Below are 72,089 nucleotides of genomic sequence, written 5' to 3' on the forward strand. Positions count from 1 at the left end.
GAAATAGCTGTTATCTTATTTCACTCTCTAGCCTATGATATACTGTTTTATTTGATTAATGCGTTAATTGACTGATCCTTATTTCAAATGAAATTGTGTTTTTTTGGATGGATTGTATTAATATGTTGATTATTTGCTGCATTTGCACTGTTGTATCGAAAAAAATATATATAAAGAAAAAAAGGGGGGGAAGGCAAAACGTTTGGGGCGACCCTTCAGAGAGGACCATTTTCGACCAGCGCTATTTCAATTAAACTTGAAAAATCCATATCTCTGGCTCTGCTAATTGGATTTTTGTCATGTTGGTGTTGTTTTGTTATTCAATGTTACTCTAAGTGTTCTAATTTAGTTTGGGATTTGTATTGTGTGCATTTTACTTTATTTCTGTTTTAGCACTATATAGTCACATTTTTGAAGCACTGGTGGCACAGTGTGCCTGTCCATATTTACAAGGCCATGTAAAGCCACGCTGTGCAGCTTTTAATGGCCTTGTAATAATGCCCCCCTTTCACACATTACTCTGTGTGAAAAGGGCATTCCATGCATGTTGCTGTGTGTGTTTCCACGCAACATTCATGAAACCTGACACATTCCCAGATTTGCAAGGTTTTGCAAACCTGGGAATGCGTCGGACACCTACACCTCTCCAGGGGAGGTGTAAGGAAGATGCAACAAGGACAAAATCCTTTATTTATTCTTGGTTTTCCTTTTTCTTTCACATTGAAAGAGTAAAACACCTTTGGTGATGGTTTTTGGGCAGTAAGGTGTCCCTTCCTATACAAAAACAATCACCCCTACAACACAGATACCCTTGCTCCATGATGCAAGGGTGCCGGGGTGGCGCATGGGAGCCCATTGTGCGACAGAGCATAGGACAAGGACAGGAATACACCATATCTTGGAGATACAGCATATTCCTGCCCTTTACTTTTGATGCACGGTGGCACAGCAGTAAGGCCTGCTGTGCTGCCACGTGTAAGAATATTTTATTTGAGGCCTTTAAAATATTGCATTAAGTTAAGACTGTCTGCTATGTATCATAGGTTCCAGCCGCCATCTCAGTTTAATTTAGTGAATTTTGGGGTTCTAAATGACTAGTGTTGTAATTACATCTTGAGTTGAGCAATCAACCAATCTAATAATAATCCAGATTCTTGCAGCAGTATGCCCTGCTTCATTATTGTTAAATGCATTTGTTGTTGGGAATTGGTATTACATTGTACTAAAGGCTAGGCTGGTATTCTTTTTACATGAAATGGCACAGATTACTGTAGTAGGCAAGGATGTTGATGTTGATAACCCACTCGAAAAAACCATGGACATAAAATAATTTCAATATGATAAGTCTTGGTGGGCCCTTTTGTGGCAGGTTAATATTGTTTTTACAAATATAATTTTGTACATATTAGTAATTTTATTGCATTATACTTGATGTTTGCTTAATTCAGTTGGTCTGAGTCAATTACAATGACAGACCAATGACAAACCAATGACAAAAGCTATAGGCATGATTGGTTCTCCGGCAAAAGTTATTTCAATTTCACAGGTTTGATCTGTTTAACATTAAAAGGCAATAGTTCTGAATTGATATTATAAAATACATATTACAGTCAAAAGGCCTTTAAGTTGGATTGTTATTGCACCCCATTAAAGCAGGCAGGCCGGGGCATGGTCTCGCTACACATGGAGTGAGACGCAAGCCTTGGGAGCTCCGGGCAGCCGCCCCTGTCATCAGCAATTTAAGGCATCCTAACTCGGGTCAATTTTTTCACCGAGAAGGAAGCAATCCACAAGGCAGCGCGGTACAAACCCGAGATTTGGTTATATGGTGTGCCCATCCAGCTATACCAAGGCCTTGCCCCCACGACGCTTCGATGCCGCAGAGACTTTAGGCCCATCACTGATAAGCTTCGGGAGCTCAACATCCGCAACCAATGGGGGTGCCCATTCGCCCTCATATTCCAGTGGGAGTCCAAGCGGCGAGTGCTGAGGTAATACAGAGAGGCGGCCCAACTGCTCCAGATCCTGGACTCTCCCCCGGCAAGATCCTCCCAACTGCCTACTAAGACCCGAACCCCACTAAAGCCACATTTGAACTTGGTGCGCCACTCTCAAAACCTTTCCTCCAAGGGTCGCAGCAGCTCTTCTCGAGAGAAAGAGGACTTAATTCAACACATCAAATCTCTAGAAGGAGGCCGTTCACCCTCGAGGTCACAAACGGCTGCCATTAAGTAGCTGGACTTCCTGATTGCTGCTCGTCTCAAATGTCCTACTCGCCTGGTAAGGATGTTACCCCATTGTCGACTTTACACCCATTTGGCTGCCCCACTGACAAACCCTGAGCGCATACCCTCATAAGGACGGGCCCAGTTAGGGCTGAACTAGATCACAACACCTCCTTCACGGATGTTCATTCGCAGCAGGTCACAACAAAACCACGCAACGAAGGCAGAATACGTCGCAGTGGGCATGGCCTCCAGGGGGGAGTCCGGTTTCCTGTGCGACCACAGGCTAATTTCCACGCTCGAGTCTGTGATGATGGCTCGAATGCCTATTACTTGTTTCGGGGAAGTTTCTACCTCACGAAGTTCGAGTCACAAGGTTTTTTCCTTTTCTGATTGGGAGGTGCCGCAAACTCGTAGACAGACAGCTCGGATATTACACTTCCCTGATGCACCCTTGATGGACCCTGCAGGGAGTCTTCCGGAGTCTATTGAAGCACGCTGCGACTACCATGGAATGCGACATGCCACGCTGGACATCTATCCATAAATGACTGGGGCAGATTGCTTCACCGATAACAGGAGGTATTACAAGGAGCAGGATGCCTTGATGGAGGGCTATCGCCTCCAGATTTACACATGGCTGATGTCACTCGACCTGCCCTCACTCTAATGGACATGCTTGATGTTCGTCCTGTGCCCCGGGATGGGCTCTGAACCATTGATGTATAGGCGAAGCACCCTGCTTCTCTGTACTCTGGCAGGCGAACTGATGGTCTTCCAGCTTTCAATACAGCAGCGGCGGCCCGGGGCCGCGTTCCAGAGTCTTGGACACACTTCTCAGCGCGAAGACTGCCCCCCACTCCTATTCCTGGGAGAGTGATATCTCTGGGACAGCATGTGCTGTAGTGCCTGGCTACTCCCTTGACTGGACTAGGAATATGTTGGCCAGGTTGGCCTTTACAGTATCTAAGTTATTTCTACGGCCTCTACCCTCCCCCTCTCTTTCCCTTCCCCACCCACCTCCCTGGTGGGGGTGCCTGGACACCCGGTAGAGTTCTCAGCTGATGCCTAGCATGATACACCACTTGTCTGAGACAGCGACAATACCTGACGACAGGTGACGGTGACTTCTGTACCCTGTTTGAAAGTCCTGTCCCTTAATGTGAAGGGCCTCAATTCCCCCGATAAAAGGAATCAGATATGGAGATACCTCTTACTACAGCATCCAGACATGATCTTCTTGCAAGGGACACACCTCCTCAGGAATGACGTAAAGAGTATGTCTCTTCCGCGTTTCCCTCATCAGTTCTGGTCTTCAGCAGCCACCAAGACAGCGGGCGTAGCTATCCTCTGCCGGGCGGGCATTTCACAGGGCAAAACTAAAGTAGTCCGGGACTCCGAGGGCAGATTTCTTAAGGTGGGGGTCAGGAGAGGGCAATGTGTATGCGCCAAACCAGGGCCAAGACGCTTTCCTGAGACTGACTCTATGGGAGCATGTGGAACTGGTGGGTACGGACCTCATAGTGGGGGGAGATTTGAACTTGGTATGGGACGCAAAGTTGGACTGCAGTGGGGGCGCGTTTCATGGGGTGGGAGCTATGTCAGCAGCAACAAAAAAATCTTTTACTGCTTTAAATCTTATTGATGCCTTGCACTATCACTCCCCGGAGAGTCACGGCTATACATACTACTCCCACGCGCACCGCTCTTATTCTCGCTTTGACTTCCTCTTTGTGTCCCATTCTATGGTTAAAGATACCCTCTCCGAGGATATCTTTGACATATCAGTGTCTGACCCCGTTCATGTGGAACTTCTTATCTATGAGTGCTTCGCTCACCCTAAGCAGCCTACGAGATGGCGATTCCCGCCCCACGTTCTTAGGGACACAGTAGATAGAGAAGAGCTCCAATTTGCCATTTCCTCCTATTTTGAAACTAATGATCTCCAGGAAATGCCTCTCCCTGTTTTGTGGGATGGTTTAAAGCTACAATCGGCGGTACCCTTATGTCAATTGCTATCGCTAGGGCGCGGGAAGGTCACCTCTATGAGACCAAACTTATGGGCGAAATCAAAACGGGCTCCCAGTTTTACTCTATCGAACTTTCCTGCCACAACTTCAAATGCATTTATTGTGCCTTTTTAACTCATTCACCGATGAAGTAGGGCCATCCCCAGATTTGGCAATGGCTGAATTCACCATAATTCCTAAGCCTGGGAAAGACCACACACTCTGCTCTTCCTTCCGCTCGATCGCCTTGTTAAATACAGATCTTAAATTATACACCAAAATTTTGGCAAAATTATGTGCGTGCATCTACCCAATCTCATTGAGCCGGATCAGGTGGGCTTTATTCAACAACGCCAAGGGGCGGATAACGTGCGGAGAGTCGCGCACCTTGTAGGGAAGGCACGGCACTGGAAGATCCCCGCCTGCCTGCTCTCACTGGATGCCTGAAAGGTGTTGGATCGGGTGGATTGGGGGTTTCTCCGCGCTGTTCTCCAGAAACTAGGTCTAGGCCCACGAATGATAACGCGCATCATGGCTCCCTACATTTCACCCCTCACTAGGGTCCGTGTTAATGGGCAACTCACACAGCCCATCTCCATCCTTAGGGGTACCAGGCAGGGTTGTCTCCTGTCACCCCTATTGTTCGCCCTTGTGGTGGTACCACTCGCTATCATGATACGCCGGTTGCCTGATATTCACGGCCTTGCGCTTGGGGGCATAGAACATAAGATTGCCCTCTTTGCGGACGATCTACTTCTTACCCTGTCAGATCCGTTGTGCTCACTTCCAGCACTATATACCCTACTCCAGTTCTATGATTAAGCTTCACGGCTTAAAATTAACCATACAAATTCTTGGGCCCTTAACCTCACGATCCCAGCAGATGAGATTGCGACCTTGAATGCCTTCATCCTGTATCAATGGACAACCAACTCTATACGGTATCTCGGCCTCAATCTAACGCCAGACTTAGCCACCTGATCTCAAACTAATTGGCAAGAATACAAAATCCAGTCATCTCCGACGTACGGGCATGGAAAGCTCTACTGCTTTCCTGGTTGGGACGCCTTAATACAGTAAAAATGTCCATCCTGCCGAAAATTCTTTATCTATTTCAAAACCTGCCGACAACTATCCTGGAACACCAGATCCAGGGACTGCAACGCGAACTAATAGCATTTATATGGGGGGGGGGAGAAACTGCAATTCTCTAGTAAAATTTGAATAATAGAGGGGGGCTCGCTTGACCTAACCTGATAGAGTACTACTGGGCGTCTCACCTCCGCTTTGTACCAGAATGGACGGCGTGGGAAAGTGAGAAGGTGTGGTTCCACATGGACAGAGTGGTCACTTGTCGCCCTCTCTGGGACCATGCATGGTTGCCTCGGGAGGCGCGCCACCGCAGCGCTTATATGGCGGTTCCTACTAGAACGGTGCTTGAGATTTGGGATAGAGTGGCGGTGCGTCGGGCCTCACTACCTTCCCATCCCGACACACCCCAATTGCTCGCAATCCGCAGTTCCCTCCTGTGTGCCATCCACCCTATTTTGCAACTTGGACGGATAATGACTGCAGAACGATTTGCAAATTATTCTCGGGAAAAGACATCAAAACATTTGCCCAATGTATGCAAGAATTTAAGCTGGCCGAGAAAGACAAGTACCAGTATCTTCAACTCCGGCACTGGCTGCAGGGATCCTTGCTAGCACAGGTAGCCACGCGACCTTTCACACCATTTGAAAATCTAGTGCATACCCTTAGCTCTTCCAAGGGGTTAATCTCTCGCATATACCAAATACTTCCGCACTCATCCTCGCCCGTATCGATTGCAGTGGCAGTCCCTGTCGGGTGCCGACATTGCTCCCTCCCAGTGGGTGCGCCTTTGGCGCGACTTCCAAAAACCTTTCATTGCATCCATCAGCAGGATTCCGTCTACAAGGTGATGACCCAGTGGTACTACACTCCGTCTCGGCTTCAAAACATGTTCCCCAACGCGTCTTCCCAGTGCTGTTGCTGCACACAAGCGATTGGCGATTTTCTACACATTTGGTGGTTGTGCCTTCTTCTTCCTAACTACTGGAAGGAGGTCTGAGGCGACTAGAAAACGCTAGACTGCAACCACCAAGACTCCGAGCTCTGCAGATTTTTGATGACGTAATATGCCCTACTGACCCAGAAAGTTTTTGGAACTCCACTGACTAGTCTCCCAACACAACCCCCACAAGTATTCATTAGGACTCCGACATCTACTTTTCAGATACACTGACTACTCCTGACATCCTTGACTCTCCCCTGCGTGTCACCTGGGATCATATGTTCTATGGCTAGAGCAATGCCTTCCAGCGGCTTGCAACGACTTGAAATTATAACAAGGCACCACACACTCTCCCCCGCCCCATTCTCCTTCCTTTCCCTCTATTCCTCTCCCACTTTCCATCCCTCCATATTGGTTATGTATATGTTCCTTTTTTCGTTTTTCTTTTCCATTTCATTGTTCATGTTCAGCAGCCCACTGTTGCCACAATGGTATTTTAACACAACATAAGTATGTCATATAGCGAAGGAGTGCTAGCCTGTTGGAATGAGCTTTTCTCTCCATAGCAGAGGTTTGCTCCCGTTATTGGGTACTTGTGAAGTATGCAGACGTCAAAATCTTTTGCCATTGAAATGCCTGATAGAACAGTATAAAGTGATACCATCTGAATCCCTAGGCCCACTATGCCCCCACAGTATGGGAAGTTGGGCAGCACATTGCCTCTCGCTTTGCCTTTTTTGTATTGTCATGAAACCTCTGCATATTGTGGTGCTGCCTATTATGCTTTGTTTCTATCTGTTTACAGACAAATGCCTAAAAAAACGTTTTAACACAACAACAGGCAGGCCTATTTTGTTTCATGACATCTTAGAGGTTACAGGTTTTAGAGAAGGGTGGCGTTCATTACCCCCTTCGACAAATCTAAAGGGTAGAAGATTTTCACCTTAATAATTCTTTCACTAGTCTATTTAGAATGCCTGGCAGGCTTAGTTGTCTGCCAGGATCTTGTTATCAAAAATAAATCACAAAACATTCATCAATACATAAATATGCATACATATACATACAGAGAGGGACAGCAGTGTTCTGTCACTAGTCTTTATCAGTGTCATTTTGACTCTTCTTCCACCTATGACAGTATATAGGATGGGGCAGTGGTCAGCCCTCTTCAGTCGTTTGCTCTCTTTCCCCCGTGTGAGAGCATTTATCTGATCACATGTGCAAATCTGCTTGAAAATGAGCCAACTTTACTTTCATGGCAAGTGTGCCACTTCATTAATACTCTTCTCGTTATGGGTCCCTTTTCATTTATTTCCTTCTCCTCTTTCTATTTTCATTTTTTAAAGCACACAACAGCCTCAGAACAATGCTAACGGGCTTCTTGCTTGCCAAACATTTCAGCTGCAGTTTAGTGCATCTTTTACTGCCACTGCATCAAAACCAGGAGAGATATTGTTCATAGGACATCATTATTTTTCCTATTTAAGATGGTCATATACATTGGTTCTAGACGTGGCAGCCAGCTAAAACTATAAAAAATAACACACTATGTACAGTACCTTTGAAAATGTCCAACTACTGCTTTGTGTAATTGTATTTGTACATTATTTATAGAGCAGCATCTTTTCTTGTTTCTACTTTTCTTGTTTTAATTTCTCTTGCATATGTTGTTGGGATTGCATGTGTTTTATTGTGGTTTTGTGAATGAGTGTAATCAAGAATGAGTCAGTGGGTAGGTGAATCAATGCATGAGTGCCATGATAAGCAATAGTGCATTCGTGATAACTTATTTAGGGCCTAACACCGTCCATGACTAAGCAAGCACTTTCATTTGTCAGCCAGACCTATTGCCATTGCCAATGCTTGTTATATACTTTTAAGTGGTAGTTGTTCGATGTGCCTAACTGTACATCTAAGTACAATTTATAAAGGTTGTACAGAGTTTTATAATAAGTCAGAAATAGATTTTAATGTTTTAAATGGAATCGTGTCTAGAGATAATCGTTTTTTTTACTTTTTAGGATAAAAATTAATTGGCGGTATCAATTATATGTGTACCCAGTTTCAAATGTCATATGTCCTGGGGAAGACCATTTACACTTGTCTTTGTAAAGGAATGAGATTCTAGCTACAATTTTTTTATGAATTGTTGTTGATGGGAAATATTTTACCTCAACAAAGTGATATGTATTGGTTTCAAGATTATGATCTAAATAAACTTACCTTTTGAACTGAACTGAACATCTCATCACTCGATTAAGTTCACAAGCAAGTACAATGTGCACTCTCTTGATGCACACGAGAAATAATAGCTGTGGGAACATTCTCCAAGTTAGTTCCTAATTTTCAGATAATTCAGCTTGGAAACAGGGAGCAATTTTAGCCTTTTCTGTTTCTGAGCATTCTGTCAGGAAATAAAACACTTAGGGGCTTATTTCCAAGCCCATTGTGATACCCGCGTGTCACTGTGTTTGACGCACCAGTGGCGCAGAGTGCAGACCCATATCTATGTGGCCAGTCAAAGCCACTTTTTATGTATTTTCATGGCTTTTTAGATATGGACTAAGGCAAAGCAAAGCAAGTAGTGTCAAAGAGGCATTGCACAGGCATTGTAGTGGTCTTTCCCATGGATTTGGATGCATTCCCAGATTTACAAGGACTTGTAAACCTGAGAATGCCTAAAAAGCCTATGCCTTCCTAGGGGAGGTGTAATGAGGAGAATAAACTTTATTTCTCTTCGTTTTTTCCTCTTTCTATCTGTACTGCATTCTGCAGCACTTCCAGAAGGAGGAAAACACCTCCATTGATTGTTTTTGTGCAGGAAGGTGTCCCTTTCTGCACATAAGCAATCATTCCTACAATGCAGACATCTTTACACCATGCTGCAAGGGTGCCTGCTTTGGCGCTAAGCAGCCAAAACAGCGCCAGCACAGTGGGAAAGATAAGGAATGGGCCCTATATCGGAAATTCAACACATTCCTGCGCTTTCCTTTTGATGCAGAGAAGTGCAGCAAAGTAAATATCTATGCTGCCCTGCGTCAACAATCCTAACTCTCAGAAATAGCAGGTTAAAATGAATTCACTTAACCCACTGCTGGGTTCATTTACAAGCCCTGAGCATCGTCGGAACATCACTTTGTGTGATAATCCGGTGATGCACAGGGATTAGACATATCTACAAGGTCACATTAAGCCACCATGCCTGGCTTTTAATGGCCTCCTAGATATGGAGTGAAGATACGCAGTGCAAGTGGCTGCGTTGCCTCGCATTATGAAGTGGAGGCATGTCATGGGTGTTACGGTGGATGTACCCATGTAACATCCATGGCATTTCACACATTCCCAGATTTACAACTAGCTGTAAACCTGGGAATGCGTCAAAAGCCTACGGGTCCACAGGGGTGGTGTTGGGGAGGCCCAAAGATGAGAAATAACATTATTTCTTCTTGTTTTTCCTATTTCTATATGTGCTGTATTCTATAACACACATAGACATATGAAATCAACTTCATTGATTGCTTTTGTGCCGGAAGGTGTACCTTTCTGCACAAAAACACAAATCCCTACAACACAGACACCCTTGCATCATGGTGCAAGGGTACCTGCATTGGCACATGGCAGCCAATTGAGAGTAAGCACAGGGAAGGAAGACAGGAATGTGTTGTATCTGGATTGGCAGTTCAGGCTGTACTGTTTCTGTGATAAGCATTGTCAAGATTGATTTGCATATGCCTGGGGCCAAACTGGGGTGACGTGGTGAGCAAAATAAGGATGGATTAAACCCAGATCAGTGACTGGAGGAGTGTTTGAAAGAGTCAACACTCTATCCATCACTTTATTTTGGAATGTTGATATGTGTGCCCCAAGTTGCTAAAGGTATGCCCAGACATGGGTCACATGTTTGCTGCACCAATTGATTCAAGCTATCCTGGAGGATGTGGGGTGGTACCCTGAAACTTGTCCCAGGATGCTTGTTTCCTGTCCTGAGAGGAAATGCTTGGCAGTTTGGGCTGGACTGATCCCATGAGGAGCAGGGTCAAGACTGATGTGCATATGGCTAGGTCCAAACTATATTTAACGCAGGAACGCCTGCACTGCATACATTATAGGTCCAAACTATAGTGACGTGGCAAGCCAAATGACGATTGGTTAATTCCAGATCTGTGACTGGGGTGAGTATTTGAAAAGTTACATCTCTCCATCCATCATTTTATTTTGTGATGTTACTATCAGAAGAGGAGGGGGGGTTGCCGTGATCTACAGGGATCACTGGTCTCTCACCTGCGAGCATCTGGACAAAATCAAAGAAGCCGAACTTCTCCATTTCTGCCTGGACATTAGTCCGCATTTTACCTTAGGCGGCACACTACTGTATCGACCGCCAGGCTACGTCGGAAATTTTATTGGATCTTTGGAGGAGGTTATCGTGCCACGAGTCTTACGCTTCTCTCGCTTCTTACTGCTGGGCGATTTTAATATACATGTGGATTCTGCTAACACCACTGAAGCTACTCGTCTTAGTGAGACTTTCAGCATGGCTCACCTCTCCCAATGGGTCGACGCTCCCACACATGTGGGAGGTCATGTTCTTGACTTAATCTGCACTAATTTTGATATTAGTCTGTCCCCCCCAATGCCTATGGTGTGGTCCGACCATTATATGATCAAGTTTGCCTGGCAGCTAGATGAGGGTTTGAGGAAAACTCCTTCTATGGTACACCATCCCCGGATTAATGTGATGTCCTTATCTGAGTCCCTTTCCGACACCCGTCCGGCCCCAATGATGGAGCTAGAAGCGACTGTTGATGCATTCAATTCGTGGATAGCGAACGGTGTCGCCACCTCCACTAATGTGGGGGGTGTCCGGCGAATGCGGTCACGACCCTCCCGACCATGGTTCACGCATGCCCTGCGAGAACAGAAGCTGGTCTGCAAAAAACTAGAGCGAGCATGGAGACAAGCCTACCTGCCTGCCGCAAAGAAATCTTTACGAGCAGCCCAAATGGACTATTATGCTGCGATCAAGACAGCTAAAAGTAGGTATTATTCGGACAGAATTGAGAAGGCGGAAAACAACAGCAAAGAGATCTTCTCAATTGTCCAAAACTTTCTATCTCCCTGTGCTGCCCAACCCCAGCTCCCTTCTTCCGCCCAATGGTGTGAAGAACTGTCCTGCTATTTTACGGACAAAATTGCAAAAATACAATCGGACTTAGAAATGGCTCAAAAGTCCCTTACGACTCCTCCTGTCCTACTTGGATCGGATAGACTATGTCTACAGGACCAACTCGTTGCCTTCCTCCCGGCCTCGGAACTGGACATACGGCAAATCCTGACCGCTTTAAAGTCTGGATCTCCCTCAGACCCCTGCCCAGCCAGGGTTTTGGGCGGGATAACGGACACCATTACTCAAGAGGTGACGCACATCATTAACCTCTCCCTTTCCACGGCCATGATCCCGAGAAGTTGGAAGGAGGCAAAGCTGCTCCCTTTATTAAAAAAGGCCGGTTCAGCCCCAGCACTACCATCGAGCTATCGGCCCATTTCACTGTTGCCAGCTCTGGCGAAGGTGTGTGAAAAGGTGGCCTTTAAACAACTGGACAGCTTCATTGAGTCCTCTCACGCCCTACATCCTGCTCAGTCAGGATTCAGAGCTGCCTACAGTACCGAGACAGCTCTAGTTGAGGTTTCGGAGGCTGTTCGTGAGTGCCTGGACGGAGGTGGCAGAGCGGTCCTGATTTTATTGGACCTCTCTGCCGCCTTCGATACGGTCCCACGGATATATGATGTTACAACGCGGACTTTTACTCCGCATACTGTTACAACGCGGTTTTTACAACGCGGGTCATGTAACAACGCATGTATTTACAACGCATTTTTTTACAACGCAGGTACCTTTACAACGCAGACCATTACAACGTAAGTATTGGTAAGTATATATAAATAAGAATAATATAATAGTAACTTAATTTTAAAAGTATAATTTAATGTAATTTTAAATAATTTAATTTCCGTAAATTAATTTAAATTTAAATTAATGTTACTTTATTTTTACCCTGTACCCCTGTACCCCAAAAACTCAAAACTGACCCTAAACCCCAAAAATAATGCAAATTAATTTAATTTAATTTATTTGCTATTAAATAATTTAAATTAAAATTAAATATAATTTATTTTTACCCTGTACCCCAAAAACTAAAAACTGACCCTGAACCCTAAAAATACCCCTTTACCCTAAAACCCAAAACTGACCCTGAACCCTAAAAATACCCCTTTACCCTAAAACCCAAAACTGACCCTGAACCCTAAAAATACCCCTTTACCCTAAAACCCAAAACTGACCCTGAACCCTAAAAATACCCCTTTACCCTAAAACCCAAAACTGACCCTGAACCCTAAAAATACCCCTTTACCCTAAAACCCAAAACTGACCCTGAACCCTAAAAATACCCCTTTACCCAAAAACCCAAAACTGACCCTGAACCCTAAAAATACCCCTTTACCCAAAAACCCAAAACTGACCCTGAACCCTAAAAATACCCCTTTACCCAAAAACCCAAAACTGACCCTGAACCCTAAAAATACCCCTTTACCCTAAAACCCAAAACTGACCCTGAACCCTAAAAATACCCCTTTACCCTAAAACCCAAAACTGTCCCTGAACCCTAAAAATACCCCTTTACCCTAAAACCCAAAACTGACCCTGAACCCTAAAAATACCCCTTTACCCTAAAACCCAAAACTGACCCTGAACCCTAAAAATACCCCTTTACCCTAAAACCCAAAACTGACCCTGAACCCTAAAAATACCCCTTTACCCTAAAACCCAAAACTGACCCTGAACCCTAAAAATACCCCTTTACCCTAAAACCCAAAACTGACCCTAACCCCTAAAAATACCCCTTTACCCTAAAACACAAAACTGACCTTAACCCCTAAAAATACCCCTTTACCCTAAAACCCAAAACTGACCCTAACCCCTAAAAATACCCCTTAACCCCAAACATATAACATTTAAAATATAACTATATACTTACCAATACTTACGTTGTAATGGTATGCGTTGTAAAGGTACCTGCGTTGTAAAAAAATGCGTTGTAAAAACATGAGTTGTAACAGTATCCGCGTTGTAATGGATGCGTTGTAACAGTAGTGCGTTGTAAAAAATGCGTTGTAACAAGTAAACACCGGTCCCACATGCCTTACTGATTGACAGACTGCGTGCTGTTGGCATCTCTGGGTTGGCCCTTGACTGGCTGTCATCATTCCTGAGTGATAGAACTCAACAGGTCTGGATGCCCCCCTATTCGTCGGCCCCGAAGAGACTGTCAACTGGAGTCCCGCAGGGTTCTACGTTAAGCCCTTTACTGTTTAACGTTTATATGACCCATCTACTTTATCTGGCGGAACATCTGGGAGCCAAGATAATAGCATATGCTGATGACACTCAGCTGCTATTCACATGGCCTAAGGGTGTGTCCGATCCATCAGCAGTCCAGCATTGTCTGTCGGAAGTTTTCAGGTGGCTTGCACAAGTCCAACTTAAGTGCAACGAAGATAAGTCCGAGGTCTTATTCTTCGGCTCCTTCCCTGACAATTTCAAGGACCAGATTTGGCCCCCGGACCTGCCCTGTCCCAGTGCGACGGGAGGCCCAGCTAAGAACCTGGGGGTCTGGTTCGGTCAGGATCTAAAGTTTGCGGATCACATAAAAAAATTGACCGGCATTTGCTTTGGCACCTTGCGTGCCCTGAGGAAATTCTTTCCTCTTCTGCCTAGGGCAGCCAAGGAGTCTGTCCTTCGAGCTTTGATCCTATCCCGGCTCGACTACGCCAATGCCTTATTCAGTGGTCTACAAAATGCTGCAGTACGTCTGCTTTTCTCTCTCCCAAGGAGGTCAAGCGTGCGTAGCCACTTACGCAGTCTGCACTGGCTACCAGTACCACATCGAATTCTGTTTAAAATTCTTGTGTTGGCATTCAGAGCAGTCCATGGCCAGGGACCAACATATCTGCAGAAAAGGTTTTCATTCTACACTCCCAACCGTGCCCTTCGATCGGCCAATCTATGTTTACTAATCACCCCTAAATTCAAATATGCACGTATGGGAGGTCAATCCATTTCAGTTAAAGCAGCCTCTGCCTGGAATGCTCTCCCCCTTTCCCTCAGAGCCTCGCCAACCATTTCTGTGTTTAAGAAAGATCTCAAGACCCACTTGTTCAATGCCCCTCTCTTGTAGTTCATCCAGGCTTTGCTCCAGCACTTATGTTCTCAATTCACTCACCGCGCCAGGATACCCCGTGGTAACAGAGCGCGCTATAAAAGTTTTAATAAACATAAACAAACTATGTACACCCTAGGTGGCTACGGTTATGCCAAGAAGTGAGTTACTTGTTTGCTGTACCACTGGATTCAATCAAGCCTGGCTGATGAAGGGTTATACCATGAAACCAGTCCCGGGATGCTTGTTTCCGGTTCAGGCAGGACCTATCTTGGCAGTTTGGGTTGGAATGATGCCCTGAGGACCAGGGTCAAGACTGATTTACATTTGCCTGGTTCCAAACTGAAGTGAAGTGGCAAGCAAAATAACAATGGATTAAACCCAGATCTGTGACTTGGGGTGAGTGTTTGAAAAATGTCAACACTCTGCCCATCATTCTATTTTGTGATGTAGCTATTCACACCCAAAGTGGCTCAGGGTATGCCCAGGCAAGGTTCCCTTGTTTGCTGCACTGCTAAATTCAAGATAGTCTGGCTGATGAGGGGTGGTACTTCAAAACCTGTCCCAGGATGCTTGTTTCCGGTCCAGGGTGGACCTTGGCAGTTCGGGCTGGACTGTTCCCATGAGGAGCAGAGACAAAACTGATTTACCTATTGCTGGGTCCAAAGTGAGGTGACATGGCAAGCAAAATAATGATGGATTAAATGCTGATCTGTGTCTGGGGTGAGTGCTTGAAAAGTTTCAAGAATCCATCCATCATTTTACTTTGTGAAATTGCTATGTGCAACCTAAGTGGCTACTGGTATGCCCAGATGTGAGTTTCCTGCCCCACTGGATTCAAGCTAGCCTGGCTGATGGTAGCTGTTACGCTGAAGCTGGTCCCAGGATGCTTGTTTCGGGTCCATGGAGGACCTAGCTTGGCAGTTCGGGATGGACTGTACCCATGAGGAGCTGGCTCAAGACTACTTTGCATATGGCTGGGTCCAAAGTGAAGTGACGTGGAAAGAAAAAAAACAATGTATTAAATGCAGGTCTATGACTGGAGGTAAGTTTTTGAAAAGTTTCAACACTCTGTCCATAATCTTATTTTTGATGTAGCACTTCGGCGCAAGGATTCTGTTATGGGTTAGAAATTCAAATGCATCTTTTTGCGCTAAAGTGACTCATTGCTGGAGTTGGTAGTAAGACTGACGCAAATCCAGCAATGTGTCAGAACACAAACATAGATGCCAGTCCCCGTTAAAAGTCCTGCGTCAATCTTTACACCTGGTCTGAGAAGGCTTAGGGAATTATATGCATTCAACCCATAGAGTGACACAGTGAAAAGTTGTAAAATTCACTGTGTCAGTTCTATGTAGCTTTTAACGCAGGAAAGCCTGCACTGCATACATTATATCTTGCTCAGGTATAATGTGATGTAGGCCTCTTCAATCGAATGCATTGAGCTCAATGATAAGTTTGTAAATATGGAGTGGTGAGCACTGATTGTGCCATCGCTGCGTCAAAAAAATGATTCTACAGCGGTGCTTGCTCCTTGTAAAAATGCCTCCAGAGTTCAGGTCTTCGCGGAGTCACAGCACCCCATCATGATACGACCCCTGATGCTTTTAAAACTGAGCAGCATAAATAGGCCACCCCAGAAAGAAATTTGCACTATATGTTCCCTTGAAAAACATTTTGGGCTCTCCGGGGTTGTGGGTAGACAGTTAACATGCTTTCACCAATTGGAACAGTGGCCAGGCTGCTGTTACATGAGTTTCTTTTGTCTCATCTTCAGTGGTGGTTCGTCCATTGTGGGCGTTGCCCCACTAGCCAGACGACCGTCACTGCGCATTTGTGCGCGCACCAAAGTACAATTATGAATATTCTCAATCATGATGACACAATACCAGGAATACCGACAGTCATAATGATTTGGGTCGGACTCGGAGTTACAACAATAGTGTGAGATCATACTGATATGCACATACAGAGCGGAGCGGACTGTGCGCACAACATTGTTTTTCTGTATTAACCCCCACCCCAGGTCCTCGCCTGCCGCCCCCTGCTGCAGTGCAAGGGACAGGCTGTTAATTACAGATACTCGCTGTGCCATTACACTCACCGTGGCAGCACACAGTGACGTCGGCCAGCTTCTCACTCACCATTAAGGACTCATTCACATCCGCCAGATCAGTGGTGTCCACAGAGAAAGGGCTCAGTCACAGCTTCTGCTTCATGAGTAACGTTTCCAAAAGTGAAAGCACATAAAAACACAAGGAATGAGGACAGAATGTGGCAACACCCCTCCTAGACATCACTACAAAAGGATAGTTCCAGCACTGGCCATAATCTTCAAATATTAGTATGCATCCTATTATTAATCTGAACTAGGCGACAGATATATACCAAGCATATTTTATTTTGTAACTTGTTTTATTTTCAATTTAACCATCATTTTATATTATTCAATTTAACCATCATTTTATATTACTCCTTATTTTTTTAGATTATAAAAAACATTTCATCACAAATTCAATTTTTATAGACATTTTTTCAAAATTCATAACAAATACAAAAGAATATCATAAGATAATAAATATATACAAAGGAATAACACAAATAAAAATATCGTCCGTCGTGCAGATCAACACTCTCCTCTGCCTGATATCCTGGTTTTTGTAACGAGGATATCAGGCAGAGGAGAGTGTTGATCTGCACGACGTACGATATTTTGATTTCTGACAGGCAGAGCAAGTTATTCTTATCAACCTAACACATCATCTTGAAACTGAAATACGTATGATATTTTGATCCCTTACAGGCAGAGCAAGTCATCTTAATCCCTATCACCCTAATACATTTTGGAACATTATCTCGAATCGGAAATAGAGTGTGGAATTCACTGTTTGGCTAAAAGCTGGATTGCCTCGTTAAAGATCAGACATATGCTATCATAAAGAATCGATTTGACGTTAAGACCCGGCCCCTCGCTGCTCTCAGATCTGGTGTCTCGAATATAATCTTTACGATTGATCACTCAGGTTGGTTGTCTCAGATGAGAATATGATTCATGAAATAAGAACAATAATTTGTTTTTAACCGTCCCCTGATATCTCGGATTAGACTGTACGAAAGAGGTCCTGAGGAAGGTGGCCTAGAGCCGCCGAAACGCATGTCGACCTGGTGCAGGGGTCTCATACTGGTTTTTGAGACCCATAAATTGGCGTTAAGATCTTGCCAACTTAGACTCAGTTCTTCCTTGTTCTTGTGATGGTGTGGTTTGAATGAAGTATGGGTGTGAGTGTGGTAGTATTTTGAGTTTGTGTGTATGATATCAGGGGCCTCATTTATGAAAAGTGACGCATCACTGCGTGAACACAGCGATGCGTCACTTTTCACTGCGCACTCCTTGCGACACCAATGATGCGTCATATTTAATGTATGACGCATCATGTCGCAAGGACTTACAGATACGTCAGTATTTCTGACGCATCTGTAAGAGCAAAAGTGACGCATTGCTGGAGTGTGTCACAAAAGTGACGCAACTCCAGCAATGCGTCCTTTCACATGGGGAAAGCCCCATGTGAAAGGGCTTGCATCAGTCTTACGCCTGCTGTGAGGCAGGCGCAAGATTTTGACGCAACAGCATCCTAAAAGAGATGTGCGTCACTATTACGAGGCTTTTTGCGGGGGAACGCCCCCTCTGCATACATTATACCTGAGGCAGGTATAATGTGGCGCAGGGGTTTAAAAAGTGACGCATCTACCTAGATGCGTCACTTTTTAAATATGGCGCAACAAGGCGCATTTTGTACGCCGCTGGTGCGTCACAAAAAGTGACGCACCGGCGGCGCAAAACTGACGCAAGGCCTCATAAATAAGGGCCCAGGTGGTGTTTCCTTAAGTATATTGTGTTATTCCTTTGTATATATTTATTATCTTATGATATTCTTTTGTATTTGTTATGAATTTTGAAAAAATGTCTATAAAAATTGAATTTGTGATGAAATGTTTTTTATAATCTAAAAAAATAATGAATAATATAAAATGATTGATAAATTGAAAATAAAACAAGTTACAAAATAAAATATGCTTGGTATATATCTGTCGCCTAGTTCAGATTAATAATAGGATGCATACTAGTATTTGAAGATTATGGCCAGTGCTGGAACTATCCTTTCGTAGTGATGTATTTCTCTTCCCCTCTGTTCCTTGGCCACATTTAATCTTTTGAGGGGGTCCGATCATACCTGCTATTAGCACCCCTCCTAGAGCCCGCCCCCTGCTGAGCACAGCCACCCACCCCCATGCGGCGGCACCACCATCCTAGAGCGCGGTAACTCAGCCAATCCTTGGCGCAGCATTAACATCGCCACTGCGCCAGGATTGGCTAAAGAGCAGGGCTAATACTGCCCATAATGAGACCCGGCTTCCCCGGGTCTCTGCCTGTGTGACGGCTAGGGGAGGAGGAGGAGGGTAGGGGCTACTGCGTGTGTGCGCATGTGTGGGCAAGTCATAAAAATGACTTGTCCTAAATGCGCACACTGCTGCTGCCCTCCCTGCCACGCTGCTGCTGCCAGCCTGCCACAGGCCAGCCCCCCACAACTTCCGCGATCGCGATGACGTCACACTATTGTTGTGACTCCGAGTCCGACCCAAATCATTATGACTGTCGGTATTCCCGGTATTGTGTCATCATGATTGAGAAGATTCATAATTGTACTTTGGTGCTCACACAAATGCGCAGAGACGGTCGTCTGGCTGATGGGGCAACACCCCACCGCCCACAATGGACGAACCGCCACTGTTACCATCTGCCTCGCACTGCAGCTGGATTAGGGAATGGAGGGGAGACTTCATACAGAAACAGCCGACCCACCCAACCCCCACTGTGTGTGCGCCTGTTTGAGATCCCATCTGTGAGCGCACGTGTCTGTAATTACAACCACCCCTGCACTGTAGCTATGGTATGGAGTGCAGAGGGGGCCTTCATACAGTAGTACAGCCCCCGCAAGTCCCCTCTGCACGTCTGTATCAGACCGTGTGTCCTGCAGCGGTTTTGACGTGTGTACGGGTCAAACAACTGCATGTTCTCGCGCGCCTCCATTCTCTGTAGATGTACATATCTATGTTTGTCTCCGTACACAGTAGATAATGGGTCCTATCACAATGCATATTTCGTTTGTATGCGCTGTGTAGCTCTATCAAAATGTATCTGCAAAACATATAGCGGTGTGTTCATATGCAACCCATGTCATCTTGTTCGATGCAACACAGGCCCAAAAGAATACAGGTTGGCACCTATGTTCACTTTAACTGCTATTACATGAGCCCCTGGCTAGATTGGAGAGTTCAGCTATTTTCAGGCATCAGGTTAAGTGATAGAGTCGGCGCCAAGACTCGAGCAGCACGTTGTGCCTTTTTTTCTCTCTCTAACCTCTGTTGCACCGCGTGCACAGCCTGTGTTTTTTTACTTTTGGCAGTGCATATCCTATGCCCGTGTCTCGTGGTGTTTACCCCATGTCTGTCTCTGTCTCTTCAGAGCACATTGCGAACCTTCCTGCACCGTGGCAGCCGGTAGCTGTCTCTTGTTACTTGTATTATCAGAAGGAGCTGCAAAGTGACGATATAATAAAAACATGGGGAGGAATCACACGTGGGCCTCTGTGGAAACCAGGCGCGCACAAACACTGAACATGGCACACATTCACCCCATGGCAGCGCAATCAGCAGATCAGCAGAACATCTCCAACCTCTCGCCTTTGAAAAAATCCTGCGTCAGTCAATAGTAGTACCTAAAAACACACAGATGGGAATATGAAAATACATTTCACCTTGGTGACACTGTCGACCAAAACTATTTGTTCAATTAAAAAAAAGCATTCAGTATCAGTCATGACATAACTACTCTAGTTATATTCTTATGTTATATCTTGTCTGTGCAAGTGTCTCAATACCATAAACAAATATTTTATTAGGAAAGTTATAGCTCCTCTTTTCGTGTCAAAAGAAGGAAGTAATTATATTGGACGGCCATTATGCAGCTCAGTCTTACAGTGATAATTAATTGATGATAAATATTGAAAAACGGTCACGAATTTTGTGTCAACCTTGCGCAGGGGCCATGCTAATCACTATGGTTCCAATAAAGTAATTTTCAAACAATTCCTTACTAAGAGTGTCTACATCAAAGTAAAAACTGTGGGTATTACGCTTGTGGTACTTTCTTATCAAAATAAACTAAGATTCTTTAAAGAAAAAGAAAATGTGGACGTAGGAAAAAACCTGCTTTACATCAATTCCATCGCAGGTGCACTATGGGTATGCAAGCTTTTAAAATGACATCCCTGCCCAGGCTGGTCGTACTGCTCAGCTTTGAGAACAGCTGGTTTAATACACTAGAGGCAATATGTAGCAGATTCATCTGGGCACATGGGAAGACGCGTAGGGCATATAGATATATCATGCTCCCAAGGGAAAGGGGGGGTGGGGAGCACCGGACTTCAGGTTATACTACATGGCAGCTGCTCTACAATACATGCAAGGGCTAATAGGAGGAACAGATTTGGATCAAAGAGTTAATAACCTGTCTACAAAAGTATATGCTACTGTGTTAGGGACAGATGTGGGAAACTGCTTTTTAAATTGTATTGATTTTGGCTACTTTAAAAGAACCAGGTTCAAGACAGTTTCCGCTACTGTTAAGATTTGGATTGCCGTCTTGAAAAGAAATAAACTGGGGAAATACAACAGATATATTAGATTCTATAAAAATAGGTCATTTCCTCAAGCAATCTTCGCAGATGAAGTAATGTCAGAATGGGTAAACAGCGGTATTGTCCAGATTGGGGACTTATTTGACGCAGAGGGGATGGTACAGTTTGCAGATCTAAGAACTAAGCATGGTATTGATAATAGAGGCTTCTTCAAGTACCTCCAGGTCAGGAGTTTTTTGAATAATAAACCAGGGGGTCAGCTGGATTGAGTAGTAATGAGATACTGGAAAAAATTTGACTTTTGGGGGATCGCACCATTAGGTCCTTTTATGCCTGTTTGGTTAAAGGGAAAACTGACGACCTAGGAAAAGTGGGTAATAAATGGGTGGAAAAACTTAGCGTGGACGCAGGGTGGTTTAAGGAATCACTGGACCTCGGCCGTACTATATTGTGTTTGTCCTCCATGCAGTCACAACATTATAAAACTTTGTATTCACTCTATCATACCCCCGCCAAGATAGCTAAATGGGGCGGGACCATGGGTACCAACTGCCCCCGCTGCAATGCTAGTGAATCTGATAGTATTCACATATTTCCTACCTGTCCTCAACTGCATACGCTAGTGAGGGACATCGAGGGTTTTCTGGACAGATCATTGGGGATCCAAATTAAACTTAACCCAGCTCGGATAATTTTAGGTCTGGGATTGGAAGGAGCTGACACACAGCAGCGATTTCTGTTTGTGTCAATGTCAGTATACAGATTGACCTTAGCAAGGGCATGGCTTGATAAAAATCCGCCGGCACTGCAAACCTGGCTGGCCAATCTGTTGAACGCATATAATATGCAGAAGAATATTTATGCATGAAAAAGGAAAAGGGGAAGGGCATTAGGCTTAAGAATATGGCAACCCATGAGTAGGTGGAAGGAGGGACTTGGGCCGCAGGTAGACCCAAGAAGGGCTTAATGTTTAATGGTGGTAAAGTATGAAATATAAATAATGATGGTGGAAATGCGTAATGAAATGTTTGTATATCTTGAAATAGAGCTCATTTAGTTATGAAGCATGAAGTAATAATGCTGAACAATGTATAATGTGTAAAGTGTGTGCAACATGGAAAATAATAAATATAATAAAAAAATAAAAAATAAAAACATCAATTCCATCGCAGGTGCACTATGGGTATGCAAGTTTTTAAAATGACATCCCTGCCTAGGCTGGTCGTGCTGCTCAGATGGCAAAACATGTGTGACTGCAAGACCTATAGGAACTACTAAGGAGGAGATGAACTTCCGTTTAATTGTCATGGTGATGTTTAATGCATTCGTAGGAAAGCAGTTAAAAGTGTCTCGCGCGCCTCCATTCTCTGTACATGTACGTATGTATGTTTGTCTCCGTACACAGTAGATTATGGGTCCTATCACAATGCATATTTCGTTTGTGTGCGCTGGGTAGCTCTATCAAAATGTGCCTGCAAAATATATAGCGGTGTGTTCATATGTAACCCATGTCATCTTGTTCGATGCAACACAGGCCCAAAAGAATACAGGTTGGCACCTATGTTCACTTTAACTGCTATTACATGAGCCCCTGGCTAGATTGGAGAGTTCAGCTATTTTCAGGCATCAGGTTAACCTCTTCGCCGCTAATGACAAGGGTAACTCGTCATGGACTTTCCATTGATTTCAATGGAAATTCAATGAAAAGATAGAAAATAGCCTTAGCAGTAAAGGGGTTAAGTGATAGAGTCGGCGCCAAGACTCGAGCAGCACGTTGTGCCTTTTTTTCTCTCTCTAACCTCTGTTGCACCGCGTGCACAGCCTGTGTTTTTTACTTTCAGAAGTGCACATCCTATGCCCGTGTCTCGTGGTGTTTACCCCATGTCTGTCTCTGTCTCTTCAGAGCACATTGCGCACCTTCCTGCAGCGTGGCAGCCGGTAGCTGTCTCTATTTACTTGTATTATCAGAAGGAGCTGCAAAGTGACGATATAATAAAACCATGGGGAGGAATCACACGTGGGCCTCTGTTATGTTATGTTATGTTATTTATGGGTTTTCTATAGCGCAACGGCTACTCCGAAGGAGTGTCCCGGCGCTTTGTGCTCCTGACCCAGAAAGAAGACTGAAAAACATAACAACAATAAAAGGAAAACAGAACCCAAGGATAGAGAGACTCTAACCAGAAAATAACCAAGTCTTTAAACCCTTCCTAAAGGCAAGAAGATTAGATGTGGACCGTAAGGACAGCGGTAAAGAATTCCACAACTGAGGGGCCAGGAATCTAAAGGACCGACCACCCACACGAGCCTTCTTGACTCCGATCTTAAGGATCGTGTCGGCCGGTAAAAATCCAGCCTCTTCTGTAGATATTTTGCACCTGTGGTGTGTAGGGCTTTGTGGGCTAGTGTCAAGGCCTTGAACATAACCCTCTTCCATATGGGGAGCCAATGGAGAGATTGCAGCACGTTCGAGGCACTAGCTCGACGATGCAGGCCAAAAATAGCTTGTGCCGAAGCATTCTGGGTCACCTGCAAACGCTGTAAGAGATATTCCGGAAGACCCAGATACAGAATGTTAGCGTAATCCAGTCTGGATCCAATGAGGGCCTGTACAGTTATTCTCCGATGTTCCTCAGAAAGCAATGGAAAAAACTTTTGAAGCATCCTGAGGATGCCGAAACATGTTCCTGTGAGAGTTGACACCTGGGATTTGAGCGTAAGCCCGTTGTCAATTTTAATTCCCAGGTTCTTAGCCCATTCAGAAGACTGAGCTGGAGGGAACATGTCTGCAGGCCACCAACCATGCCAATCCGGATCCGATGGGCAGCCAAAGAAAAGTATCTCGGATTTATCCGAGTTGCACTTGAGGCTGTTCAGTTGGAACCAGTTAAAAACAGCCCCAAGGCACTCACGGATACTTTCCCCATCGAATTCTTCGCTCTTACGGCAGGTGAAGAGAAGCTGGGTGTCATCAGCATATGAGACAATCTGGGCCCCGTAAGACTCCAGCTCTGTGGAAACCAGGCGCGCACAAACACTGAACATGGCACACATTCACCCCAGGGCAGCGCAATCAGCAGATCAGCAGAACATCTCCAACCTCCCGCCTTTGAAAAAATCCAGCGTCAGTCAAAAGTAGTACCTAAAAAAACACAGATGGGAATATGAAAATACATTTCACCTTGGTGACACTGGCGACCAAAACTATTTGTTCAATTAAAAAAAAGCATTCAGTATCAGTCATGAAATAACTACTCTAGTTATATTCTTATGTTATATCTCGTCTGTGCAAGTGTCTCAATACCATAAACAAATATTTTAATAGGAAAGTTATAGCTCCTCTTTTCGTGTCAAAAGAAGGAAGTAATTATATTGGACGGCCATTATGCAGCTCAGTCATACAGTGATAATTAATTGGTGATAAATATTGAAAAACGGTCACGAATTTTGTGTCAACCTTGCGCAGGGGCCATGCTAATCTCTATGGTTCCAATAAAGTAATTTTCAAACAATTCCTTACTAAGAGTGTCTATATCAAAGTAAAAACTGTGGGTATTACGCTTGTGGTACTTTCTTATCAAAATAAACTAAGATTCTTTAAAGAAAAAGAAAATGTGGACGTAGGAAAAAACCTGCTTTACATCAATTCCATTGCAGGTGCACTATGGGTATGCAAGCTTTTAAAATGACATCCCTGCCCAGGCTGGTCGTACTGCTCAGCTTTGAGAACAGCTGGTTTAATACACTAGAGGCAATATGTAGCAGATTCATCTGGGCACATGGGAAGACGCGTAGGGCATATAGATATATCATGCTCCCAAGGGAAAGGGGGGGTGGGGAGCACCGGACTTCAGGTTATACTACATGGCAGCTGCTCTACAATACATGCAAGGGCTAATAGGAGGAACAGATTTGGATCAAAGAGTTAATAACCTGTCTACGAAAGTATATACTACTGTGTTAGGGACAGATGTGGGAAACTGCTTTTTAAATTGTATTGATTTTGGCTACTTTAAAAGAACCAGGTTCAAGACAGTTTCCGCTACTGTTAAGATTTGGATTGCCGTCTTGAAAAGAAATAAACTGGGGAAATACAACAGATATATTAGATTCTATAAAAATAGGTCATTTCCTCAAGCAATCTTCGCAGATGAAGTAATGTCAGAATGGGTAAACAGCGGTATTGTCCAGATTGGGGACTTATTTGATGTAGAGGGGATGGTACAGTTTGCAGATCTAAGAACCAAGCCTGGTATTGATAATAGAGGCTTCTTCAAGTACCTCCAGGTCAGGATGTTTTTTGAATAATAAACCAGGGGGTCAGCTGGATTGAGTAGTAATGGGATACTGGAAAAAATTAGACTTTTGGGGGATCGCACCATTAGGTCCTTTTATGCCTGTTTGGTTAAAGGGAAAACTGACGACCTAGGAAAAGTGGGTAATAAATGGGCGGAAAAACTTAGCGTGGACGCAGGGTGGTTTAAGGAATCACTGGACCTAGGCCGTTCTATATTGTGTTCGTCCTCCATGCAGTCACAACATTATAAAACTTTGTATTCACTCTATCATACCCCCGCCAAGATCGCTAAATGGGGCGGGACCATGGGTACCAACTGTCCCCGCTGCAATGCTAGTGAAGCTGATAGTATTCACATATTTGCTACCTGTCCTCAACTGCATACGCTAGTCAGGGATATCGAGGGTTTTCTGGACAGATCATTGGGGATCCAAATTAAACTTAACCCAGCTCGGATAATTTTAGGTCTGGGATTGGAAGGAGCTGACACACAGCAGGAATTTCTGTTTGTGCCAATGTCAGTATACAGATTGACCTTAGCAAGGGCATGGCTTGATAAAAATCCGCCGGCACTGCAAACCTGGCTGGCTAATCTGTTGAACGCATATAATATGCAGAAGAATATTTATGCATGAAAAGGGAAAAGGTGAAGGACATTAGGCTTAAGAATATGGCAACCCATAAGTAGGTGGAAGGAGGGACTTGGGCCGCAGGTAGACCCAAGAAGGGCTTAATGTTTAATAGTGGAAAAGTATGAAATATAAATAATGATGGTGGAAATGCGTAATGAAATGTTTGTATATCTTGAAATAGAGCTCATTTAGTTATGAAGCATGAAGTAATAATGCTGAACAATGTATAATGTGTAAAGCGTGTGCAACATGGAAAATAATAAATATAATTAAAAAAAAATAAAAAAAACATCAATTCCATCGCAGGTGCACTATGGGTATGCAAGTTGTTAAAATGACATCCCTGCCCAGGCTGCTCGTGCTGCTCAGCTGGCAAAACATGTGTGACTGCAAGACCTATAGGAACTACTATGGAGGAGATGAACTTCCGTTTAATTGTCATGGTGATGTTTAATACATTCGTAGGAAAGCAGTTAAAAGTGTCTCACTGAACTGGTTAATGTCTCATAGATGGCATACAAAGTGCACTCTCCCCCCGCCCCAATGCATGCAACATCCCGAGGCCCCTTCCAACAATTAAACTTGGGAGTCTTGCTTGATTTTCTGCAGTGTGTATGTTTATTAAATAATTTCACAGGTCAATTACTTCATTGACCCCATTTCTTTATTTATAGTCCAAGTTACTTTTCACATCACAGCATTAAAGCTCACACTTATATACATATATACTCTTTTACCGCCCATTCAGCAGTTAAAAGTGTCTCACTGAACTGGTTAATGTCTCATTCTGCTGGTTAATTGTACCTCCTGAATATAGTTCATAGTGTCTCAGGGAACTGGTTAATAAATACTACTTCTTAATAGTGATTCTCTAGAAACTGTTTAATAGTGCCTCAAGAAATTGATTAATGGTGACTCAATTAACTGGTTAATAGATTCTAATTGAACTGGTTACAAGTACAACTAAGTGTCTCAAGAAACTGGGTGACTGTGTCTGAGAAATCTTGCTAATAGTATCTCACAGAATATACAAAGTCCTGCAGAACTGGTTATTAGAATATCAAGCAATAAGTTAACAGGGAATAGTTTAATAGTGTCATGGTTTCGCTCGCTACTTAACACTCATTATCAACTTTTACGCCCTACCAATTTTACATGTCACCAGCCGCCACTGCTCATCTCTGCATCTTGTACCACATAAACCATCGACAGCCATAGCAAGGAGGATAGTCTCACGAAGAAAGTTTAAAAAGAAAATGTCATCTCTCCTCAGCATCGCTGTCTAATACACGCAATCAGGCATGTGCATCTGCGCGTGCACACACCTTTCTGCCTGTACCTTCTCAGTGCCCTTCAAAAAATGCGTTTCCTGGCAACAAAGCTGAGGGACAGAATGAAAACATCACACCTCATATCATGCGAGGCAGTGCCACATGCACAACACACCTGAGACTTCCTCGTATGCTTGCCCTCTTGAGAAAGATGCTTTTGAGTCTGTGCCAGACCTAGAGAGATGGAGAATCAGAATGTGCAGGTTTGTCAGAAATTGAAAACCACAGGACTGAATAATTACATTAAGAGCCGCTGGCTGGAAACTGTCCCGAGATCATGGTGTGCAGCTGGGCTTCTGAAACCTGCAGCAGTTTGTAACATGACAAGAAAGCGCCAGTCGTCGGCAAAAGACATGTTACTGGCATTAAGTTATTTTCCAGACTACTGAGATAGTAAGCAGTTCTTACATTTTCCGGCTCCGCGCAAATAGGAGTAATTTCAGGGCCTGTATGTTTACTTTCCACTTGACTAGCATTAGGTTGCTTCTCTGATCAACTTCAAAACGTTATTGTTCCGTGATGCGTTTTTTTCTGCTAAGTCTTTTGTTCACCAAGATTTCGTCTTCTTAAAACGAAAACTTGCTTCTTGATGTAGATATAACAGTAAAGACGGAAAGCATATTTTTAGAAGTGAGATCCATTTTTGTATTTACTCGAAACAACCCCATTAAGAAAGCTACAAAAAGGTGGCAAGAGTGTTCCTATGGCAACAAATCCTCTTACTGTGGTCAGACAAATTTATCATAAGTAACCACCTCTTACAGTAAGCTCGACCCGGACCACCTTTGAAAAATATGCGAGCGGGTTGGGTGGGTTGTAAGGTAGCAAGATCCGCCTCTCCAATAGGTAAACAGGAATGAGTAATGCTGCACCGACCAATAATTTGAGAGCATACTGAGAGATTAAACTGTTCGTTTTAAAGACCAAAATAAACAGAAAGGTCCAGGGTTGGATTGAGGCCACAATTAGGTCCAGGCAGTCAAAAAAAGTGGCCCACAACCTTTCGCAATACATTGCTTGGTTAGGATCATGGACCTACATATTGTCAAATATTTGCAGTAATGAGAGTATTTAAGGGATTGTAGGTTCAGTACTTAAATATGAGATTAATATTCCGTATGAAAAAACATACCTTGAGAGCTATGAAAAATACTAGAAACTCATGTTAAATTGATTTTTTTAACCCTACGTTTGCTGTGGATGGTTTGATGAATGTCCGCTGGTAAACATTACATGGCGCATACCTAGACTGCCTTTTACAATCACCTTGGGCTTTTTAGATATTCACTCGACTTTTTGCAGCACTTAAGAGAGGCTCTTCAATGCTCAGAGACTGGTAAAAGGTGCGTCTGTTTTTTGGTTTTACCTGCTGCAAGGAAGGATCACTTGTAAGTTCGGATAAACGAAGTGAGGCTAATATGTAAATGCAAAAATAAAACAAAACTGTGAAACTTTTCTCACATACATGCAGTTTTATACAGCACAAAATAGTCCCAGAGGCATTAGAGTGCTTTACATAAGCACCAGATAACATTACAGACGGTGAGATAACTGTTTTTTGGCCCGTCTAGGTTAAGTGATGTGCCCAGGCTCACAGGATGTTACACTGACCCTGGGACCAGTGGCAGTCGGCAAGGCTCGCTGGTGGTGAGACAGGCACAAGGGGTTAGGGATGGGGGTGTCAAGCAGGGGTCGGTCTGGGGGGTAGGGATCAGAATTAGAAATAAAAAATAAAACTTTCTTTAAGGCTGGGTCCCGCAACTTCTCTGCTCCTACTCTCCTGCCTCCGTCTCTGACAGGAACAGGAAGCGGGCAGCCAGGCTCCCCCCCCCTAAGCCAATCGCAACACTACAATGCAGCGTTGTGATTGGTCTGAGGGCAGTGACATGGCACTCTGCCAGGGGCTGTAGGGGTGGGCATGTCCTCCATACAGTCTTTAATCCAGCCTGCATGGAGAAGGGGAAAGTGCACATGACTGGTTTGGGCAACGCAAGAGGGCCGACCAAAATGTCATTTTGCACTTAGGGGTGAGCAAACCACTCCTCCTTGCTCCAAGAGAAGAGCAGTCCCGCCCACTCCCGCACCCACACAGCAGCAGGAAGCAGCCTAAAATGATAATAACGCAAATTTATCATAATTTTACATTTCTGCTTCCAACTGCTTAAAAGCAGTGGGGTGATGCTCCGTCGCCATATCGGAAAAGTCGCCCCTGCCTGGGACACAGATATGGAGCCTTATTTACAAGCCCTGTGCACTGCCAGTGCATCACTTTTAATATGGAAGAACGTGATGTAAACAAGGGGCTTGTAAATAAGCCCCCGAGTTTCCCAGTTTTATCAATCAATCAATCAATCAATCATAGCATTTATATAGCGCGCCACTCACCCGGGCGGGTCTCAAGGCGCTGGGGAGGGGGGTCCGTTTACTGCTCGAAAAGCCAGGTCTTGAGCTGCTTCCTGAAGGCGAGGTGGTCCTGGGTTTGCCGAAGGTTGGTGGGGAGGGAGTTCCATGACTTGGGTGCCAGGTAGGAGAAGGATCTTCCTCCAGCGGTGGCTCTGCAGTTGATAGGGAATGGTGGCGGGGGCAAGGTTGGTTGATCGCAGCTGGCGGTTGTGTGTGTAGAAGGTCAGTCAGTTGTGGAGGTACTTGGGCCCCAGGTTGTGGAGGTCTTTGTATGCGTGGGTGAGGAGTCTGAACATGATCCTATTGCTGATGGGGAGCCAGTGTAGGTCTTTCAGTTGGCCGGAGATGCGGCTTTGTCTGGGGATGTCCAGGACGAGTCGTGTGGAGGCGTTCTGGATGCGTTGGAGCCTTTTCTGGAGTTTGGCTGTGGTTCCGGCGTAGAGGGTGTTTCCGTAGTCTAGGCGGCTAGTGACGAGTGCCTGGGTGACCCTCTTCCTGGTTTTGGTGGGGATCCATCGGAAGGTCTTGCGGAGCATGCGCATGGTGTTGAAGCATGATGAGGACACGGCGTTGACTTGTCTGGTCATCGAGAGGGAGGAGTCCAGGATGAAGCCCAGGTTGTGTGCGTGATTCGTTGGCTTGGGAGTGGTGCCCAGGGCAGGGGGCCACTAGGAGTCATCTCAGGCAGAGGGCGATGATCCCAGGATGAGGACTTCCGTCTTGTCTGAATTCAGTTTCAGGCGGCTGTTCTTCATCCATTCGGCGACATCTTTCAATCCTTCGTGTAGGTTGGTTCTGGCGGTGGCGGGGTCATTGGGAGGGAGAGGATCAGCTGGGTGTCGTCGGCCTAGGAGATGATGTTGAGGTTGTGTTGGCGTGCGATGGCTGCAAGGGTGCTCATGTAGATATTGAAGAGGGTGGGGCTGAGTGATGATCCTTGTGGTACGCAGCAGATGACTTCAGTCGCCTCTGATCTAAACGGGGAGAGGTGGACTCTCTGGGTTCTTCCGACGATTAATGAGATGATCCATTCCAGTGCCTTCTTTTGGATTCCGATGTTGCGTAGGCGCTGCACTAGGGCACGGTGGCAGACAGTGTTGAATGCTGCGGAGAGGTCAAGGAGGATGAGGGCCGCTGTTTCCACGTTGTCGAGCAGGGATCTGATGTCGCCTGTGGCTGCGATGAGGGCGGTCTCGGTGCTGTGGTTGGCTCAGACCTGGACTGTGAGTGGTCGAGGGATTCATTTGTCTCGAGGAAGGCGGCAAGCTGTCTGTTGACGGTCTTCTCGATGACCTTGGCCGGGAACGGGAGGAGCGAGATGGGGCGGAAGTTCATGAGGTCGGTGGGGTCAGCTGTTGGTTTTTTCAGGAGGGCGCTGATTTCGGCGTGCTTCCAGCTCTCCGGGAAGGTGGCGGTGTCGAGGGAGGTGTTGATGATGTCCTTGAGTTTGGGTGCGATGGTGGAGCCGGCCTTGTTGAAAACGTGGTGGGGGCTGGGGTCGGTCGGGGATCCGGAGTGGATGGTGTTCATCGAGCTGATGGTGTCTTCGGTGCTGACCGGGGTCCAGGCGTGGAGGGTGATGGTGGGGGGCGTTGGTTCGGTGGTGGGGTGCGTGGTTGGTGCGCTGAAGCTGTTGTGTATTTCGGCGATCTTGCGGTGGAAGAATGAGGCGAGTGAGTCGCAGAGGTCTTGCGAGGGAGCGATGTCGTTTTTTCTGGCGCTGGGGTTGGAGAACTCTTTGACGATGCTGAAGAGTTCTTTGCTGTTGTGGGCGTTGTTGTCCAGTCGTTCTTTGAATGCTGCCTTCTTGGTGGTCCGTATCAGCTGGTGGTGATTGCGGGTGGTGTTCTTGAGGGCAGTCATGTTGTCTGTTGTCTGGTTGGTGCGCCAGGCCTTCTTGAGGGTGCGGCAGGTCTTCTTGGAGTTCTTAAATTCTTCTGTGGACCATGAAGTTTTCTTGCTGCCGGGTCTTCTGGGGGGGGTCTTCTGTGGTGCGAGTTCGTCTGCCCAGTTGGTGATCCACTGTGTGAGGTTGTTGGAAGCTTTGTTGGGGTCCGTGGAGCTGGCGGGGTGTTTCGGTTGAGGGTGGTGGTGAGCTTGTCAGCAGTGACCTTGCTCCAGTTTCTGTGAGGGGCCTGTTGGGAGTGGTGGTGAGTCGTGGTTCTTCTGAAGCTGAAGTGGATGCAGCTGTGGTCAGCCCAATGGAGTCCGATGGGGTGGCTGAAGGAGACGTGTTTGCTGGAGGAGAAGACTGGGTCAAGCGTGTGGCCAGCATAGTGGGTGGTGGTGTTCACCAGTTGCTTGAGTCCGAGGTTGGCGAGGTTGTCCAGCAGGGTGTTAGTGTTGCAGTCCTTGTTGTTCTCCAGGTGGAAGTTGAGGTCCCCTAGGAGGATGTAGTCGGTGGATGGGAGGGCGTGTGGGCTGATGAAGTCTGCGATGTCTTCTCTGGGATCACTGAAAAAATATCGTGGACAAAATATCGACAGTCAAAATATCGAGTTTGTATCTACAAACAGGTAAGTACAAAAATATCGAGTACAAAATATCGTTTACAATAATATAGTTATAAAAAATATCGACTTTATTAAAAACAGTGTTTAATTAAATAAATATTAAAATTTAATTACTAAAATATACTTAAAAATACGTAAATTAACTTATACTAATTAAATAATAAATGAAAATAATAAAAATAATTTGTTAAAACATATATATATAGTAACATACTATAATTAAATAAGATACTATTATATTACCGTATAATACCAAAAGTGTAAAAAATACTATTCCCACTCCAAAGAGTATCGACGGTCACATTATCGACTTGCTAAAATATCATTAAAAAACTGAAAACTGACCCTGAACCCTAAAAATACCCCTTTACCCATAAACTGAAAACTGACCCTGAACCCTAAAAATACCCCTTTACCCAAAAACCCAAAACTGACCCTGAACCCTAAAAATACCCCTTTACCCATAAACTGAAAACTGACCCTGAACACTAAAAATACCCCTTTACCCAAAAACCCAAAACTGACCCTGAACCCTAAAAATACCCCTTTACCCTAAAACTGAAAACTGACCCTGAACCCTAAAAATACCCCTTTACCCAAAAACCCAAAACTGACCCTGAACCCTAAAAATACCCCTTTACCCTAAAACTGAAAACTGACCCTGAACCCTAAAAATGCCCCTTTACCCAAAAACTGAAAACTGACCCTGAACCCTAAAAATACCCCTTTACCCATAAACTGAAAACTGACCCTGAACCCTAAAAATACTCCTTTACCCAAAATTAATCAATATTATTTAATTACCAATTAATTATTAATTAAAATTAAATATATTAGCACATTAGCTGTAATTAATTTAATAATTAATATTATTTTTCCCAATTAATTACTTAACAATAACACAAAATTATATATATAATTACCAATTAATTACTAATAAAAATTTGTCCAAAATTATAATAATTAATAATTAACGAATTAATATTAATTAATTATCAATTAATTATTAATTAAAAATATTTTACAAACATATATTAATTAATTAATTATTATTAAATTACTTCCCACCCTATTCCCCTATAAACCCACAACCCGCTACATAATTACATTACGCAATTATTATAAAAACAAAATTCATTTAATAAAATATTTTATAACATTAATACCCACTTTTCACACATATTATTACATAATAATACACTATAAAATATTATATATTATTAAAAATCGATATTTTTGCTATCTATATTTTATACAGTCGATAATACTTCACTTACCTTAAAAACGATATTTTTGTAGTCGATATTCTGTCCAGTCGATATTTTGTCCAGTCTATATTTAAAAGTCGATATTATGTCCAGTCGATATTTTGGAGTCGATATTTTGTCTGTGCACCCTTCTCTGAATTGAGCGCGAGGTCACGGGGGTCTGTAGATGAGGGTGCCTCTGAGTGTGGTCTTGGGGTCGGTGTGTATCTTGAAGTGGAGGTGTTCAGCAGTGGTAAGGGTGTCGTTGGCGTCGGTTGTGATGCGGATGGTGTTCTTGTGAATGATAGCGATTCCTCCTCCTGTCTGGTTGACGCGGTCCCTCCGGGTGATCTTGTATCCATCCGGGATGGCGATGTCGGGCGCTGAGGAGGCGTTCATCCAGGTTTCCGTGAGGAAGGCGATGTTTGGTGAGGTCGTGTCGAGCAGGTTCCAGAGTTCGATGGCGTGTCTGTGGACAGAGCGGGTGTTGAGCATGATGCACTTGAGGTGGCTGCTGCTGGTGCTAGGCTTGGCGGGTGCGGTGCAGGTCTGGAGGCAGGTGAATTTGCAGGCTTGGCAGGTGAAGGGTCCGTGGGTGCGCTTCGGGGTGGCACGGTAGCAGGCAGGGTTCCAGCTGGTGTTGAGTGCACGGAGGGTGGTGGTGTCGTAGGATCGTCGTGTGGTCTGGCGTCGGCAGGAACCAGGGGTCCTAGCACTGGGCGTGGTCCAGGTGCGGACGGGTGCAGACGGGCTTGCCTTTGGCACGCCTTTGGCGCACAATCGGCGCGCCCGCTGCGCGAGCGCGCGGACTCTGCCATAAATGGAGAGTGGGGGGAGCGGAGCGAGGGAGGAACAGCTGGGAGGTGGGAGCGGGGTGGCGAATGGGAGAGGGTCGAGGGAAACCAGCAGGAGAGGGGGCGGGGCCACGGGGGAGCAGCGGCAGGGAGCGGGGTGGACCAGCGGGGTCAGAAGCGCTAGGGCAGACGGCGATAACAGGGGGCCGAGCACAAAGAGCAACAGAACTGAACAGTACAACAGTACAATTAGGGCAATACTACGGTGATAACAGGGGGCAGAGCACAAAGGGCAACAGAACAGAACAGTACAATCAGGGCAATACTACGGCGATAACAGGGGGCAGAGAACAAAGGGCAACAGCACAGAACAGTACAATCAGGGCAATACTACGGTGATAACAGGGGGCAGAGCACAAAGGGCAACAGAACATACCAGTACAAAAGTACAATCAGGGCAATCCTACAAACCACAGCGGGGACACAATCAGGGCAGCGGTACAGCTAGTGCAAGCGGCAGCGGCAGCAGGGAACCGGGTGACGTCCTGCAGGGGCCACGCGGCGGGTGGAGCAACCGGCACTGACGAGGTCAGGCTGGGTCACAGCTTGTCGTCGCACGGCCACTACGTTAAATACTCAATGGGAGGGAGGAGCAGCGGGAAACCAGAAGGAGAGGGGGCGGGGCCGCGGGGAGCAGCGGCAGGGAGCGGGATGGACCAGCGGGGTCAGAAGCGCTAGGGCAGACGGCGATAACAGGGGGCCGAGCACAAAGGGCAACAGAACAGAACAGAACAGTACAACAGTACAATTAGGGCAATACTACAGCGATAATAGGGGGCAGAGCACAAAGGGCAACAGAACAGAACAGTACAATCAGGGCAATACTATGGCGATAACAGGGGGCAGAGCCCAAAGGGCAACAGAACAGAACAGTACAACAGTACAATCAGGGCAATCCTACAAACCACAGCGGGGACAGAATCAGGGCAGCGGTACAGCTAGTGCAAGTGGCGGTGGCAGCAGGGGACCGGGTGACTTCCTGGAGGGGCCAGAGGGCAGACACACCGCATACTGTGGTGGCCGGAGCAGGCCATTGCAATTCTTACTCTGACAATGAGGCAGCCTGACTTAATGTGCATGGCATCAAGCTGCTTAAGTGTATGCAAAGGCTTTAACTACAACCTTTGATGTTGTGCCAACCAGAGCTCACCGAGGCTGGGTAGGTCTGGAGAACGTCACACCAGCTGATTTAGGCAGCTAAAAAGAAGAACTGTCTGATAAGATGTTTGCCTTAACCTTCTAAGATCTTGATTGCATATTATAATATATGCATTTGGAAAGCCACTGAATCCCGGCCACATAAGGCAAATGTGTTTTTGTTCTAATGTCTGTACTTTATGTGATATTGGGCGGGACCTCAGCAGTGCTTAATTTGAGCAAGTGGTTGCAGGTGGTGAGTAGCAGCACTTATATTTAGGACCCACCCTTATTTTACGTCAACAAAGGTTGCTAGAGCAAAAAAGAGAAAAACATAAAATCTAGAATTAGTATCGAAGAAGGAAATCATGGATAAAAAAAAACTTTCTAGAGGGAGATAAAGAGGCAGGGAGTGTCTGGTAGTAGATTAGGGACTTCCAGCTCCCTGTGGGTCTTTTTGTTGTTTACCTGAAAATTAATAAAACAATTTAAACCATAAACCATAAAGGGGCATGACATGGAATCAAGACTATGCAGCCCTGGTATCTGATGCCCTGACCTTCGATTGCAACGTCTTCAGGAATCTAGGGAAAGAAATGGCCCAATGCTCTTTTTCTTTGATAAAGTAAGCACTGGAGTCCACCTGGCTGTTATGGGTGGTGTGTGTGTCTCGCAGATATTTTGCAAGCCCTTTGGGGTATATTTACATTGAAATGTTCACTCCTACTGATCACTACCAGGTATGCTACTTAACTCCTGGTGGGCACCGCTCCCAGTCCAACGAGACTGCAATCCGTCAGACAGGCCTATGTCATAGCGCACTCGAATGATCTGTGTTTGCGACAACAAAAACACAGCATTAGGTATCCAGACAACAGTACAGTTGGGCACTCAATGCAGGGGTACAAGTCCATTACTATGCAGAGAACTTTTACATCCCTACATCTATATTTACACAGAAATAATCTAAACAAGCACCACTGCGACAAGTTTAGACCAGCATTTCCCATCACTGTTCTGCAGGAATTTACATCATATTGAAAAAAAATATGACCAACCCATTTGGCATATTTGTGTGGGGTGGTGTTTGAGTAGCCAGCACAAAGAATAATCCTTGCGGAAAAATGCAACGTTAGCCATGAGGCAAGCTCCAAATTCAGTGATGGAGTTGCATTGTGTTAGACCTGGCAAACTTGGCATGGTTTGTCCCTAACATTTTGCCCTCTGACCTCCTGTTGTTGCTGACTTCATTTTTGCTGTCCTTAGGACTCTGCACACTTAACCTCTGCTAACCAGTGCTAACATGCTTGTGCTCAAACCTTAAAACATGTTAGATTGTGAAGGAAGTGGCCTGATTAGGGTCACCCGTGTCACTCATGACCACCTCGTAGCCTTCCATACCAAATGAAGTATCAGTCAGACAGTAGAGAATACAAACCAATATCAGTTTATTACGGTACACTCAGAGTGGAGCCCAGTCTGCCCAGTCGCTTTGGAGTGGTGCAGAGGGACTGACATCAGCAAACACAAAGTTACATAATGTACATTTCAGAATCAATGAAGGCATGCCCACAATGTTTTTTCTAAGGACATGCAGTAAAACAGTGAATATGAACATTTACGTTTCAGTTCTGAGGCTGGGCATACACTATCTACTATTCAAGGTCATTCTGCCTGTGCCCGCCACTAGACAAGTGGGAGAAGGCTTCTAGCTAAAGGGAAAGGTATACGCTAATAAGAACAGTGTATTCATTAGTGAGGGAAATTCCGGCCTCGGGGAAATGAAACCCAACTGAGGCTTCTTCTCAGAAATGATGAAGGATAAGTTCCGATTTTAAACCAGAATGGCGGCCGTACTGAAAATGGCACCGCAAATGCTAACATACATAGAATAATGCATAAGCATGATTTTCTATTCTAACAATTGGCTTACACCCAAGTAGCCCATTTAATTTTACTTGTAAGTAACAAAAAAGTGGCACTACCTGTTGTTAGGGACCGTAAATTAAATACTACTTGTGGGCCTGTAGCACTGATTGCATCACCCACTTGAATAGCACTTAAAACATGTCTCAGGCCTGCCACTGCGGAGTGTGTGGTGTACTTCTAAACTGCCATTTGGAACTGGCAAAGTAAAACATTTGTCATACCCATCCCTAGAGTAGGCCCTTGAAAGTCGAGAGCGCAGAGTAGAGTGTACTTAAAAAGTAGGGCATGTACTTTTAACTTTTACAAGTCCTGGTAGTGAAAAATTAATTAAATAATGTTTTATTCCTGCAACTACCTCTCCCACAGGAACAATTGAAGGTACTGTCTAACATTTTCTGACTGTAGTTTCCAAATTGGACCAGTTTTCTCTAGAATTGTAATTTAAAATGCTACCTTTTGGTAAAGTCAAATTTTAAATTAAAATGTTTTAAAATGTCCCTTTAAAAACGTTATGAGAAAAGATGGATGGAATGCGTAACAAGGAAAACAGAAAATGTGAATAGGGAGCTACCTTTTCTAGCAGGAAAAGGATTGGGTCAACAATCTTATAAAAAAACAGAGCTCCTTCTCCTGAGTTCAGTAAATAGTAAGTGGTGTTAAGATCCCAAGGGGACGTTTACTTCAATGGGAAGGATTGCAATGTTGCACCGGTTACCAAATTTACAACTAACTATATGTCTGGCCCATGAGTACCATGAAAAACATACTATACAAAAAAACAATTCTTTTAAAAAAAAATGTTCATTCATTTATTTAGAAAGATAAAAATGTTGTTCATAACATGTTTTTGCAATTAAAACCATATACACAACCGTTATTCTTGAGATTCAGCAATTAAAAAACATACAATATTGATTTAAAAAATGCTATTCTAGCATTATTTTACACAAACATTCAAACATAATATTTACTAATCAATGGATTGTTATAGGAACGAAATTGTCGACACGGCGTTTCGGTGCCTCTTTATGTCCTGCACCTTCTTCAAGGACTCGTTCACAGCTTAATTATATCTACAAAAACATATTGAGATACATATCATTAGGTCCATTTATTTTATTACAACATTTGCACTTAGATTTCTACAACACTTTAACTTCTGTCCTCATATTTGGTAACCCGAACACTTTGCAAACCAGGATCTACTTCCTCCTGGTAGTATATTACTACGTTCCCACCTCTTGGTTGTACTAAGGGGGAAAGTATGACTGGCTTAGTAATTCTTTACTTATAGACGGTGTCTTAGTCCTATTTCCTAGGCACTGTTGGGCTTTTAAAAAAAAAAGTTTTTTTAAACATAAGGGACCAGCAGGTTTTAGTTCATTCTTTGCTACTGAGTACCACCCATCAGTATTCCTCAACTTACCTAGGTAGATTCTTCCCTGGTTCTCTTTTATAGTTCTCTATGAGCACGTTTACATCCGCTCATATCCCTTTCTTTCCTGTTGTGCTAGAAGGGAATACACCTTGTTATAGGTAACTCTATTTATTGTGCATTTACTCTAATTTTAATGTACAATAATACATATCTTTACCATATATGTAAATTGTGTTGATACTTCACTCGGGTTTGAAGAAAAATGAACCAACTTCAATCCTATTAAGAGGAAACATGTTTGTTGGGTAAGTAGTTTCCATTTTTACTTATTTATATTGTTCTTTATTCTATAGGGTTTTTGCAGTTTCATTTTACCTCTACCCCTATCGAATACAGGTGGACTAAATGGCATGTTGACCAACCATTGTCACATCTTGATAGCGGCATTATACTAAAAAGATATCTTTTTGGGTTATTTCTAAGGTTATACTCTATTATCCTCACAACCCTGCATACATGTTTATTTCGAAAATAAGATTATAAGAAGGCTTACCAGTCCTATTTTCTTGTTCTTTTAATTGGTTGGGGGGACGCCTCTGGGAGCTACCTTTTGCTATTCCATTTACTGCTTTCTCTGAGGAACAATTTGTGTTTGTTATTAATTGTATTGATTTTAGTTTACTTACTAGAAACCTAAGTGTTCAATCTAGAGGTCTTACCTTTATGGTTAATAGGAGTTGCTTTGTATTTAATTCATTCCTTGTATTCTTTTCATCATAAAATCAAGGGTATATTTCCTGGAGCTTTTTAGAATTAGCTGTCCACTCTAAAGAAAGGGATAGAGTATGTATTTACTACTCTAGGCAGTCTTGTATATACCTCCTATCTACCAAGGTATAGATTTTGGTAAAACCACCCTCTCTTGCTTACTTGTTAGCGGTAGCTGAGCTGCACAGCGTCCTCCTCCTTACCGAGTTGTTTGGAAGTGGTTTACTCCCTTCCTGTGCCTGGTATAAGTACTATCCTTGATTGATTAATTACTAACACCCATGTCTGTGTTGTTGTTAATTGGTGTGTTTTAAAAGTTTAGTGTCCGCGAATAGGTCGCCATTTTGTAGTGTATTATCTCCTCAATACTGCACTATAAACTTTACCCTCACCCCATCTAATGGGCTTGTAAACTCACATATTTTTATTCTATTGCGTTATTTCTATAATAATCGGGTTCTTTAGTGTGACCGCGATAGTTTGTGCAGTCTGTACTGCCGATGTTCTTCGCTGTTGGTAATAGCCGCTAAATTATGACAGCATCAGTTTTTAATAATTTAATTGCTCGGCCTTCTAATGATCTGATTATCTTCCAAAATATGACTGTGGTATTTATTTGCTGGTGACTATCGGTATCGGCCGGACTCTCTGCGTGGCCGCCATTTTGGAACAGGGTGTAAACCGATTTGTAACCGTTCATAGTTTAAGAACAAAATCTTGTTTAGTTTATCTTTATATCTTCTTACTTATTCGATATTTCTGAGTTTAAACGAACCCTCGATCTTTTTTGCCTGATCGTTCGTTGTTTGCTGGCCGCCATTTTGGAATGGAAAAATGTCGTAGTATTGCATGTCCCATAGTTTACCAACATTATTAGTTTATAGTTCGTTTTTGATCGCAATTATATTTTACTAACTGTTTATATACTCCTTGCCATTTTCCAATACATTTAAATAATATTTGAGTTTTTCAGGTTTTATGTCATGGATGTCTTGGTGATATTAAATTGCATCCCATCATGTTCTGTATTTTTCTACGATGCACTATTGGTATTGTGTGGTGTCAACAGGCATGTGTCATTATCTGAATGGCGCTACCCTTAATCCTTTCAGAAACACTTTTAGATGAATGTCCTAATATTATTTAAAATGTGTTGCAGCCTAGTTTTTGTCAAGTACTGTGTTTGGCTTCATATTTCTACATTTGGCATATGGAGTAAAGTATATCAAGGATATATTTGGTTGTGTAACTCATAACTGGAAGTTAATAAAAACATTTTTTTATACATCCTATTCTTGTTATTTAGTTGTCTGTTTCGTACTTGTATTGAACTAGTTCTTATCAATACTCAAGTTCTATCATATTTTCTTCTCACTCATTTGTTCTCAGTATTTACCTATTATCATTTACACTCATTGGTGCTCAGTATTTACCTTAAAGGATTCTCTCCCATTCTTCTTCATTATTCAGTCCTGTTTTATAGGTGTTAAACCTAGACATGTAATACTGTTCCCTAAGTTTACGCTTTCTAGTTAAATCTTCTCCTCTTCTGTTTAGACTTACAACTTCTAAAACACACCATCTGAGATTTTCCACTTGATGGCTCTTTTCCATCCAGTGTGTCACTAGGGGTGCTGTTGCCTTCTTCGTGCGGATAGCTGACTTATGTTCATTTATCCTAACTCTTATTTCTCGTTGTGTCTCCCCTATGTATACCTTTTCACATGGGCATTTTATCATGTAGATGACATTTTGAGTCCTACAGTTGAACAGGGCTTTGTGTGTATGTGTTGTATTGCCATAGGTTATATTGGGGCCTGGTATTATTAAAGGACAGTTTCTGCAGTTTCCACAGGCAAAAATGCCAGTTGGTGTTGAGCCATCTATGGTTCTAATCATGTTCCTTTTGTTTTTGTTTGGATAAGTTTGTACCAAACAGTTTCTCACTGTTCTATTCTGTCTGAAGGCGAAAATGGGTTTAGGCATAGGCACTTCTCCTGGTTCATTGATCAATTTCCAATTGCTATTGATATAATTTTTTTATTTATTTGATATGCATGAAAAATTGGTCACAAACACAATTAGTTTTGCTTTATTTTCCTGTCTTATTTTTGGTTCAAAAAGGCTCTCCCTATTGTAATACTTGGCCCGTTTATAAGCCTTTTTTACCATAGTTTTCGGGTATCCTCTATCTAAGAATTTTTTAATCAAAATGTCTGCATGTTTGTCATATTCGTTTTTAGTGGTGCAATTACGTCGCACTCTTCAAAATTGGCCAAATGGTATATTGTTTTTTTGGGCCGCTGGATGGTGGCATTTGAAGTGGAGCATGGTATTGCGGTCTGACGGTTTAGTGAATAACTTCACCGCCAGAAAGCCCTCCACATTTTTTATTTTAATATCCAGGAAGTCACATTCCTCATTACTATATGAGGAGGTGAATTTCAAGTTTTCATCCCCTAGGTTGAGCCAAGCGATGAATTCTAGCAAGTCTCCTTCATTACCTTGCCAAATGAAAAATATCTATAAATCGGGACCATTTTGATATATTTTCATAAAAGGGAGCTGATGTATTGAATATATGCTTCTTCTCAAAGTCCGCTACGTACAGACATGCCAGACTTGGAATGCAAGTGGCTCCCATGCTGGTACCTTTGGTTTGCCTGTACATGGTTTCTTTGAATAGAAAAATGCTATTTTTGAGGATCAATTCTAGACATTCAATCATGAATATTGAGTGCTCTGACAGGTCTTCCCCTTCATTTGCTAACATCTTTTTAATCACCTTTATCGTGTCATTCTGTGGAATGTTTGTGTTAAGCGCATATATATCAAGCGTTACCAACCAATGCGTGCAGGGATTAAACTCAGTACTTTCCACTTTACTTATCATGTCCGTGGTGTCTTTTATATACGCTGGTTGTTCTATAACCAATGGTTGGATAAACTTGTCAACAAATAACACAACGGTGGGGAAGGACCTCGGGGAAATTTATAGACCAAGCTCTGAATACAATCCCCAACAGATCAGACAATTACAACAGGTATCAGAGGGTCTTTAAAGAAGAGAAGAGTTCAAAGGTATTGGATACCCACCCAACAGCCAACAATTCCTTGGTTAACTAGAGAACAGCATGTTGTACACAAAACATCTCAAGTGGATGAGGAAAATACCCATCAGTCACCACTCGGATCCGCCCTTCATCATTTGGGATTTATCCGGACCACCCGACAGAGAATGTTTGCATTACAGTCACAAGGAGACCTGGTGGTTAGGAAGTCTCCTTTGCTGTGCCAAATTGCAGTGTGGTCTACCACTCAAAAATGGGACGAGTGGAAAGAAAACATGGGACTGGGGTGTGCAGTGCAAGAAACTGTGAGTGAAGAATAAAGAAAAGTGTGCTAAGGTGTGCTAAAATTGGTTTAGAGAGCACAGAACAACCTTTATTCAATGAATGCTCGCTATACCAAGATTAAAAAGTATATCCTGAGATAGTCAAGTGAGGTAGACTATCTAAGGTGTAGTCAGGTCGACATGTTTCAGCAAATTTAGACTATTGCGTACTTGCTTTCATCAGGACCAAGAAGATAGTGCTACTGCACGGAAGTGAAAAAAATGAAAAGTGACAACAGAAAATGTGAGGAGAACAAGTGCAAAGAGTCACCTGTAGGATCCAGATGCCATTACAGTTAGTGTAGTTCACTTAATCTGTAAGGCAGGATAGCCTCACCCCACCTGGCAGTGGCTCAGGGGAAAAGTGAAGCACTGCTCTGTCCGTCGGTGCTCCGTAGCCAGCGTCCTAGCCGACTGGGGAGGTGGGTATTTTCCTCATCCACTTGAGATGTTTTGTGTACAACATGCTGTTCTCTAGTTAACCAAGGAATTGTTGGCTGTTGGGTGGGTACCCAATACCTTAGAACTCTTCTCTTCTTTAAAGACCCTCTGATACCTGTTGTAATTGTCTGGATAAACTTGTCCACATATTTGCTGCGGGGTTCCGTTAAGGAATTAAGACAAGACACTATCGGTCGCATGGGCGGATCATTGATATCTTTGTGTACCTTCGGCAACCCGTAGATTGCCGGAATAGTAGGTGTTTCGTTGTTAAGAAAGTCAAACTCTTCTTGATTGATCACTCCATCCTCCTTGGCCAGGAGGAGTAAATTCTTGATACGTCTCCCTAAATCTTGCCATTATTGCATGTTGGATTTTACATAATGGTTAGGGTTATCTAGAAGAAGGTTCATTCTCCTCTCATAGTCTGTTGTTTCTAGTACAACTTTGCTCCTGCCTATGTCTCCTGGTTTGATGGTGATTTTCTCATCTTCTTTCAGATTTTTAAGGGCCTTTTTTTCTTCCACTGTAAGATTGTTCTTAACCCAAATTTTTTGATCTAATATATCCTCTAAACCCCTTGTTATTACCTTTTCAAAGGTTTCTACGTTTTTATTCACCATTGAACTCAATGGAGTCCATACAGACTTAAGGCGTAGGCCTGATTTATTGTCTGTAGGCGCTTTTTCTTTTCCCTCAAAGTGTTTATGGAGTCTAATTTTGCGTACAAAGTTTTGTAGGTCCCTCTCCAATGTAAATCTATCTGGGGGTCCTGCTATTGCAAAGCCTAATCCCTTCTCTAATAGACTGATTTCCTCTTTTGTCATGTTTCTATTTGCCAAGTTTTTTATTGATGCTTTGGGGTCTGGGGTTAGTCCCATGTTTTCTGACTCCTGGTCTTCATGTACGGACGTTGTTGGCCCTGGTTTGTCTGGTAGAATCCCCTCCCTCGCCCTCGTCCCCGTGGGTTTGGGTTTGGGTTTGGGTTTTGACTTTGATTCCCCGTGCGCCTGTCTAAAAAAATGAGACTATCTCTATTTTGTTTCTGTGGCATATCTCTATCTTTTTCTGTTTGATTTGCTGATACAGACTCATTCTCTGACTCACTACTAGTATATGATGTGTCAGAGAATGTTACTCCCTTCCTGGAGCCCTGACGTTTTTTTGATTGCCAATTGTTTTTAGCTGACCAATCTTCCCTCGGTCTGTCAAAGTAGTCTTTCTGCAAATAGGGATAGACTAACTCTTGTTTGTATTGATTAAGGTCTTTCCTGAATTTATTGCTTTTCTTGTTGATAAGGTAGTCTTTGTACCCATCAAGATCCCCTTGGATTTCCTCCAGTTTTTGTTTCGCGTCTTCTATTGAGGTATTATCCCTGAGTTTCTTTTCCATATCATCCAGTTCAGCTCTTTCTATGATCAGAGTGGCTTGTGCTGTCGCTATAATTGATAAAAGCCAATCTCTGCTGCACCTATTCGCTATGAAGGTCTATGTCTCTATGAACTTTTCATTTTTTAGAAATAGACTGTGCTCATTTTTAACCTGTAATCCTTTTGGTATCATTCCTTTCTTAGAGTACTGTATCAGGAAGTCAGAATGTAGTTCAGTCCTGATTATCTTTTTTTAAAAATTCCAAAGTTCTTTCCACTGTTCCACATCAGTGTTGGTTGTCGATATGGTATTAACATTTTTATCTGGGCAAATAACTAATTTATTAAATTGGTCCTCAGAGAAACTAAAGACTTTGAAGGTGTCCATTTTTACTTTGGAACAACCACGTATTTAATCACGCCTCACTTCCTTGGTGAGAAATAGAGAACAATACTCCCCAGTTCAATAATTGTGCTTAAAGGATCAGAAAATATGAATAGGGAGCTACCCTTTCTAGCAGGAAAAGGATTGGGTCAACAATCTTATAAAAAACAGAGCTCCTTCTCCTGAGTTCAGTAAATAGTAAGTGGTGTTAAGATCCCAAGGGGACGTTTACTTCAATGGGAAGGATTACAATGTTTCACCGGTTACCAAATTTACAACTAACTATATGTCGGGCCCAAGAGTACCATGAAAAACATACTATACAAAAAAACAATTCTTTTTTTAAAACATTTTTCATTCATTTATTTAGAAAGATTAAAATTGTGTTAATGACATGATTTTGCAATTAAAACCATATACACAATCGTTATTCTTGAGATTCAGCAATTAAAAAACATACAATATTGATTTAAAAAATGCTATTCTAGCATTATTTTACACAAACATTCAAACATAATATTTACTAATCAATGGATTGTTATAGGAACGAAATTGTCGACGCGGCGTTACGGTGCCTCTTTATGTCCTGCACCTTCTTCAAGGACTCGTTCACAGCTTAATTATATCTACAAAAACATAACATGATACATATCATTAGGCCCATTTATTTTATTACAACATTTGCACTTAGATTTCTACAACACTTTAACCTCAGTCCTCATATTTGGTAAACCCGAACACTTTGCAATCCAGGATCTACTTCCTCCTGGTAGTATATTACTACGTTCCCACCTCTTGGTTGTACTAAGGGGGAAGTATGACTGGCTTAGTAATTCTTTACTTATATACGGTGTCTTAGTCCTATTTCCTAGACACTGTTGGGCTTTTTTTTAAAAAAGAAGTTTTTTTAAACATAAGGGACCAGCAGGTTTTAGTTAATTCTTTGCTACTGAGTACCACCCATCAGTATTGCTCAACTTACCCAGGTAGATTCTTCCCTGGTTCTGTTTTATAGTTCTCTATGAGCACGTTTACATCCACTCATATTCCTTTCTTTCCTTTTGTTCTAGAAGGGAATACACCTTGTTATAGGTAACTCTATTTATTGTACATTTACTCTAATTTTAATGTACACTAATACATATCTTTACCTTAATTTTGTTGATACTTCACACAGGTTTGAAGAAAAATGAACCAACTTCAATCCTATTAAGAGGAAACATGTTTGTTGGGTAAGTACTTTCCATTTTTACTTATTTATATTGTTCTTTATTCTATAGGGTTTTTGCAGTTTCAATTTACCACAGTTGAACAGTGCTTTGTGTGTATGTGTTGTATTGCCATAGGTTATAATGGGGCCTGATATTATTAAAGGACAGTTTCTGCAGTTTCCACAGGCAAAATTGCCAGTTGGTGTTGAGCCATCTATGGTTCTAATCAGGTTCCTTTTGTTTTTGTTTGGATAAGTTGGTACCAAACAGTTTCTCACTGTTCTATTCCTTCTGAAGGCGAAAATGGGTTTAGGCATAGGCACTTCTCCTGGTTCATTGATCAATTTCCAATTGCTATTGATACAATTTTTTAATTTATTTGATATGCATGAAAAATTGGTCACAAACACAATTGGTTTTGCTTGATTTTCCTATCTTATTTTTGGTTCAAAAAGGCTCTCCCTATTGTAATACTTGCTGATGTGCACCAACACTTAATTAACAGAAAGCTCACTTACCCCATGGAGCTTGTCAAGGAGGCTGACCCCTGCGTCAACACAAGGGTCTAAAAGAGGATGTCTGAGGGAGCACTTCAAGAGTGGACTGGGTTCCCACCAGAAGAGGAGGTGGGAGACAAACATAAGACTAGGGAATAGTCTAAAGACCCCCAAATTAGGTCCATGGGCCAGGACTTCTCCTCAAATTGAGAAGAAGATGCAGTGGTTTGAATGCCAACAGGGAGGACCCTTCAAGAGGGATTCAATGTGTCCCATACTGGCACAAACCACCACTGGTAGGCAGTTACTGGGGTTGGTTAGTCTAGTGCTTTTGGAGGAGATTTTCCCAGATAGTAGGGGACAAAGTAAAAGTTCCCCTTGTGTCACTTGGTGTCAGAGAGATGCGGCAGAGAACTCACACGCCGAGTAGTACTAGGGTATACAGGCAGTTGGTCGCCATCAATGGGCAGAGGGTGGGGGCACTGAGAGACAATGGACCCAGCATGACAACCTTCAGATGTCATCTGGTGACCTCAGAGCAAGTAGTACTTAATGTATTCCAAGAAGGTGCTGCAGTCACCAACCATGAGAGTTACTACCCAGTGGATCTGGTTCCCTTTGAGTGGGCCGGGTTCTCAAATTCCGTGAGGGCAGCTGGTAGTCCATTCATGGCTGTAGAGTGTCTAGCCATGCTTTGGAGCACACCATCTGGAAGGAGGTAGAGCTCAGGTCGCACTTGTAGATGTTAGGGTTTACTGAGTGGCTGTGCCTGACCACATGGCCCATAGCTGCCCGAGAGGGGAATCAGGAGGACATGGAGTCTGGCAGAACAAGAGAAAGGGCAAGAGGTGTGGAAATCCACTCCCGAAACTCGCACAGTCAGTGAGGAGGCTGAACCTGAAAGGGATTCCACGGAGCCAACAATGGAGGACGTTGCCACCCTGGGGAATCTTCCTGAGTTGGCCATCTGGCAGCTAGAAGGGGTTACCAACAGGGAGAAGTTCTTCAAGGCGCAGATGGAGTACCCTACTCGTAATGATCTACTGAACCTCAGGTAATCGCCTGATACACTGGGAGAATTGTGTCCTGTACAGTGAGCCTAGGGTTCCTGAGGTTGGGGCAACATGTGTATTGATGGTCCCCAGTGCTACAGAACTTTCCTACAGAAGCAGGACCAAGCCTTTGACAGGCTTGTCACCCACTTTGATTGGCCTCAAATGAGAAGGGCAACAGATGCTTTCTCTAAGTCTTGTCCTACCTGCCAGGGCAGTGGCAAGTCTGGAGGTGAAGCACAAGGCTCCCCTGCAAACCTTTCCTGTCATTGGTACCCTGTTTGAAAGGGTGTACCTCAACATTGTTAGGCCTCTGGGCCTCAAGACAGCCATTAGCAGCAGGTTCATATAGTCTTGGTGGACCATGCCACCCAGTACCCTGTTAGAATAGAAATTGTTTATGCTTACGTAGTGATCTATGTAAGTTAGCATTCGCAGCGCCATTTTCTATTTGGGTGCCATTTTAGGCTGTTTGAAACTGATCTCATCCAATTCCGAGGAATGCTCCTCTTTGAGTTTTGTTTCTTACCCTAGGTTTCATTTTAGTAATGAGCACACTGTTCATGTCAGCACATAGCCTTCTTGCTAGATAGAGGCCCTCTCCCCCTGTCTGGTGGTGGGCTCTGGATGGAACAACCTTGTACTGTGTTACTTTTTATAAAATATGAGTGCCAAACCGTTTTGTTTTCTGTATTTTGCTGTTTAACTGCACCTGTTTGGAAAATTCCACTGTGGGCGTGTTTTAGCCAGGCCAGGAAATGTACATGATGTATCTTTATGCTTGTCAATTTCAGTTCCCTCTGCAACACTCTCAGCAACTGGTCAGATAGGGATATGCTCTGAGTTTATATGAATAAACAGTTATTGGTTTGTATTCTCTACTGTCTGACTGACTCTTCATTTAGCACAGAAGGCTGAGAGGTGGTTATTAGTGAACCGGTGGCCCTAAACAGGTCAGTTTCTTCAGTTGGTGCCCGAACATGGACTCCTTTGGGTGACTGATCCATCCCCTTTCCGCAGATGGGGAGGGGAAGCCAAGAACATTATTGGGTTGGACTGACGGCTCAGGGATCCCTGCACGAGACTGTTTGTCATGCGCAACTGCTCCTTCCATCTCTCCAGACAGCGCCTCACCCAGTGGTGATTCCGACTGGAGTCCTGAGCGGCGAAACCCTTGGATCTGACCGTTTGGTCTGAAGAGTCCACAGTGGAGAATCCGTTCGTTGTACTACAGGTGAGTTTTTTTGGTTCTTTGGGGATCATTTGGGTTTGATTTTAGTACGGTCTATTGTTTTGATAAAATGTATTTGCAAATACTTTGCCAGATAATGCTAATGATTTTGTTTCTCTTTCAAATGCATGATCTAAGTAAACTTTGTAATTTGTGTTGTTGTTGTTCTGCAGATGCTCGATTAGAAGTAGCTCAGCCTGTGCCTCCTGAAGGCAGCCCTAATTTTGATATATATGTGAAACATGGTCTTGGCCCTATTATGTTTAGTACACTGTGGCACAAATATATGAGGGACAATGCTGAGTTGCAGTGGCCTTTGACAGGCACCTTTGATGAACAAAAGATTGGATTTCTACAGGAACAGTTACTTTATAGAAGAAGTAGGCATTCGATGTTTGGCTCCCTCAGGACTTGGCAGAAGGAGGCCAGACAGAGGTGGTTAAAAATGGAGAGGGATGCACGGAAAGGGAAAATACAAACATTTATGCAAAAAGCTGTGGCATATGATAGAGAAAACAGGAGTCAGTAATTGAATTTGAAGATAGGAGATTTTGGTTGCATATTGATAAGTCTAATTTGGCCAAAGAGGAAAATGATACTCTTGTAGATGAGTTGTTATATACAGATACTCAACCCCCACCTCCTCATGCCCTGCAGATGATATAATCCCACTGTTCCTTTACAGTCACAGCAGCCTGTTTCATCTGCTGCGGCCATTTCTGCATCTAAGGCTGTTATTTTGAAAGCTTCGGCTACCGCACCCCCCTGCTCCTCTTTGTCTTCACCATCTTTGATGACTGTGACTTCTAGTACATCTACTGTTTTAACTCCTGTGTCCTCCGTTCTTTCTCTTCTGGTGCAAACATTAACTACGATTGTACCTGCTACTTCTGTTTCTTCTCCTTCTCTGGTTATTCATCCTCCGATACTTTTGCCTGCTGAGATGCCAGTACCAGGGTTTGAGGATGGGGATTGGGCAAAATTCAGGGAAAGGATGGGTCCATTGGTGTGCACTGGACTAGGAGAAGATGAGAAGAAGGTGTGAGCAAGGAAGACAATGAAGTGGGCTAGTAAACCGGTTTGTGGTGCTGAGGACATTTGGCAAGCCATGTGTGACTTCAAGCCTTTTCTACAACAGCATGTTCTTCAGCATATGTCTGCTCAATTGATTGATCTTTGGAATACGCATATTAAAACTGAGGCCCCCCCAAGTGTTGTTTGATATTACGGATCGAGTTTATGTAGCTAATTTACCCCCAGGTCAGGTGTTTGCAAATATTGCCACCATAGTTTCTTATAGAGTTTGATTGTATGATAAGAGTCCCACTAAAATTACTCAGTTCCCTATGTGTGAAGTTCATCCAATATATCATCCAGAAATACCTGAGTTAACGGACCAGCTTGGTAATGTCACTAGGCCAGCCATGGCAGCCCATTTCCAGGAGCAATGGGTTTATACTCTGTGGAAAAGAAGTGAGGATTTGGCCCTTAAGGCTACTCTACCTGACCCCAGGAAAAATCTTACAGCTTATTATAAAGAATTAACAGAGGCCGCCTCTTCTACAGTAATGACTCTTGCTGATATTGAAATGTTTTTTGGTCTTCTTGCTCCAGTTGATATATGGAGACAAGTTCAGGCTCAAGATCATGTTGCAGAATTGGGCAATAAATGGGATGTGATTCAAGGATGGGATCAGGAGAGGAAGCCAGGTGATAAACCCTGCGCTGAGATACTTACTTTGCCTGGTCGTATTATTGCGTCCATGCATACAGTTATTCCACCTTAGAAGGTAAGATGAGATAGATTGACTGCTTGTCGGCAGAAGAAGGACAAGAGTGAGTCAGATTTCTTTACTCGGTTGAAGATACTTTTTGGGATTATAGTGGGCAGGATATATCCACTGAGGAAGGAGTTTGATTGTTTGTCGACAGTTTTGTCGCTAACCTTTTTCCTGAAATCATGATTCGTTTGCAGGCGTCTGAGAGTACTTGGTCCACGTCTTCTCCCTCTGCTATTTTGAATATCTTCCAATATTATGAATACAGAGATCAGGAGGAAAAGGATAAAAAACAGACAAGAAACATAGGGATTTAAAGGCGAAGGTGTTGTTGCTGCAAGCATTTAGAGGAAACAATAGTGGAGGATGTGTTCTTCTTGACAGCTGCCACATACTTGGCAGCCTTCTGCAACACCGTTGAGGCAGAATCAGTGTGCATATTGTAAGGAAGAAAGACATGGCCAATACCCTGTGCTTTTACAGAAGGTTGCATCCCCCAGAGGACGAGGTGCTGATGGTAGAGATCATGGGACTGATAGTAATCAGAATGCTCCGGCTCCTGGGTGCCATTCTGATCATAATTATTTTGATGACGCGAGAGATGGATAGTATTAACATGATGATGATGATTATGACATGGATAATTTTGACAGGTATGTCTTAAAGTTAGGACAGGCAGGGACAAAGTAAGGGACCAGTTCAGATACATGTGACTCAACATGGTCCTTAAGTAACAGTGGATTTGCAGGGTTCCACTAAGGAATCTTTGGTGGATACAGGTGCAACAAAGAGGTCTGTTTCTCGACATATGGTCCCCGGGCGGCTCTGTCTTGCCACAATAATGTTTCAGTCAGTTTTTCAGGTGTAATGGTTGTAAGTCCCATTTCAAGACCCCTTGCATTAACTGTTGGTCCCTTCACTGTGGAATCTCCGTTCTTATTAACATCTAATTGTGGTGAATATTTGATGGGTTTAGATCTGTTGAAGAAATGACATGCTACCATGTAATGTTCTCCTGCCGGTGTCTATATTACTATGGGTACGGATGTGAGCACTAGGCAGTTTTTGTCTCAGGATGCGCCCCTTCCAGCTGAATTTGCTCAGGTACCACCCACACTGTGGGCAACAGGTGATTCTGACGTGAATCTGTTGCATATACCACCAGTCTCTATGCAAGTTAAAGATAATGCTATTCATCCCCGCATTCCACAGTATAAGATACGGCAGGCAGGAGAACGGGCCCTTCTTCAGATTATTTAAGATTTGATACGAAAGGGAGTAGTTAAGGAGACGTCTGCCAATATTTGCAATAGTCATATTATTCCGCTCCTTAAGAGGACACCTTCGGGAACCCCTGATGTTATCGATGATGCTTATCTTTTAGTGATTGATTTGCGAGAGGCTAATAAAATTGTGGTTCTGCAGTTCCCAGTGGTTCCTGATATCACTACGCTCTAAACAATTATTCCATCTACTGCTAAACTCTGTCATTGATCTAAAAATATAATTATTTTGTATTCCTATTCACCCAGACAGTAGGTATTTGTTTGGATTCACACTGGCCAGCCGAAGCTTTAGATGGAACGACCTTGGACTGTGTTACTTTGTGTAAGATATGAGTGCTGAGCCATTTTTTTCTGTTTAACTACATCTGCTTGGAAAATTCCACTGTGGGTGTGTTTTGGCCCGGTCCTGAAATGTACATAATGTATCTTTATGCTTGTCGATTTCAGTTCCCACTGCAGCACTCTCAGCCACAGGGCAAATGCGGCTCCGCTCTGAGTGTATATGAATAAACAGTTATTGGTTTGTATTCTCTACTGTCTGACCGTCTCTTCATTGAGTACAGAAGTCTGAGAGGTGGTCATTATTGACCTGGATGGCTCTAATCGGGTAACTTCCTTCAAACGGAGGCTATACTTCTGAGGAAGGTGACTGTACACGCAGTGGCCAGGTCAATTATGGGGATATTTGCCTATATAGAATTCCCCAAGAAGATGGTGTCAGATCATGGTACCAACTTTATGTCGGCCTACATGATGGCCATGTGGAAGTTGTGTGAGGTAACCTACAAATTCTCTTTTCCTTACCACCCTCAAACCAATGGGTTTGTTGAGAGGTTATCAGAGCCATTGATGTGGAAGTGGGGCATCCTCTTGCCATACATGTTGTTTACATACTGTGAGGTGCCTCTAAATAGGGCTGGCTTCATCCCCTATGAGCTCCTTTTCAGTCCCCCAGTTTGAGATCTCTCAGTCTAGTCAAGGAGGTGTGGGATTAAGCTCCCAGGAAGGCCCCAAGAATGTGGAAAAAAGCTAAAGCTAAGATGAATCTAGAAGCTAGCCAGAAATTCATGAAACAATGGTATGACCAGAAGGCCACTCAGGCCGAGTTTCAGCCTGACCAAAAAATCTAGGTGATGGAGCAGATGGAGCCAAGGGGCCTACAAGACTGTTGGTCTGAACTCTATAAGGTGACAGAGTGCAATAGTGAGGTCACCTACTTTGTGGATCTCAAGTCTACGAGGATCCTTTTAAGGAATTTCCACCTCAATCACTTCAAACCCCACTTTGAGAGGTCTAATCCATTCTATTGGTCACAGATGATGGAGTGGAGGAGGTGAGTGAACTTGTACCTGACCTCCTTTCTTCCAAGGAGCAGGATGGGTCAGTGGAGAGTATCAGCCACTTTCCTACATTGACCGTAGAACAATATAGAGAGTAGGTTGTATGACAGAGGCACGCATGGCTTAACACTCATGCCTCTACAATGAGGCCCGAAAAACAAATGCATCACATTCCTTTACAATGCATGCTGTTACCACACATGCCTTTACCACATACTTTCGTGGTGAATTCATGATTGGTAAAGGGATGTGTGGTAAAGATCACACACCAGCCCCTTTGCCCTGTCCCCTAAAACCTTGGCCCCTGCCCTATACATTTTCTGACCCCTGAGTCCAAAAAACTACCCACCAACCCATAAACCTAAAACTACATGGACCCCCCCTGCCCTGAACCCTAAAACCCTGGCCCCTGCCCTATAAACAACCTGAACCCCACCTGAGCCCTAAATATGGCGTCATTCCTAAAACCTAAAACTGCCCTGACCCTCCCTTCACTGAGCCCTAGAGCCCGGCCCCCTGCTGTATAAACTATCCCAATGCCCCTGGGCCCCAAAAACTATACCCACCCTCAAAATTACCCCACAAAAACCCGGCCCAGCCCCACTTACCAGTCCTCATCTTCACCCTTTACTTCCTCTTCCGGTGCCCACCCATCTGCACAGCTAGACCACACACTGCCTTAACCACGCATATGGGTGGTTAAAGCCAGCGTGGTTGCGGTTACAGGGAAACGACATGCATGGCTCTGCCCTCTTTGTAAAGGCCATTTCCCTAGAGACTGCCACCAGTTGTTGGGGCAGTTTGCTTCCTTATTCTCCATTACCCCTGGACTCACCACATGGTGTACCCATGATATTACTACTCATCAAAAGGACTTTTAACTAACCCTGGGCAGAGACCTCCGCTCCGACCGCGGAGTGTGCAGAGATGTGCCTTCTCCACGTTCCATGGAGAACGCGGAGAAAGCAAATCTCCACACACTCCGCAGCGGAGCGGAGTTGGCCAGCCACCGCCTCCAGCCCCACTATTAACAAGTAAGTAAACATTCATTAAAAATAAATTGAAAACCACTTACCTCTGTGCTGCGGTGTCCCTGGGCTGCCCTCCTCCTCTTTCTCGCCCTATTGGTAATCCTTGAGAAAACTGCGCATGCGAGTGCTCCTGCACATGTGCATTTCTTGCAAGAGGAGTGGAGGCGGGTGGTGTAGCGGAGTTCCACAGAGTTTGTTTGCAACTCTGTGGACCTCTGCACAGCTCTGCTATGCCCACCACACCCAGGATTACTTTTAACATCAACAGAAAGAAACTGTTATATTATTAAAAAGGCACCTCAGAATCATTTATAACAACCCGTAGGGGTCAGGATTTTTGGGTTTATGTTAAATTTTTATTTGTTATCTTTCAAGTGAAAATTCATAAATTAGTATACTATGGGATATTTAGGTATTTAGGTATGTACTTCAAATAGGATTAGTTATACTGTATTGCACTTACTTTCACATTTTGTTTATTTCTATACTCGCACGTAGTGAGGAATCACATGTTTTAAGGAGGGTCATGTTCACGTTATAAAGGGAGGTAGTACTTTTGTTTACGAATGGAGGACTACTCCGGAGGCGGTTTTATTTGTGCGGTTTGAACATTGAAGTTACCCCTGAAGAAGGGCACAATGCCCGAAATGCATTTGGTTACAGAATTTACGTGTTTTAACAAATGAATAATTTTGACATGCTGTATATAGTCCTGGATTGATTAATGAAAACTGTTTAAAATGGCTGATCTTGGGTTTACAATGATTTTTCATCTGATTTGGTAGTTGTGCTTTCTGGGACTGTTAAAGGATCATGTATCAGCTTTACAATGGAACATTTCTCGGTGCAACAGGATGGCGCACTCACCATGATAGCACCCCAAAAATGAACAATTTTGTGATATCCTTGAAACAGAACTTGGTGTGCGGGTTACTTATGTAAATAATACTCATAATATTGACACTGGGGACAGCACACATGTGAAACATAACATTTACAGTTTTCTTATGAAGTGAGGCCCAGCATAAAGAAAGAGGTCTACAATATGCTTAGGCTGTGGGGTTTTAGGTTTAAACCTATAATAACTGATAAAACCCCACTGAAAGAACAATAGCCCTCACTGGTGAAAACATATAAACACTGAAAAAACTCCTGCCCAACCACAAACTAAATGCCATTCAAAGAAAGAAAAAAGAGAGTGAATAAGTCATTTTTTTCTTCCTGAAGGGTTCAATACAATGTAACTTTGTTATACAAGCTAGCAGTAAGAGAGACTGGCTAACATTATTCTGCTTGAGTTTTGTTCTTTAGGGATGCCACTAAAATATTGTTTCTTCTTCCTTTTACCTTTTTCAGTTTTGTGGCCTTTGGTCTAAAGATGCAGGGTTTAGTTTCATGTTTTAGGTCTAGTTTAATTATTTTATAAACTGTAGAGAATCTGGAAATATCAAACTCATATTTGATATTTTGGCTGCATTTGATTCTTTCACTGATAGGCAAAATGGCTGGTTTCATAAAAATCTTTCCTAATATGTGTCATCACATTTACCCACAGAGAATGGGTAAAAACCCTTAATACATCAGACTATAGTTTCTAGTGGGTCAGTATTGATATTAGGTGAATTTCCAACACCTCGGGCTTTAAACATTCAATGCAAGGTATAGTGACAAGTATATATATCACCAAGCATCTGGGATAGTGGTGAAAACATGACACCAGACTTTTGAAAACATTAAACGCAGTGTCACTTGTAATGCTCTGCAAAAAAGGTTCTTTCTGAATTCAACAACGATTGGAGTGACATTGTTTATATTTGCAGTGATTCAGCTACGTATATAAAAAAGCTGTGTGATGACCTGTCAAAATTGATACCTGAGTTGAAGTGATTCCTTGCAGGAGATCTTGCCACTTGTTAGATGGTATGCTGAAAGCATCTTTAGAATCTATTGACTTTTTAGTCCATTCTGGTGCACTATTTTCTTATGCACAGGAACTAGAACACAAATATTTATCATGTTGTGCTTTATGTGGCTTCAAAGAAAGAATCCTCCCAACTGTGTCCATTAGCTGATGGTTCTCAGCCCAAGGGGCTATGAATGCTGAGAGGGCATTTTCACAGAAGTTTACATGGGAAGGAAAGAGCGAGCGCACATGACCCAAAGACTTACGGAAGAAGTATTGTATGGTGTACTACAATAAGATTAGTTTGCAAAAATCTATTTGGACCTCATATACACTATAAGTACACTGTCTATAGACCATGTTCTTTCAGTGCAGAAAGCAAGCAATAATAAAAGCAAAACGTTCCATAAACACAGGAAAAACACTTTTTCTGTTGTTTTTAGTGGCGCGAAAATGTGTAACCACTGATAACAACTGTTTTTTAAGATATGGAAAACACTGAAAAAAAACCACCAGAATTTACCAAAAATAGAAACTGAAAACAGGAAAGCCTAAATATGCTGTACTAAGGTGTTATTGAGTCCTCAACAGCCCTTGGTCCACACCAGTACTGTTGGTCCCCAAGGCTGCCCCTCCAGGTGCCCCCCAGAGCTTAACTTCTTTGTGGGTTGCCAGGTGCCGACTGTAGTCACCAAGTGTGATGCTCAACCAATCTTTTGAGCTGATGAGCTCATAGATTGGTGGGAGCTGACAAGTTCCTCACCACATTTGCTTTAACATTTGGGTACTGGCAGATTGTCTTAACCAAGTAGGATAAAGAGAGGTCTGCATTCTCTACCCAGAAGGGTACTTCCAATTTTGAGTGATGCACTTTGGATTGAAGAACTCCCCTTCCGTCTTTCAGATGTTGGTCAAACAGGTCCTAGCTGGATTGGAGAACTTCAGTGCCACCTATCTAGACACCAGTGCGCTCTTCATTTCTAACTGGGAGGACCACCTATGTCATTTCGGGAAGTGTTTCAGGTTCTGCAGAGAGATGGCCTGTCTATCAAGGCCAAAAAGTGCCAGATAGGACAGGGTTCAGTGGTTTACTTGGGTCACCCAGTGGGAGAAGGCAAGGTGCAGCCCCTCCCGGCCAAGATTGAAACTATTCGGGCTAATGAAGCCCCGAAGACCTAGAGTGTAGTAAAAGCCTTCTTAGGCCTCACTGGTTATTACAGGATATTTGTCAAGGGGTATGGCACCATTGCTGAACCCTTGATTTAGCTGACTTCTCAGAAGTAGCCACTTCAGGTGATCTAGACAGAAGCTAGCAGAATACTTTTGACACCCTAAAGGAGACCACGTGAACAATACACCTGCTCAAGATTCCAGACTTGTACCAAAAATCTATTGTACAGATGGATGCCTCAGGACATGTAATAGGTGAGCGTGCTCTCAAATCTTAATAGAGAGAGCCTATATCAACCTGCAGCTTTCAAAAATAAGAAGATATTTCCCCAGGAACAAGAGATGAAAGCCTTTGCAGTGGTCTTGGCACTGAAGAATCTGAGACCGTACCTGGTTGGTGCTCACTTCAGGTTTTGGATAGACCACAGACCCCTCAGATGGCTAATTCAGATAAGGGGTCAAAATCTCAGACTGTTGAGGTAGTCCAACTCTCTACAGGGAATGGATTTATGGTGGAACACCAACCTGGAATAGATCACTGCAATGCTGTTGGTATCTCCAAAGGCACAACTGGGTATACATACTAGACCACAGACATCAACTCTTCAGTAAACGTCTGGGCCTGTGGATATTTTGCCAAGAAGAAGTACTGCTGTGCTGCTGAAAAGACTGCCACTCTGCTGGACTGCTGCTCTGAAACAGCTGCTGTCCTGCTGTGATGAACTACTGCCTGCTGCCCCCTTGCCTAGATGGGAAGAGAACTGGATCTGCTAATTCACCCTTAATACTAGGACACCAGTGTGATTACAATGGATTTTTCTCATTATTTGTAATTACGAATAATATTTCATTTGGAGATATGTGACAGCATTATCCTGTTACCCCCATCAATGTTTCAGTTCTAATCACATAGCCCACCTTAAGGTAAAAAAAAAATTTTAACAGACGTTGTAACGCATTTGTACTCCTGGCTGTACACCAGGCGCTTCCAAACTATTCCACATAAGAATATTGGAATGCCACTTGACCATCATAACCTCCAGTAACTGTGTATGTGTCATCTGTGATAGAATGGCACGAGAATATCACTGTCAGGTTTGCCTGATGTAAATATTGTGTCCCAAATATCGTTTAAATATTAATATCCCTTTTTTGCAGTGAATAATAGATAATCTACACCTACGACCAGCTGCATCTCCTATTTGTTAATTAAAATCCAGCGATGAGGAACACATTTTTTGTTCAATACTATACCACTGTTTTCAACTCCAGCGACATCCAGTTATATGAAATGCGCAATTTGCTCTGCACCATAAGCTCAAGAGGGTGCTGCACCTGCCATTAATTGCTAATACATTTGATCGACTAAAACTGCACTTATTTCTTTTTACTTTTGTTGATATTTCATCATAGTCGTTAATCAGTTAAATAATAACTGTTAATCATCTAACACACTTTGAAGTGAAATGATTAACTACAACAGCATTTTGCAGTAATGTGGGTTTAGTACGGCCTTTGCACACAAAACGTGCTCAAAATAGAAATAATAATCATTGGCATGGTAGGTAATGCTCTGGATAAAACAGAGAAACATGTTTTAAAATCATGAGCAAGGATGTGCCCTTCAAATAGCCTTGCAGGAGTGAAGTGAAAAGACAGCGGTCAGGTTGGAGTTGTGAGTGTGATTGCCTAAGGAATACTTGTGGCAGATGTGACCTATGTATTGGGTTTCTACATGCTGGTACTGTCTGACTGATATTATTTCCCTAGATGATGTGGATAATGCAACTTATTGGGGTCAGTTTATTCTCATTACCACACCGTAGGTATTCATTGGCTTTCAGAGTTATAGGCTGAATAATAATAAGCCATCTCATTATACCGATATAATTGATGCCATTGGTAAAGGAGCACGAGAAAAGAATGAACGTCTATTTATGGTCTTATGGGTTTTGGGAAAAGCACGTTTTTTGTTAAGGTGCTTAATTTAAAGCCTTCAAACTGTTTGTGGTTCAACTAATATTCAATTATGTTTTATCGTTCATCCCTTCCAGTCAAAGCACAGGGAGCACTACGAATAGATTGTGCACCTTTGAATAGAAAACATCATTGCATGCATTTTTGACCTGAAAGATTGCCCTCCCCACCCTTTGGCAGAGGATGAGGGCACCCCGGAGTTGTGTAGCAGGTGACGTGTGAGGATTGTTAGTATTTTTGGTATTCATAACCTCTTTCCAGCCATTTCCTAGGGAGAAGTGGGGTCATTATTGGACGCAGGTAAAAGTAGATGTATTAGCTAATAGAACTTAGAACATACACTGCAATAAGCATATTGAGCAAAAGATACAGACATTATTTTCCTCAATGGGTTTAGGTTTGGGGAGAGTCTTTTTAGGTCTCGCCTGCGACATGCATGCACTGCAAGCGCTCTCGCTTCTAAGAAATATTATGTTTAACAAGAGGCTTGCAGCCTGATAAATACTGGGTCCTCTTACTCAATAAAACGTATCCGACGGCCTTTTTGTTCGACTTGAGGGATGAGGAGGAACACATCTTAAGGCAATATCCAAATACAGCGTAGCCTATATGGTTACATAATAACTCAAGTTGTAAGGATCATTCCAGATTCATATTAAAAAACAAATTAATGTAAACTAATCTAAGCATAATAGCATAAAAGTACAATGCAGATAAGATGAATCCAAATCTTGAAAAGCGGTGCACCCTATATAGTAAAAAAAAAACACTAGTTAAATAATAGCAATATAAGTATTAAGGGACAGCATTTTGCATCTAATTGCAATAATTTTTCATTAAAGATAGCATGGAATCCCTGTCTGTCCCTACATTACCCCTCTTCAAGTGGCAACCCTAAACTAAAGCAAGATTCATGTAAGAACAAAAAAGAAAGAGGTGTCAGCCATCAGAGTCCTCAATGAAAGAAGCTCCAACATGGGTCAAGTAGCATTAGCTCAAAAAGTGAGGCTAGAGGATCTCTAGTCTCATCCTTTGCTGGCACACATATAATCGTCTTTCCTGAGTAACAAAAGACTTCCACTCACTCGATATATGTTTGGTTTATGTTTCTTTATATTTCATTGTAGTTTGAACTTCAGTTTTTCAGAATTGTATCTTATATCTTCAAGATCATTATGAATTACATTTCATTCCGGCAATGTCCTCAAAGTATGTCCAATGCATTTCGGGCTTTTACAACATGCCCTTCATCAGGGAATCGACACTAAAAACAATAAAGTGAACTGCCATTAGTTTGGCTCTTGGCTGTATAAACAGATATAGAATTAAATAAACGTTTCAATAAATGTGGTCTGGTGAATTATCATAAACTGTGGTCATGCAGTCAAAACTGTAAAATCATGCGTGGTGCTGAATCAACCCAGGAAGTGTGGGGACTGGTGGGGGTATTTAAATATGAGCGAAATCGGCGTGTCACTTACGTGCCTGCTTGCTAACGTTATTCAAAATCTATGGAGAGATTCGAAAAATAGTCAGCGTGAGCTTTGGAAGCAGCACTTTTGAACTCGGGCTTGGACCAAGATTTCCAGATATTTTTATTGGAACTAATGTACTTTACCTTGTACCACAGTTATTTCAAAGTCAAAGAAGGCTGGTATCAACAACTCACCGGGATGGCCATGGGCAATTCAGCCGCACCCGTGTACGCAAACATTTTCATGCAATGGTATGAAAATCAACATATCTTATCGAAAACAACATGGACCAACAACCTAAGGATGATAATCCGATATATAGATGATTTCTTCATCATCTGGACAGACACTGAGGAGACACTGAGAATGGAACTCACTAAATTCAACACTATAGACCAACGTATCCAATTAACTTGGGTAATATCAGATTGCTCAGTGAATTTCTTGGATGTAAAGATATCAATAACACCACAAGGCTTCACAACAGACCTGTATGTCAAACCCACTGACAGAAACAATATGCTCTTATATTCCAGCTTCCATGAACCGAATTTGATTAGGAACTTACCATTTTCTCAAATGGCCAGGGTCAAAAGGATTACCTCTGACGAAACTACACTCAACATCAGACTCAATGAGATGACCAACAAATTCACGAATAGAGGATACCCACAAACTTTAGTTGAGAACACCAAAGCAAGGATTCATAACATGGATAGAACCAAACTTTTAACACCCAAAGCAAGAACGGACCAAACACGGACTGTGGTGGTTTCCAAATATTCAACAGCCAGTAAAAAATTCAAACAAATCATTTTAAAGCATTGGCCAGTATTGAATATTGAACCTGACTTCAAACAGTCATTTAGCCAACCACCATTATTTGCTTTTACCAGAGCAAAGAACCTGGGAGAAATGTTACAGAACAAACCTATCGTGAACACAGTATACTCTGGAACCAAACCTTGACTGAATTGCGGGAACTGCAATAGCATAATTAGAGGAAACATCATACACCACCCTAGACAAGGTAATCCTATCAAACTGAGGGTTAATGCAACCTGCGACGCCAGCAATCTGATCTATGGGATAAGATGTCCTTGTGGTAAAATGTACGTTGGTAAAACTGAACGACGCATTAAAGTGCGTCTAACTGAACACAGATCAAATATTCGCCTCAAAAACCAGAAGTCAGCATTATCCTCACACTTCGTTGAAGAACAACACAACGTTTCTCAAATCAAATTTATCGTCCTTGAAACCATCACTAAAATAGAGGGGAGAGATAACAACAAACACCTCTTGAGAAGAGAGAATCACTGGATACAGAAACTGTTGACTCAAAAACCGATGGGTTTAAATGACAGAATCAAATTTTCCTGTTAATTGTAAAGTATTGCTCCATTAGACTGTACTTGTAATCACTGTGCCTGTTCAAGTTTCAACTTCTGACACTGACACCACTATCCACTTGTTTCCTTTAATTTCACAGCAACACTACAGTGGTTACACCGATAACACGAACATACTCTCGCCCCACCGACCACGAGTTCGATCCCCACCCTCCGCTCCCCACGACATTTTTTACTTCCATATTTTTTAGTTCCGATTTTTTACTTCCGTTTTTTTAGTTTACACCAGCTTCTCATTACCAACCAGTAAGCATATTAATCCTTTACTCATGTAACCTCCTTTATTGACATGCTGGCTAGCCAGCGGTCTAAACATATTGTATTCCCGGACACCCATAGTCTTCTTTCTATGTTCCACACACGTGACGCGTCACGTGACTGGCCAAGTTCAAAATATGTAAACGCGGCAAGTATCCTATGCCGGCGTTCCCGTAGACGAGCAGCAGACCAGAATTCTTGTTCACCACACTTCAGGTCAGTCCCACTCCACCGATCGCTTTAAACCTTACGCGTTTTACTGAAGCTCTTACTAAACTCACGCTGGCTATTTTTCAAATCTCTCCATAGATTTTGAATAACGTCAGCAAGCAGGCACGTAAGTGACACGTCGATTTCGCTCATATTTAAATACCCCCACCAGTCCCCACACTTCCCGGGTTAATTCAGCACCACGCATGATTTTACAGTTTTGACTGCATGACCACAGTTTATGATAATTCACAAGACCACATTTATTGAAACGTTTATTTAATTCTATATCTGTTTATACAGCCAAGAGCCAAACTAATGGCAGTTTACTTTATTGTTTTTAGTGTCGATTCCCTGATGAAGGGCATGTTGTAAATGCCCGAAATGCATTGGACATACTTTGAGGACATTGCCTGAATGAAATGTAATTCATAATGATCTTGAAGATATAAGATACAATTCTGAAAAACTGAAGTTCAAACTACAATGAAATATAAAGAAACATAAACCAAACATATATCGAGTGGAAGTCTTTTGTTACTCAGGAAAGACGATTATATGTGTGCCAGCTAGGGATGAGACTAGAGATCCTCTAGCCTCACTTTTTGAGCATTGTGTTTGACGCCGGTCGGGCCCTCGACGTCACCTTGCGGAGCACCTGAAAATACCAATTAAACATCACCCAACATGATACATTCAACTTCTTAAACTAAGAGCTGTGCATCCATCCTATTCAAGTCTCAAGTAGCATTAGGCCACAAAAGTCAAAGTGGTTTGTACCTCAAGTCGCCCTAAGCCAGAATGGTAGCTATCCCTCAGCGTGTTGCATCATAATATCAATTGCATCTATAGTACATCCCACAACTCCATTTTGTAAATTCTACTCCCACACATGGGATTCTTCACACCATCTTGTTATTCTCGCGAATCGCTATCCTTGATCCCGTTTCCATTCTTCCTTCTCCGACCAGAACTCTCCTCCCATCTTGTTATTGCTCTCCTTGTTCATTTGCCTCTTCACATGCCTCACTACCTACTGAAAACAACGACCTTCTTTTTATCTAACGAAGCCTTGTTCACCTGCAGTGTGAACACAGAATGCATGCAACATTCTACTGCAAAGGAAAAATATTAATTCGAATGTTAAACTGAAACATGAGTTTAAATCCAAATGCATCTCAAGCCCACAAGTTAGGCTGAGTTGCATGGGTTACATTTAAGTGCACTCTTTTATGCACAAATGAATCCAAATGTCTCTACATGTACTTTACTTAATACAATTATAAAATAATTATTCAATTGAAATTTCTATGCACATGAACTTCCATTTCGTAAACAAAGCAAAATTTCTCTAGTCAGTGGACATGTTCACACACATTTTCGCGAGAAATCAAATCCTATCAAATACGTTTCTAAAATACACATTTAAATTGCATAACATTGAAGGGTGATCAAGGGCCTTGGGGCTCGAAACGCATCATGATGGCTGGTGTTGGAGGAGTTTAATAAAGACTTCCACTGATGCACTACTAACGTGGTCTGTGCTCCGTCACTAATATAGGTGGCAAGAGAATGCAGGCGGAGTTTGCAAGATATATATATATATATATATATATATATATAAATGTAGAAATATATATATGTATATTAATTAGGACCTATCAAAACTAGGTCCTAACGTATATATATATATATACATATGCAAAAAAGAAGGAGATATTAATATTGTTCCTGGAGTGGTGAAATGGCTTTTGTCATTTTACAGCTCCGCGTGGATAGCACTTTGCTAATCCTATGCTTAAAGACTTTGCTGTACAAATGGCAAAAGACTTTGTCCATTTCTATCTCAGCGAGGATAGCACTGTGCTAATCCTATGCTTAAAAACTTTGATAGAAAAGCAGACATTTGAGGTGAGCAAACCTGCGCTTCACAAATGCGTTTCGGGGTTTCCCTTCATCAGTGTGTTTACATAATGCAAACCGAGGCGCCATTTTTAACCAAAATTAACAGGCAGTGCAAGTGACATAGGACTACCAAGCCACATGAATTTGGGCGCCATCTTGTAATGTGCAAAACATGCTATGTATGGTGAAACACTATTTACAAATCCATATCTTACAAGATTCTGTGCATATCTTTACACAAATTGATGTTTACAATATTTATATGAAAATATTTACATCATCTTATTCGATCCTATGTGAGTTCATCATTAAATATCAAAGCGGTTTGAGACACATCATTTCTTCGATCTTGCCGTGGATCGGCTGTTGGCGATTCCTGTGTAATGAACCGCCCTGTCCCACTCAATACATCTTACTCTCGCCGTGTATCGGCTTAATACCCACTGCCTGTCACAAATAGTTCAAGAATTGTCAAGATTGCTTTCTGTAACATGGCGCAATTACCTAGGTCCCTAGGTGTACTGTTAACTCCTCACCGCTGTTCAGACCATTAGGAGTTTTTGGTCTATGAATCAATTATAAATCTCGACTCTAATCGTCTTAATTTGAGCACTCTGTCCCCCCCTCTAATGTGGAGTGGTACATCCAGGGGTCTCTAACCGGTCGATCGTGAGCTACTGGTAGCTCGACGACCACCTGGGAGTAGCTTGCGCCTGGCATCTAATTATTATTGCTTCTTTCTAAGCTCTGGTATCTATTTATTATCCTTATCCCTTTGTTATTTTTTTAGGCGTGTTTTGAGCGCTTGCCCATTCTCACCCAAACCAGATGCTCAGATTGGCTGAACTGAGCTTTAGCTGGGGCGGGGTGGGCAGAAGAACATGATGTTTTTCCTGAACACCGGCACAAGCATGAACCATGTTACCGGCCTTTTCAAGGCTGGCATTGCGCTTTATATCCTGTGCGACGGGTGCGCAAAGCAGCAGGACGGAAAGCCTGATTGCTGTAGTGCAGATGGCCCAAGCACTGTTGAGCTATCTACTCTACCGGAAACTGCGACACAAGCCTTTTGATCCTGCGAAGTGTGGAGCACATTAGCAGATTTGTAAGTAAGCCCCTGGCCCTGTAGCTTCATATTCAGTGAAAGCAGCTCAGTGCGTGTAAGACTCTGATTTGAATGTGTGTGCCCGTTCATACGATACTGCCCCCGCCCCAAATAAAAATTGTAGTGAAACGCTGCCTAATTTGAAGGTTTCTACTACAATAGCTAATCAGCATACTGATAATAGCAAGACCAAACATGCGCTGCGGGGAGCACCTTGTTTTCCCCGAATAAAATTGAAGCAAGATCTACTCACCTGTGTGGGCTCCCTTACTGGAGGCGAACTGTTGTTTGGATGTAAGCTGCCCAGCCTGAGCAGCAAGGTGAGCCCCGCTGCACTCCAGTGCTGCCCCGCGGCTGAACCGAGGCACAAGAAAGCAGCAAAAGAAATGTGAAAAACAAGCCAAGGGGGCAGGGTAGAAACACCCTAACCCCATATGCCTGCTCAGAGGGTCCAAAAAGGACCCTCTTGTAAAAAAACATTAAAATAAATAAATAAAAAAAGTTGCTGAGGCGTAAGGTACGCGTATGCTGTGAAAAAAAAGGAAATAAAACGAAGCCCGCTTTATTGTTAATTAGCCCCCAGGTGGGCCAAATCCTGGGGGGAATGTTTTTATTTATAATGGGTGGCCCAGAGGGGGGCCCACTCCTCTGACCAGGCCTTGGCCGAAATCCTCTGTAATGAAATAACCAGACAAGAGGCACACCCTTCTCGTACATCATTTCCAAGACCTGGAAAGAACTCCTCCTCAGCATCAGATGAGCCCCCACACTTAAAGCATTCAGGAAGAGCCATAACGCCTGCCTTTTCGAATGACGAAAGCTGCACAAATCCCCCCACATACTCCCCCAGCGCTTGGAAATCCTCACAGGTGAAAAGTGAGGTCTATACATCCCTAATTGATTAATTCATACGCCACCACAATTTTTGTTTGAGTGTTATGAACAGGCCCTGCCATTGCTTTTGCTGTCTGTAACTCTTAAGGGTAGTGAAATGAGCAGTAGTACCTTTTTTAATATACACAGAATCTCTGAGATTGGTTTGGTTTGGCTTCACGTTTGAGAGCTACTTTTAGGTTGCTGGTGAGCTACCAGTAGTTCCCGAGCTAGTAGTTGGAGACCCCTGGTGTATATAGTGAGTGGGGAATTGTAGTCCTGAAGCATAAATGTAAAAGTTATTACACCACAAAATGCATAATACATAGCACTTTGAATCAGTGCATTCCCTAAAGCCTGCCTCACTTCATGAGTACATGCTTACTGAGTGAATGAATACATTAATATACGGTAATAAAGAAAATGAAAAAAAGTAAAAAAAGGGAAGTTACTAGAATGAGTTGGAAAAAAAGGGGGAATGAATGTTAATACTCCAATTAAAAAAATAGTAACCTATAGAAATGCTTAAATAATAAAAACGGGTTTAAATAAAGCCTTTTCGAAATTATACGAAAGGTAAAAATTATGAAAAGAGGCACATTTACATCAACACGTGATACGCTAAAACAGTGGAAATTAGAACACCTGTCAACTGAAAAACGTGAATTAATAGTGGGAGGAGCAATAAATTGATCCCATAGACTGTTAAGTAACCAAAAAGTATATAAACCACGCCCGTGGGATGATTAGTTTTGTTTCAGAGAATCAATACGGGCGAAGAAACTACAAGCAAAGGAATGATTCGGAACTGTGGAAACATCTTCACATTATCTTTCATTTCCTCAGAGAGTACATATTGTTAATGTATATTTAAAAATACATAATACTGTATATACTTTCCAGAGGAGTTGGATGAATTTTTACGGAGGATGGCAACAATATCGAAGAGAGGTAAATTATATGAATGGAAATATAGGTTATTTAATGAATTAGTATGTGCAAAGTATTGATTAGGAGCGATGTCATATTCTTCAGTTTATCTTTCATTTCCAGAGGGGGATCATATTGTTAATGTTTATTTTAATTTATATTAAACTGTATGATCCTTCAACTGGAGTTGATTGACTTACAACCGACAATTTTTTTTTTAGTATGCAAGTATTTCTTTATTATTGAAAAATGTACTAAAACCAAAACTCTTTATGGTCTAGAGTGAAATTGGGCTAAAGGTATTTATATTAAGTAGTGCTCTTTGCAAATTTTACTCGTGAAGAATAGGAGGATTATCTTCGGAAGCACTTTTTTGAAAAAAAGTAATATAATTGTGGTTTAAAATGCCATGATTGTTAAATGTAATAATGAAATAAAAAGTACATAAAAAAAGAAAGTTGAAGTAGTGAGGGAGTGTTTATTGTAGCACTTCTATTCTACTTTATCTGAAAGTAAAAGAAGCCCAAACATTTATAAAAAGATGATGGGGCAACACTTATATAATGTAAACATAAGGAATGAGTGCTTATGATAAAATAAAATAAATGTGGTCGAACGCGTGACACTAATGAATGTAAAATCATTTTTGCATTTCACCCATATGATGATTGTAAAAGACTCAATAAAATTATTTTGAAAACATGAGCATTTTTCTTTCAAGGATTGTTTGAAAGTTATACATTTTATAAAAGAACATAGTACGGCACGCTAAAGGAGAAAAGTCAGCACAATTAGGATAGAATAGAAAATAAAATCATGTTTTAAAATACTTTTACAGTCAAAAAACTCATAAGCAGAGTACACAGCTTAAGTTAAAAGCACCCTACCACAACTAGTTTTTGAAACGCACAGTAAAATAAATGCGTCACAAAATCTGCTACATACATGGTGACTGTATCATAACGTCACATAGAAAAAAGAAAGCCAATCAAAATTAGCATGAGGAAGGTAGACGTAAGTACACAACAGCCAATCACATTTTTTTCAAAATCTGCGCAAGGAAAGGGATTGGTCGCTAATATGTTTTCTTACAATGCTTCACAACCAATCAAAAAGAGGTGTTGAAAGTTTCTTTTTTACACATATGAGTAAATGAGATATATTTTTTATGTACACGCAGCAAGAGGGAATTATTAAAGATTACTTGCTTTCGCAAGACCCTAAATGCTTCTTCCTGAATAAGTACGCACTTCACTGCCAGTCCCCATTTAATGATTATCCAGGCTCTCAAGCCTAAACACGTCAGAAATCATCTCTTATCACTTTCTCTTCTTTACAGTGTATTGTGTGTTGCAGAATACTTGACCCTATGCCCAGAGACCTCGAAGGCCCTGGAGACTGCCACGCCGAAGACCAGCTCCTGCAGTGTCTCTAAGCCTGGCAGCCACCCTCCCAACATTTAAAAGCCCTGGGGGGAGGTGTAAATTAATCGAGACTGAATACGTTAGTACAGCCCACTCCACCTACGCTACCAGGAAAACACAACAACACTACATGGCCCAGATTTCAATTGTAGTGATTTGTTAGTTCCAGGTCTAGTTGTCAGATCGGCACACACACACTCCCTCATGGTTGGTATACACCCACACAACACCCATCCAGCGCATCTGTCACTACACACGTGACCCTATCTATAAAAAAGACGGAGCGCATGTGTTGTACGCCATTTTAGAGTTGTTCCCAAACTACTGAACAAGGGGGCCCGCTACCACATTCATAGCCTCTTTAATCACTGAGTTAGTGGTACCCGAAGCACTGAGCGGGTGAAGAACCTGTGATGATGATGATGGGAGCACAAGTATGTCGTTAGCCATAGAGATATCAAGACTCGGCACATATATGAGACTTCTTTGTTGCAGATCAGGAATACATGATGCAGAAGGTGCCTTTTCCACAAAAAGGTGAGCAGTGAGGCCTGGGTATGCATCAGAGGGAGTCAAAGGGTTGTAGCAGACTAGATACAAAAAGGCGACACAATGATTTAGATGAACGCACTTTTATGTAGTGTATCAATTTACATGTATACATTTTTTTCCCAATAGCAGGAGCGTTTTTTATAATCGCTGAAACGTCCAGAATAATACATATACAAATAGTTTGTATAAATGTGAGAAGGAACATGTATGAAAGTGCGATGTTATCTAAGTGCACATTAGGATGGTAACAATTACCAATCATAACATCTTTATTTTATTATCTTTTAGATGTAGAGCATTATGTCCAGCACATGGTGAAAAACGCCGGTGACAGAAAGGTGAGCTGAGAATATTGTTTTTAGTCACTCTCTTATTTCCTCTCTCCTTTCATTAAAAAATTACACACAATGTTAACTACCTTTGTATCTTACAGGTTGTGTTTTCCAAATTGACGCAACCCCCGCAAAAGAAACCTACCAAGCTCTACGTTTGTGTATTTTGCGATGATGCATGGCCACTGTAACAACGACTAAGAAGCCTGCTTCGACACATAGTGCACCCTCTTTGAATGGCGCCAATGGCTCAAGGTGCGCATAAAAGCTTGTTTTAAATACAACAACAAGTTATCTGAGAAGGGAGAGAATATGTAGTATGCAGCAGGCGCGCAATACCCATTAGGCTATCGGTGCTTCAGACCCCCACCCATCGTGTGTGTCTCTTCCATGTTTTAATGTCCTTTTTTCTCTCTCTTTTTTACACTCTCTCACATCGATCTTTTTTTTTTTTACAGTTATGGACGCTGCTGTGTCCACTATGCCGTATAGAACCTTACCTGCGTTTAAGTGTGAACTCTGTTGGCTACAGTGAAGCCTGCTTCGAGACGTAGAGCACCCTCTTTTAATCATGCCTATGGCACTAAGTGAGCAAAGAATTTTGTTTCCGAAACAACAAATTATCTGTGAAAGGAGAGAGTGGGCAGTGTGCAGCAGCTTGACTGTGTAGAAATGTATAATTAACTCTGAGCAGTGACAACAGATAGGTTACAACAGTCTGAGGAACAAATCTACAAGCTTATTGCGCCACTTTTGTGTCACTTTTAACATGGGAAAAGTGGCACAAGGAGCTTGTAAATCTGCGTCTGACTTTTCAAGATAAACATTCAACTCCAGACTGTGCGAGTCAATGGGGTGCAACAGTCTAGGTATGGAATATTAAGAACTCGCATTAAAAATCACTTTTGTCAGGAGTTTCCCAACTCATTATATGGTGATTAATCGAATGTCCTTTTGTTTGCTTCACCAAACATCCTTCAGAAGCAATCATGGCATATCGAGCAACAGCAATGGAACTGTCCGCAACGTATTGAATATACTTTGACTTGTAGAGGCAGAGTTAAATTCAAGTTGTGAACTCTGATGGCCGCAGTGTTTATACAAGGTAAGCACAGTGGCCTAGATATACAATGCCTCCAATTAAATGCATTAGAAATAAATCGGCGCATTTACAATCCCGTTGTGCCACTTTTGTGTCAGTAACGCAGTAGGCACTTCCATATAGGCACCACTTGAACGCGGTAATATAACAGAAGTGAAATGTACCAGGCACACTGCACACGTAAAAACGTAGTGTTACCTTGACTTGTAGTGCTTCACCTCATTGAGTCACATGTACATAACTTTAAACTTTAATTTTCTTTTTTGTTTTGCAGATTACCTATCGTACGTGTTTTGGAGTCCACATCACAATTTTTTTATAATGTTGTTTTATTAAAGCTATTTTTCTAGTTGTTTATTATATTGTTATCTTTAAGTTACGTTTACAGTTATTGTTGTTTTAATAAAAGTTAATAAAAAAACTATATACGTCATTTTTTGGGTGGGTGACGGTCCACAATAGAAATAATATTTATAATTTGAAGTACTATGTTAAGACGTATGAGAGTAGGGTTGAAAAGTACTTTCTGTACAATAAGTTATATTTAGTCTGGATGCTCTACAAGACAGAAAGGAAATCAAAGTAAAACAAAACAATATGTACCAGATTTACAAATCCCTTGCGCCACTTTCGCGTGCATAGCCACCACCCTACAAAATTTAAAGTGTGTGGGCCTCAATGACGCCCTTTAAAGCACAGAAACAACAACCTCCCTGAGCTTTCTATATTGTGTGAGGGGGACTGCGTGGCCCTCTGCCTGATGCCCTGG

General features: G+C 42.7%; 2 pseudogenes; both read right to left on the minus strand.

The window, feature by feature from the left end:
* Window positions 1–20,545: 20,545 nt before the first annotated feature.
* LOC147711357 (U6 spliceosomal RNA) lies at window positions 20,546–20,637 on the minus strand (annotated as a pseudogene).
* Window positions 20,638–24,608: 3,971 nt separating this feature from the next.
* On the minus strand, window positions 24,609–24,700 carry LOC147711358 (U6 spliceosomal RNA; annotated as a pseudogene).
* Window positions 24,701–72,089: the final 47,389 nt, after the last annotated feature.

Source organism: Lissotriton vulgaris, chromosome 5, assembly GCF_964263255.1.
Source record: "Lissotriton vulgaris chromosome 5, aLisVul1.2, whole genome shotgun sequence".
Classification (NCBI taxonomy): Eukaryota; Metazoa; Chordata; class Amphibia; order Caudata; family Salamandridae; genus Lissotriton; species Lissotriton vulgaris.